The 72,089-nt window shown below is 44.5% G+C and overlaps 3 protein-coding genes across 3 annotated transcripts in view; all 3 read right to left on the reverse strand.

Moving 5' to 3' along the window:
- Positions 1-5,541, reverse strand: part of TTC32 (tetratricopeptide repeat domain 32) — a 5,765-nt gene extending 224 nt beyond the window's left edge. The window contains exons 1-4 of the mRNA XM_075266809.1: positions 5,499-5,541; positions 3,404-3,517; positions 1,057-1,223; positions 1-351 (exon numbers count right to left, since the gene is read on the reverse strand). The exon at positions 1-351 is cut by the window's left edge and continues 224 nt beyond it. Coding sequence (XP_075122910.1) covers positions 221-351; positions 1,057-1,223; positions 3,404-3,510 — 405 coding nt within the window. The 5' untranslated portion in view covers positions 3,511-3,517; positions 5,499-5,541 and the 3' untranslated portion in view covers positions 1-220. The remainder of the gene's footprint in view (positions 352-1,056; positions 1,224-3,403; positions 3,518-5,498) is intronic.
- A 4,349-nt stretch (positions 5,542-9,890) lies between these two features.
- On the reverse strand, positions 9,891-59,041 carry WDR35 (WD repeat domain 35). The gene is made up of 29 exons (XM_075269205.1): positions 58,937-59,041; positions 54,532-54,649; positions 51,461-51,532; positions 49,168-49,260; positions 48,924-49,052; positions 48,287-48,420; positions 48,010-48,175; positions 47,119-47,264; positions 46,758-46,883; positions 45,850-46,035; positions 43,899-43,931; positions 42,320-42,343; positions 42,043-42,103; positions 35,292-35,436; positions 35,136-35,205; positions 33,521-33,574; positions 33,327-33,436; positions 31,757-31,967; positions 30,829-30,909; positions 30,610-30,746; positions 24,684-24,887; positions 23,475-23,621; positions 23,187-23,319; positions 22,811-22,921; positions 19,852-20,016; positions 12,667-12,807; positions 11,335-11,488; positions 10,533-10,773; positions 9,891-10,077 (listed from the first exon to the last, which is right to left on the reverse strand). Exons 1-29 carry the CDS (start codon positions 58,958-58,960, stop codon positions 9,927-9,929), a joined length of 3,567 nt encoding a protein of 1,188 aa, XP_075125306.1. The 5' UTR covers positions 58,961-59,041; the 3' UTR covers positions 9,891-9,926.
- An 11,359-nt stretch (positions 59,042-70,400) lies between these two features.
- The window catches only part of MATN3 (matrilin 3), a 14,472-nt gene continuing 12,783 nt past the window's right edge, over positions 70,401-72,089 (reverse strand). The window contains exon 6 of the mRNA XM_075266810.1: positions 70,401-70,498. Within this exon, the coding sequence (XP_075122911.1) occupies positions 70,449-70,498 (50 nt within the window). The 3' untranslated portion in view covers positions 70,401-70,448. The remainder of the gene's footprint in view (positions 70,499-72,089) is intronic.

Below are 72,089 nucleotides of genomic sequence, written 5' to 3' on the forward strand. Positions count from 1 at the left end.
CAGCACCTAGAAGTTACAAACCCCCCAGTAAGATTTTAGGAGGCATCAGCTGCCCAGATCCTGCAATTTGGATATCAATGTATAAATATGGTACAATCTAATCCCTACTTCAAGTAATAGACAATCGTCAGCACTGGCTGATAACAGCGAATGTTCCCATGGATTGAGGTAATCGTATGAAGAAGCGGCCACAAAGACGAGTCAGGGCCTGAACAGTCTCTTATTCAGAAATCCTCCCCCTCCGTTCTTCCTTATCTATAAAACTTTGCTTTAAGCTGATCTTGGCATCTTCAAACTTGGGGTTCAGCTCCAACACTTTCTGGAAATCCTTAATGGCGTCATCAAAGAAACCTGTGGGAAAAATACGTGTTTAGTATATATGGATATCTATATTTTCACCTTACCAACCAAGTTTGCATCATTCTAAGTCATTCTGTAGTGGCTGGGCTTGGTATTGCAGTTCAGCCCCACTCATTTGAATGGGACTGACCCGCAGCTTTGCCATATAACTAATAGAGGTGATGTCACTTCCTGAAAAGAGGAAGCATAGTGCAATATCATATTCTGAGAAAACCCTGTTAACACAAGCTGTATAAATCTGGATGCCATGAGCTCCCTCTAGTGGTGACAGCATACATTCTGAATTGTTTTCGCGGACCTCTACAGGTCTGATATGAGTTAAATATTGATGACCTTGAAGATCAAGAAAGGTCATCAATATCTGATCAGATATCAGTTGTTCGAGTTATCCACTACTGCTGCTTTACAGGTCAGTGACGTCACATTCACTCATCACATGGACTGTGTGCAGCTCAGTCCCATTCAAATGGGAAATGCCAAACACAGCCCCTACCCAATGTACAGTGCTGTGCTTGGTATACAGTGAAAAGGCTGCAGCATTCACGCGAACACTGCAGTCTCTTCATACAATTAATCCCACCTGGAACCCCCCACCGTGTAAGTATTTGACTCCCAATTGACCCTCCGTAAGGCCAGGAGACATTCCTGAAAATTCCTACAATATTTTCACCAAAATACAGGTACAGCGCCACTCACCAAGTCGATACAGGACCAAGCCTCTATTGTAATATGGAACTTCAAATTTGGGCTTGACTCGTATTGCCTCTGTGTAGTCGTCCATGGCCTCATAGAAGTCCACACGGAAATACTTAATCTGTCCCCGGTTATTGTAGGCGACGGCGAGCTCATCTGCGCTGCACTTACTGCAAGACACAAGGACACACATCAATCATACAGGGTTCATGTACAGGTGACAGATACAGATATATGACCATGTGAGAGCAAAGAGCGGGACAATCCAGAGCGATTTAATTTTTGCAGGACAAATTGCATTTCATAATGTTACCGGTACTGACACCCATAACTTCTAGATGTTTGTAGTTCGGCCTGGACGTATGTATGTAAAGAGAACCTGAATAACCTCTATAAAGTGGAACTCCCATTTTATTTTTACTTTTTGCTATTGTGTTTGTCATGGTGAACATTTCTGGTTTATACTTTATTGACCTGGATTGCGGCTTCCTTTTAATAGAAAACAGGCAGATAAGTTCTCACTAACAATACACTACCTAAACATCTCTACCGCCCAACCCGTGTTCCCTGTTCACTCAATGACCTAACACTTCCATCCTCTATTATCAGAACCTCCCATGCTCGTATACAAGACTTCTCCCGAGCTGCACCACTTCTCTGGAATGCTCTACCCCGGACAATCAGATTAACTCCCAATTTCTACAGCTTCAAGCGCAAACTAAAGACGCATCTTATCAGGCAGGCCGATCACAATTCCTAATGTAAACCCTTCCGTACTATAATTAGAATCCGCAAAACTTAACCCTCCTCTGTCCCCGCTCCCACATTACCCCACACGACATGATGCCATTTCAGGCTAACTTTATAGGTCCAAGCTCCATCCACATGTTACAGGACACGACTGGTGACAGCTCATACAGTTTTATGTTTGTGTAATGACAGTCACCTCTATTACAGAAGTGTCTGACCTCTGTATAAACAATGCCGCCCCTGCTACCTCTTGTGTCACCCCCTCTACCTCATAGATTGTAAGCTCTTGTGAGCAGGGCCCTCAGTCCCATTGTGTGAAGTGACGTTCTTTGTAATGTCTCTTTTTGTCTGTACTTAAACCCTACAAATTGTACAGCGCTGCGGAATATGTTGGTGTTATACAAATAAAATATGATTAACAGACTGCAAACAACATGATATCGTTTAATACTAGATTAGAAGCTAAAAGAGGACATTTTAATCTTATAGTTCAGTCCTCCCTGGCCTATGAAGAACTCCCCCATCCCTGATAGTATTCTTCCATAGCCTTGTACTGTCAGGGGAACTCAGCAATGATACTAGGCTATAAGTCCAACCCTTCTGACAGTGGAAGGATATTGGTACCAAAACTTACGGCAACCGGGTGCCAACCAGCAAAGCTGACATTGCTCAGAATTCAGCGCAGTGTCAGTATAATACCATCGATGTCATGGGAAATAAAAGGTCCTCTTTAAAGGTACATGGAGATGCTTGTCCTAAGAGGAAGTTATAAGGACCCCTGGAGTATACGTTACATGTGACTTGCAATGTACTCCTATGTACTCATACTGCAATGTACTCATATGATAGATCTAGAAGATGGACGGTTTTTTTACTACTACACCGACAACTCCGTACCTCTGGACTCTGGAGAGATCTTTGGACTGTGCCGTCTTCGTGCACATACTTGTCTTCAGCTGGTTATGCTATAACCACATATAGTGATTCAGCAGAAAACGCTTTCTATTTATACGTAATATCCAAAGTTTGACCCCCAATAATCACTACGAGGCATACAGATCTGTCCCACAGTCCGCTCCCTGTCATGTAAGATTCTTTATACCGTGGGCATTCTTGAACCTGTATGGCAGGATGGAGGGGCACGTAAATAATATCAGTGTAAGCAGTTATTTTTCCCAGTGTGTCCCGGCCTTACTGCTGTGCTGGATACCCTTCGTACACATCTGCGTTTGGTATTCCTTTCAGGGAGTCGGCATGGGGACCCCCCGAACGGAATACTGAACGCAACTGTAAGCGCTGCGCAGTAAAAGCACACGGATCTCCATAGACTATAATGGGGTCCGTTGCTTGCCATGCGCTGCCCGCACGAATCTTGTGGAGAGGAAAGTAGATGGTGAACTACTTTCCTGTCTGCACGATCCCTGCGGAGATCTGGCGGCAAGCACACGGACCCCATTATAGTCTATGGCGTCCGTGTGCTTTCACTAGCATACCTCTTGCAGTTGCATTTGGTAGTCGGTTCGGGGGGGGTCCTCCCCCAGACGGAACAGAAACGCTGATGTGAACGAGGCCGTACAGATTGGCCAAGGATCACTCTCACCTGTTCTGCTCGCATCTCTCTATAATCTTCCCATAAAGCTCCTCAGCCGAATCCAGGTTGCGCTTCTCCAGCTCAGTATTCGCGGTGTGCAGCAGACCGTGCTCCATTTTACATCTAAACGCCAAGAAACAAAATTCAACGTATTGTAACAAAATACAAGTAGTCTCATTTTTAGTGTATATTCACACATGACAGATATCCTGCAAATTTTCCATCCGAATTTGCGGGCAGCACGGTGGCTCAGTGGTTAGCACTGCAGCCTTGCAGCGCTGGAGTCCTGGGTTTGAATTCTGCCAGGAACAACATCTGCAAGGAGCTTGTATTTTCTCCCTGTGTTTGCGTGGATTTCCTCCCATTCTACAAAGACTTACTGATAGGGAAAAATATTGTCTTCACCTATGTGCATGCAGGGTTTTTCTGTCCGCTTGAGAAGTCGGACATCTTCACTTGCGGACAGGGAAGGACGGGCACGGAGTGCAAAAGAACGCACCCGATGCCCATTGAGATGAATGACAGGTGTCACGGACACAGCTAGTGTCCGCTCCTAATGTCCGTGACAGATTTTGAGCGGACACTAGGAGCGGACACTACATGTCGGACACCGACGGTAGTGTGAACGCTCCCTTAGTGGGAAAATAGTTTAGTTGTAGTTAGTAAAACTATTTTAGGCTTAGTGGCAATAGTTGGAATTGCAATATTTTTGTAAATATAGATAACACGGAAAAAAAACAACACCAAAAGTTCTTAAATTCCCGGTGACACTTTCCCTATAAGGTGAATGCACGCAGATCAGTCGCCGCCATATATATTTTTCAGTGGGGAGAGAGAAGCGTAAGCTGTCAGACACCCCTGACTGTGACTTATGTCCCCTATAAGACCTAATGCACAATGTGACTCTACAGTCCATCTATTAGAGGAGTCACGAGACCCCCCCCCCCATATACAAAAGATAGTCACTGCCAATGTGTGTAGCCTCTCTTCTACGCAATAGCGCCACTTATGGGGCACTTCTATCTAATGCCCATTATAGTGCCACATTGGTAGCGGCGTAGTCTTCAGAGGATCAAAAAAATATTTGTTCCAGATGTCACTTTTATAAACAGGGAAGGGGTTTGTGTCTATGGGGTCAGACAGACTACACGTCTTAGGGTCCATTCACACGGAGGAAGTTGGTGCTGATTCTGGCGCGGAATCCGTGTCAGAATCAGTGCTGAAAAAAAAAAAAAAAAAAAGACTCCCATTGAGTTCATTGGGTTCCGCGCGGGAAAACAGAACCCATTGAAGTCAATGGGAGTCTTTGCTGTTATCTGTCCCAGGATCAGAGCAACGGACATTAAACGACAGGTGCAGACAGAGGCCCTACCCCATGACTAGTTTCATCTGCATTCACCCCAATGTAAAGAACATGACAATATTTTTTGTCACTTTTTTTTTTTACTTTTCTGACTGAAGAAAGCATCCGTTGTGTTTTTTTGGTTTTTTTACATTAGAGTCAATGAGAACGGACTCGAATTGAAGGAGCTCCGACTATGTCCATTGTTCTCATCCCGTGCATGACGGCAACGGACTGTAATAACGGTAGTGTGAACGTGCCCTAACAGGATAGATTCAGCAGGTCAACCAGGTCCAGGGGTGACGTGGTCATGTGACCTTATGGACCCCACATTAAAGGCTCAGATTTGTCTTGGTCATGTGACCTTTCCATTCACAATTTCATTCATTTTTTAGACTTTGCCCACTTATGTCGCAGCGGTAATGTGACACCTATGGATTCCTATAGGGAAGATACGAGACAGCGAACTTTATAACATTTCTAGGTCGCACTATGTGTTATAAGCGAGCTTCTGGCGATTACCAAAAACCGTATGATGTAGACAACAGACAACATGGGCAATAATCTCATCCATAAGGCGGCCAATTACTTCTAAAATGCTGGGACTTGTGGTTCACAGCTAACCCTCTCTCAGGAGCACAGACCCTATATACAGGTGTGTGGATAGGATAGGATAGGATAGGATAGATAGATAGCCCACTACGCCCCCTGTCTTTCATTACCATAGAACAAGACACTGCACCCCGCTATGTACTAACTCACCGGCACGTCCGGGATCCCCAGAGTCACGTGACTGCCCCGAGCGCGTCCTCTGAGCGCGCTCCTGCTGACAGTCCGTGACGTCACCCGGAGGCGTGGCTCTGAGCTCTCCACTATTTCCCCGGTGGACGTTTCGCGCTCCATCTTGCGCCACCTGCTGGGGGCTGATGTTACTACAATACAAGATGAGGGGGAGAGAAGCTGCAGCACCTGACACCAGGACTAAAGGGGCACCCCAGAAATAAGAATACAGAGTGCTCAGGCTATGTGATGAGAATAATAGTAGAGGTCACCTACAGAAGATGATTTAGGGACGGAGATACACAGACTCTACTACCATAGTGCTTTATGATATGTAGCAAGAGACCATCTATGTAAGAAGACCCCTTACCCTTGATTAGTTTGCCATAATAACCATCTTCTTTGAGAAGAGCGCCCCCTAGGACAGTGGTTCACCACCTGTGGTACACGTAGGGATGGGCCATTATGATCCAAATTAAAATCGTGATCGAGTATTTTACCTCGATGGCGATTATTAGTGTTTAGGTCACGCCCTTTGTGATTAAGGCAAGCGCCCCCATTATAGTATAATTAAGGATTAGGCGATCCCTGTAAGATTCATCTCACGAAGTTCGCTCGGCCATTTTGTTCCGACCAAATACACGTAAACGTAAACTTCTATTATTATACCGAGGGGTCTCTTTAGACCCCAGGGTATAATACGCAGAGGGCCAGGGGAGGTGAGGAAACAGAGAATAATGTTACTCACCTCTCCTGGGCTCCGGGACTGCTGAATGAGCATGGTGTCGTGACACAGAGATCCAAGCGTTGCGATGCCATGTGACAGCAGGGAGTCATACCGGAGCACCATCAAAGCATCCTAGAGATGAGCGAGTACTGTTCAGATCAGCCAGTCCAAACAGCACGCTCGCATTGAAATGAATGGAAGCACCTGGTACTTCCGCTTTGACGCCGGCGGGCCGCTTAACCCCCCGCGTGCCGGCTACGTCCATTCATTTAATCCTTAACAATCATCCTGCTGACTGAGGTCACTGCCAGTAGGGGGCACCCTTGTCATGTCTGAACAATGTGACCTGGTCTGACCAAACGTAGACAGTAGGTTGCGTGTCTGGACAATGTAGACAGTCAGTGGTACATGTCACAATAACATCCACATGAATGCCAGAGGCCAAGGTTTCCCATCAGAACTTCACGCAATGCATTATGGGAAGAAGGAAGGCTCCTGCCATTTGTGTGGCCATTACTGTGACATACCACCGACCCCTACATTATCCAGACACGTACCGACTATCCACGTTTCTTCAGACCAGGCCACCTTCTTCCATTGTTTCATGGTCCAGTTTTTAGTAGCAATCAATATGGCCACTCTGAGGCTATACAGGCCCATATATGACTAGCCGCGGGGCCCAGTATATACTAACATCCATCGATCATGGCTAACAAGAACTGTTTCAGCTATTCAGTGAACCTTGGATTCCCCTGTCACCGGTTGTCCTCCCTTGGTCTTACCACTATATACTAGAAACACCCCACAAGAGCCGCCATCTTGGAGCTGACCTAGTTGGCGCATATAAAAGTTTCTCAGATCCCAACACTTGACCAGTTTCTTCTTCCACCACTTTGACGTCCAGAACTGTGCGTTCACTTTCTACCTCATATATCCACCCCTGAGCGGCGCCATGGTCACGACATAATCTATATTCCATACTTTACCTCAGTGGTTTTAATGTTATGGCTGATGGCTGTCTCACTCACAGTCTTCTCTTCCCATCACTCGGAGGTTGCCGTTCCATAGTAAAACAGCGCTCGCGACGTCCATCACAGGAACAGTCTGAAACTGCCGTGTCTGGCTAACACTTGTGTAATAGAACAACCGAAAAGGACAAAATACAAAAAAAATGTTTATTTTTTTGGAAATCTGACAGAAAATTTGTTAACCGTGAAAATATTTCCTCTCCGGTCAGTGATTTCTGTAATTACACATGGATTTAACGCGCGGCGTCGAAGATATGGATTCAGGTCAAAGATGTCAAGCAAGGTGTGAGATGTTTATTACTCTGCTTCCTCTTTAAAAAGTGGTTCTGCAGCAGCTGAGACCAATATAAGGAACAATGTGCCCCCTGCTATAAATTCTCAATAATATCAGGGTTCAGCTTGGCCCCTATGTGTCCTGTATAATGTACTCAGTTTGCAGGCTTGTGCGTTCATTAATATGGAACATTCCAGTTTGTGAGAGGTGAGAAATCATCCCATATACCAAAAAATCTGGGCATAGTCTTGTATCCAAACCCAAATCAAAAGGGCTGAGTGAGATTCAAGAATGTTTTGGGGTTTTTTGTTTTGTTTTTTTCAAAAAACAGCGCCACTCTTGCCTGTGGGCTTGTCTGGTATTGCAACCATTTTTTCAACATCCATTTAATCAAAATATCCACAAAGACAGATTGTCCAAGGACTGTGTCCTCACCATGCTCTACGCAAGCTCTGATCCAGTAATGGCACCCTGACAGCTCTGCTACATCTTCAGCTTACCAGGGCCAATGCGGCAGTCTGGCATCGCACACCACTGCACCGTAAACAACCGCTATACTATGAACAAGTCCCAGGTACACCAATCTCTTTACTGTGTGCCTAGGTAGCCCCCGTGTTTGTGTGGGGTTCCTCTGGATACTCAGTGAATACACAGGACGGTAGTCAGTGAACACACAGGACGGTAGTCAGTGAACACACAGGACGGTAGTCAGTGAACATACAAGACGGTAGTCAGTGAATACACAGGACGGTAGTCAGTGAATACACAGGACGGTAGTCAGTGAACACACAAGACGGTAGTCAGTGAACACACAAGACGGTAGTCAGTGAACACACAAGACGGTAGTCAGTGAACACACAGGACGGTAGTCAGTGAACACACAGGACGGTAGTCAGTGAACACACAGGACGGTAGTCAGTGAACACACAGGACGGTAGTCAGTGAACACACAGGACGGTTGTCAGTGAACACACAGGACGGTTGTCAGTGAATACACAGGACGGTAGTCAGTGAATACACAGGACGGTAGTCAGTGAATACACAGGACAGCAGTCAGTGAATACACAGGACGGTAGTCAGTGAACACACAGGACGGTAGTCAGTGAATACACAGGACGGTAGTCAGTGAATACACAGGACAGCAGTCAGTGAATACACAGGACGGTAGTCAGTGAATACACAGGACAGCAGTCAGTGAACACACAGGACGGTAGTCAGTGAATATTAGGATGGTGGTCAGTGAATACACAGGACGGTAGTCAGTGAATACACAGGACGGTAGTCAGTGAATACACAGGACGGCAGTCAGTGAACACACAGGACGGTAGTCAGTGAATATACAGGATGGTGGTCAGTGAATACACAGGACGGTAGTCAGTGAATACACAGGACGGTAGTCAGTGAATACACAGGATGGTAGTCAGTGAATATACAGGACGGTAGTCAGTGAACACACAGGACGGTAGTCAGTGAATACACAGGACGGTAGTCAGTGAACACACAGGACGGTGGTCAGTGAATATACAGGACGGTGGTCAGTGAATACACAGGACGGTAGTCAGTGAACACACAGGACGGTGGTCAGTGAATACACAGGATGGTAGTCAGTGAATACACAGGACGGTAGTCAGTGAACACACAGGACGGTAGTCAGTGAACACACAGGACGGTAGTCAGTGAATATACAGGATGGTGGTCAGTGAATATACAGGACGGTAGTCAGTGAATACACAGGACGGTAGTCAGTGAATACACAGGACGGTAGTCAGTGAATACACAGGGCGGTAGTCAGTGAACACACAGGACGGTAGTCAGTGAATACACAGGATGGTAGTCAGTGAATATACAGGACGGTAGTCAGTGAACACACAGGACGGTAGTCAGTGAATACACAGGACGGTAGTCAGTGAACACACAGGACGGTGGTCAGTGAATATACAGGACGGTGGTCAGTGAATACACAGGACGGTAGTCAGTGAACACACAGGACGGTGGTCAGTGAATACACAGGATGGTAGTCAGTGAATACACAGGACGGTAGTCAGTGAACACACAGGACGGTAGTCAGTGAACACACAGGACGGTAGTCAGTGAATATACAGGATGGTGGTCAGTGAATATACAGGACGGTAGTCAGTGAATACACAGGACGGTAGTCAGTGAATACACAGGACGGTAGTCAGTGAATACACAGGATGGTAGTCAGTGAATACACAGGGCGGTAGTCAGTGAATACACAGGACAGCAGTCAGTGAATACACAGGACGGTAGTCAGTGAATATACAGGACGGTGGTCAGTGAATACGAGTATATAGGACAGTGGTCAGTGAATTCATTATAACTTTTATTTACAGTATAAAATGACAGGTCAGAGGTGATGACTATGATATGGAGCTGTGACACAGTGGACAGAAGCTGTATGCTGAGATTTCACGGTCTTGCACGCCGTGGTTACAGACGCTGCACATCCAGAACTGATATTCGGTGATGGGTCTTCCTGAAGCAATGCATGTTGGGAGTTTACCTTCCCCTCTGTTAGGAATACAAAGAAAAATTAATATTCATATAAAATATTTGGTCTCAAGTAATGTATTAGGCAATGTTTGTGGTAAAGTTATGTTTATAACAAGGGGTTGTACCATTAGTGACACTTATCCCCTAGCCACAGGATAGCAGAGAGGTGTCAGACTGCTGGGAGAATGGCGACACAAATGTCCACTCAAAGACCCCTGTGACTGAAGCATCAGTGTGCAAGCGTGACCTACGCTTCATTGACTTCTTTGCGGCTACCAGGACTGCAATCTCCAGCAGCCCTAAAGAAGTAGATGGAGCGCAGGTCACAGAAGTGCGCAGGCAGTACATCCACAGGGAGTATTTTCGGGAGTACTTTTGGGCCTCCATTCTCCTGATCGCTGGGGGTCCCAGTCGTCAGACACTTGTACTGTTACTAATATATTGTATCTCTCCATCTCTAATGCAATTCTCACCCATCTGGGAAGACGTCGACATCTGCCTTCCTGCTGTCCTTCGGGCTGTGCTTGGTGAAGATTTCCAGGGCAAGGTCTTCATATTGCTGCCTTTGCTCAGGGCTCAAAATCTCTAAAGATTCCAGTTTAATGAAGGCCTTGGAACACGTACCGAATGCTCTGTTAGCGCAGGCGCAAAGTGCTACGAGGGAGTAGATCTCTACAGCGGGAATGATATCCTCATAGTCTCGTAGATGGAGAGCTGAAAAAAGACAAAGATATTCGGAAATGGCCTTAAGATGTGATCAATGGGGACCTGACCTCAGGAACTGTGTGTTGGTCACTAATGGCAGTCGCAGGGTTGGATCACACAAGGATAAGCCATCGGTAAAACATGCTCGAAACCTCCTTAAAGGGGTGGTTCAGTTCTCAGGGTACGTCACCAATAAAAGATCAGCGAGACCCCGGCTGAGCCACTGTATTAGCTGCGGAGCTTGTGCCCAGTTTACATTGCATGCTTTTAGTTTCATGGCGGCCATGCAATGTAATTATAGCTAATGCACTGAAACTGTATTAACAATGCAATACTGCTATGAAAAAATGGCATGTGAATGGGTCACAATTCTGATATATCCCATGCAGCGGACCCCCACTAATCTTCCTGAGACAATCCATTTAAAGTGTCAGGTAACAGTGCATGTTAGGAAGTTGCCCCCTTGCAGATCAATCCATCTGGGGACCCCTTTAAAGCAGCTCTGTCACATGTATATACTGCCTGTGGATGCAACAGAAGTAAATGACCCTGTATATACCCTCTATATACCTGTCCTCATGGCCGCATCCACATAGCCCTCATAGAGCTGCCTCTGAGCGAGCAGGAAGAAGTGGTAGGCCTCGGCCCCTCGCCAGGGGTTGTCAACTATCCGATTATCAGACAGACTGTCCTCCTCCAGCAGACCCGCTATGGCCGATGTAGCCTGCAATAAAGCAAATTCATAGGACAGGTGTCATCAAATTACTGAAATATGGAGTGAAGTGATCACATTTAGGGCCAGAGCACAGACCCATTAGAGTGAATGGAGCCAATCACACGGCCATTATTTTTTTTGTTCCATGCACTTTTTTTTTCTTGGACATGCAAGTCTATGGGGCCGTGCGCTGTCCATATTTTATCCATCTTTCACAAAGTCATTGCTAGGCGACGCCGAATAAAGAAGACACATTAAAAACGGAAATACACTAGGAGGCGCAATGTCCTAGGCGTCATGTAGGCGGAGCCTCTGGTCTAAACGGTCACAGCTCTTAGCACGCCCATTAAGATGTGACGGACAAGGATTTATTCAGGCAATCTGATGTCTGTGCTTCGATGACTTTTCAATCCTTAATGGACATGCTAAAAGCCATAAGTGCGTTAGTGTTCATTCCAAAGGCTCCACCCACATGACTACTTCAGCTTATCTGCATACACATTGGCGTCTTTGCTGCTTATTAGCTCCATTGGTGACTGCAGATCAGCTCCATGGCCGTCTATGGTGCAAGTGATGTCTGTAACGCACCTCCAGTCCCATCAGGCAGCTGCTTGCTCTCTCCACCTTGCTTTATACTGCAGCTGTCTGATCAGATTAGCTGCTGTGTGTAAGAAAAAGCTCACCATGATGACAACGGATGAGATGACAGTGAGAGTCTCCTTCCTTCTCACACTTTTTAGAGGCAGTGGTTTTTATTGATACTGAGGGAAGGGGTTAAACTACTAATACCCTCCACACTGAAGCAGAGATATCTAGGTGAGTGCTATATATTAGGTACTATGACATCAGCAGAAAGGCACAGCAGCAGCTTCTTTTATTGTAATCCCTAAATGCAAAAATAGCAGAGTGAGAGGTCATACCCAATGGCCACTGCACGGTGTAAGATGCTATACTCATTGGCCACTGCACGGTGTAAGATGTCATAATCCAATGGCCACTGCACGGTGTAAGATGCTATACTCATTGGCCACTGCACGGTGTGAGATGTCACAACCCAGTGACCACTGCATAATGTGAGATGCTATAACCAGTGGCCACTGCATGGTGTGAGATGTCACAAGCCAGTGACCACTGCATAATGTGAGATGCTATAACCAGTGGCCGCTGCGCGGTGTGAGATATCATACCTCCGTCTGCTTCCCCTTGAGTTTCCCCTTCTGTGTGTTCTTCACGTGTGTGTGATATTGCTCCACCAGTAAAGCAGCCAGAACATACAACTTCTTCACACGCAATGGCTTTGTGCGTTTTTTAGCCTCCTCGTCTGCAATCTGAAATAGTAGAAAGGTTAGGTTATACCTTGTCATAAGGCTGGTAACACAAATGGGTACAAATACAGGAGACACACTCCTGGTAAAACCAACATTCTGTGGTGTACAAAGTGCAGGCCATATAGAAGTGGAACATGACACAGTAATGGTTGTAGGTCTACATACACTCACCGGCCACTTTATTAGGTACACCATGCTAGTAACGGGTTGGACCCCCTTTTGCCTTCAGAACTGCCTCAATTCTTCGTGGCATAGATTCAACAAGGTGCTGGAAGCATTCCTCAGAGATTTTGGTCCATATTGACATGATGGCATCACACAGTTGCCGCAGATTTGTCGGCTGCACATCCATGATGCGAATCTCCCGTTCCACCACATCCCAAAGATGCTCTATTGGATTGAGATCTGGTGACTGTGGAGGCCATTGGAGTACAGTGAACTCATTGTCATGTTCAAGAAACCAGTCTGAGATGATTCCAGCTTTATGACATGGCATTGCATTATCCTGCTGAAAGTAGCCATCAGATGTTGGGTACATTGTGGTCATAAAGGGATGGACATGGTCAGCAACAATACTCAGGTAGGCTTTGGCGTTGCAACGATGCTCAATTGGTACCAAGGGGCCCAAAGAGTGCCAAGAAAATATTCCCCACACCATGACACCACCACCACCAGCCTGAACCGTTACCGATACAAGGCAGGATGGATCCATGCTTTCATGTTGTTGACGCCAAATTCTGACCCTACCATCCGAATGTCGCAGCAGAAATCGAGACTCATCAGACCAGGCAACGTTTTTCCAATCTTCAATTGTCCAATTTCGATGAGCTTGTGCAAATTGTAGCCTCAGTTTCCTGTTCTTAGCTGAAAGGAGTGGCACTGATGCCCAATATTAAAACATAACATTTATTTATTCCTATATAAAATATCTTGATCCACATGTCTAAACTCAGCAGCTCGTGTCTCAGCAGAGAGGGCCAGGGGCTGGCAATACCTTAGCCACGCCCCTCATCCATGGATCTCTCCCCCACTCACAGTAACCTGGCAGTGGGGGCTCCTCTGTCACTTCTCCTAACTACCCAGGACATACTGCATACTGTTAAACCCTTCCTCACCCTCCCATCTCTTTTTAAAAAAGGACCTAGACGGGTGTTCTTAAAGGGGCCACATATACAGCTAGAGCCGCAACTACATTGCTCCTAGAGCATTTTTGGCCAGTTCATTACAGTTAATTTTTATTCTACAGAAACACCTTTTTTCGAGGCTAATAAATTGATGGTTAGGAGCATGTGTATCTAAACATCCCTCCCCTTTCGCATTTATGATTAGATAAAACAACAAAAGTTCAGTTGTTCATTTAGCCCCCAAGGGGCCTCCGTTTTTAACCTGAAAATCCATCTTGTTTCACACTGTAACGTTTTTTTATTCCAGTCACCCCCTCTCGGGTTTGGTTTTACAACATCAATCCCTGTGAACCTAAGACAATTTGGATTCCCCTGGTGCAATGTATTCACATGTCTCGCAACAGGGGTATCTCTTTCATTTCGTATGTCGCCCAGATGTTCTCCAATCCGTTTTCTTAGTTCTCTGTTTGTTTTCCCTACATATTCCAAACCACACTCACATGTGATTTTATAGATCACTCCCTTTGTACGACAGGAAATAAAATGCCTAATCAGAAAATGTTTTTTCAAATTTTCTGAAAAAAATTCCTTTCCAGTTTGCAAGAAAGGACATGAGGAGCAACCGCTGCATTTATAGCAGCCCTTTGGTGGAGAAAGCCACGTAGATGTTTTTTCAATGCTGAAGTGACTATGTACTAGTCTATCTTTTATTGACCTCCCCTTGCGGAAGGTGATCATTGGTCTATCCCCAACCACCTTTTTTATCATGGGATCCATGGTTAAAATGTCCCAATGACGTTGTAGGATATTACGTACCAGGGGTGCTCCATTGTCAAAGGTTCCGATTATTCGAATTAAGTCATCAGACTCTTTATTTTTAGGTTTGACCTTTAGTAATTGAGTACGATCAGACCTATACGAGGATTGATATGCCTTTCTCAAAATGTGATCCGGGTACCCCCGTCTTACAAATCTATTTCTCAAGTCTGCCGCCTGGTCCACAAAGTCCTGCCCCCTCGTACAGTTTCTTCTCAACCTTAGGTATTGACCACGAGGTATCCCCTTTTTCAAGGAGTACGGATGACTACTGCTCCAGTGAAGAAAGGAATTTGTGGCAGTTGTTTTTCTATATACTTTAGTTTCAAGTATGCCACCCACTCCCTTGGAGATACACACGTCTAGGAATGGAAGACACGTGCCCCCTATCTCAAATGTAAATGATAAACCAATCTCATTAACATTGAGATGTTCAACAAAGGTCTTAAAGGATTCCGGTGTACCTCTCCATAACACTAGTATATCATCGATATACCGTGCCCACAGTTCGATTCCAGATGTAAAATCTCCATTTTCCTCCGTAAACACAATTGTCTCCTCCCACCAGCCCAGGAGCAAGTTGGCATAAGTGGGCGCACATGGGTTGCCCATGGCGGTGCCCCTGAGCTGGTGGAAGTGCTTCCCGTTAAAGACAAAGTAATTATGTGTCAGGGAGAACTCCAGGAGATCCAGAATAAATCGACTGTGGGTACGGTATTGATTCCTCCGAGAGCGCAGATAATGATCCACCGCTCTCAGACCCCATTCATGTGGTATAGACGAATACAACGCCTCTACGTCGATGGAACATAGTATAACATCATCATCCAGGATGATTCCTTCCAGTTTACGTAACAAATCTGATGTATCCTGGATGAATGATGGGAGGGACAGAACATATGGTCTTAAAATTCTATCCAGATAAATCCCCACATTTTGGCATAAACTTCCAATTCCAGAAACTATTGGTCGTCCCTTTAGAGGGGACAGGCCTTTGTGGACTTTAGGCAAACAGTAAAACGTGGCCTCAATAGGGGCTAAGGGCATCAAAAACTCATATTCACCATCAGATATCAAACCTGAGGTTTTTGCATTCAAAAGTAATGACCGTAGTAGGTTACTAAAGTCTGTTGTTGGATTTCTCTGGAGGACTGCATAGTTTTCCCTTTGGAGGAGGAGGGATTCACACATTTTAATATATTGTGGAGTATCCAGGAGCACCACATTCCCCCCCTTGTCAGCTGGTTTAACTATCAGCTCTCTATTCTTTTCCAGATTCTGTAGGGCTTCCATTTCTTCCCTATTCAAATTAAAGGGGTGGTGGGTGCTCCCAATTTTCTCCATTTCCTGTACGACCTTTTTAATAAAAACGTCAACACAGGATAGTTCCCCCATAGGTGGTAGTTTAGAACTTTTTACAGACAAATTTGTAAATGGACCCTGGCCTATATTTTCTCCACCCCCTTCCCCCTGCTCCGCTAGAAGCCTGACGTCAGGAAGTAGGTCCACTGATATCCCCAGCTCTGAACTCAATCGTTCGTCCTGATTTTGAAAAAACTTCTTCCATTTTAACTTACGGGCAAAAAGGTGCAAATCTTTCACCCAATTGAACAGGTCAAAATCAGAGCTGGGAACAAAAGACATTTAGACATTATAGAAAAACAACTGCCACAAATTCCTTTCTTCACTGGAGCAGTAGTCATCCGTACTCCTTGAAAAAGGGGATACCTCGTGGTCAATACCTAAGGTTGAGAAGAAACTGTACGAGGGGGCAGGACTTTGTGGACCAGGCGGCAGACTTGAGAAATAGATTTGTAAGACGGGGGTACCCGGATCACATTTTGAGAAAGGCATATCAATCCTCGTATAGGTCTGATCGTACTCAATTACTAAAGGTCAAACCTAAAAATAAAGAGTCTGATGACTTAATTCGAATAATCGGAACCTTTGACAATGGAGCACCCCTGGTACGTAATATCCTACAACGTCATTGGGACATTTTAACCATGGATCCCATGATAAAAAAGGTGGTTGGGGATAGACCAATGATCACCTTCCGCAAGGGGAGGTCAATAAAAGATAGACTAGTACATAGTCACTTCAGCATTGAAAAAACATCTACGTGGCTTTCTCCACCAAAGGGCTGCTATAAATGCAGCGGTTGCTCCTCATGTCCTTTCTTGCAAACTGGAAAGGAATTTTTTTCAGAAAATTTGAAAAAACATTTTCTGATTAGGCATTTTATTTCCTGTCGTACAAAGGGAGTGATCTATAAAATCACATGTGAGTGTGGTTTGGAATATGTAGGGAAAACAAACAGAGAACTAAGAAAACGGATTGGAGAACATCTGGGCGACATACGAAATGAAAGAGATACCCCTGTTGCGAGACATGTGAATACATTGCACCAGGGGAATCCAAATTGTCTTAGGTTCACAGGGATTGATGTTGTAAAACCGAACCCGAGAGGGGGTGACTGGAATAAAAAAACGTTACAGTGTGAAACAAGATGGATTTTCAGGTTAAAAACGGAGGCCCCTTGGGGGCTAAATGAACAACTGAACTTTTGTTGTTTTATCTAATCATAAATGCGAAAGGGGAGGGATGTTTAGATACACATGCTCCTAACCATCAATTTATTAGCCTCGAAAAAAGGTGTTTCTGTAGAATAAAAATTAACTGTAATGAACTGGCCAAAAATGCTCTAGGAGCAATGTAGTTGCGGCTCTAGCTGTATATGTGGCCCCTTTAAGAACACCCGTCTAGGTCCTTTTTTAAAAAGAGATGGGAGGGTGAGGAAGGGTTTAACAGTATGCAGTATGTCCTGGGTAGTTAGGAGAAGTGACAGAGGAGCCCCCACTGCCAGGTTACTGTGAGTGGGGGAGAGATCCATGGATGAGGGGCGTGGCTAAGGTATTGCCAGCCCCTGGCCCTCTCTGCTGAGACACGAGCTGCTGAGTTTAGACATGTGGATCAAGATATTTTATATAGGAATAAATAAATGTTATGTTTTAATATTGGGCATCAGTGCTTTTGCTTATGTAATAATATCTGGTGTAACTGTGTGTGTCCTTCAGACACTTGGATTGGCACACCATAGCTCCAATTGCTGTATGATCTGAAAGGAGTGGCACCCGGTGTGGTCTTCTGCTGCTGTAGCCCATCTGCCTCAAAGTTCGACGTACTGTGCGTTCAGAGATGCTCTTCTGGCTACCTTGGTTGTAACGGGTGGCTATTTGAGTCACTGTTGCCTTTCTATCAGCTCGAACCAGTCTGGCCATTCTCCTCTGACCTCTGGCATCAACAACGCATTTCCGCCCACAGAACTGCCGCTCACTGGATGTTTTTTCTTTTTCGGACCATTCTCTGTAAACCCTAGAGATGGTTGTGCGTGAAAATCCCAGTAGATCAGCAGTTTCTGAAATACTCAGACCAGCCCTTCTGGCACCAACAACCATGCCACGTTCAAAGGCACTCAAATCACCTTTCTTCCCCATACTGATGCTCGGTTTGAACTGCAGGAGATTGTCTTGACCATGTCTACATGCCTAAATGCACTGAGTTGCCGCCATGTGATTGGCTGATTAGAAATTAAGTGTTAACGGTCCTGACCGGCAGGTGTCCGTGAGATCATTTATTACTCACAAATCTCATAAATAACCAGTAGGTGGCAGCACTGGTTCACTGATGGGATTCTGGGTTGACTGTAACGCTGTCTTTGTTTATTTCTCTTGCTTACATAGCGCCAACATATTCCACAGCGCTTCACGGATATAATCATCACTCACTGTCTCCTGTAGAGCTTACACACTAAAATCCTCTATCTGTAATGTCTTGACTGCAATGTGTAACTGGTCTGATGGCTTACAAACTTTATTTTATTAAAGGGGATTATAGGACATTATTCAGTAAGGAGTCCGGCAGCCGACCGGGAGACACTCATCACTTCATTATTTACCAGGTACAACTTCATAATTTTGGCAGTGGCTCTGCCTCACATTGCAGCTCAGTCCCATTCACTTAAAGAAGACCTTTCATGGTCCGGGGCACAGGCAGTTCTATATACTGCTGGAAAGTCGACAGTGCGCTGAATTCAGTGCACTATCGGCTTTCCCGATCTGTGCCCCGGGTAAAGCGCTATCGGTCCCGCTACCGCAGCTCTTTACAGTCAGAAGGGCATTCCTCACAGTCTGTCAGGAACATCCTTCTCCACAGCAGCACCTATCGCACTGTACAGTGTGAGCGGGGAGGAACGCCCCCTCCCTCTGCTCACAGTGCTTGTCCATAGACAAGTATTATCAGGAGGAGAGGGGGCGTTCCTCCCCGCTCACACACTACAGTGCGATAGGCACTGCTGTGTAGAAGGACGTACCTGACTGACTGTAAAGAGCTACGGTACTGGCACTGCTAGCTCTTTACCCGAGGCACAGTATATAAAACTGCCTGTGCCTGATCTGATGAAAGGTCCTCTTTAATAGGAATGAGCAGCACAGAGCTGCAATACCAGGCACAACCACTAGAAAACGTACCTAGTATTCTGCTGACTATTGAAGTCAGGTCACATGTCTGACAATGAGGTGGAGCTAAACTGCTGTCGGTTTCCTAAGACAACTAACAGAGTGTTGGATTTAGTTACAGCTATACATGGAAAATATAACGTGAAATAATTTCAGATGCAGATTTGGGGTATGTTCACACTGCCGCCATTCATGTCCATTGTTCTGATCCATCGCAGTCATGATCAAGAGATTGAAAAGCTGACAGAATGACTGAAGCAGAACAAGTACCCTCCTTTAGCATCGGCCTCCATTCATTTCTCCATTCTTCCATCTTCACTGCTATAGACAGAAGATAAAATTGCACCTGAAGTTGCGGCTTTTTCTTCCACTGAAAAAAATCAGCAAACAAGATGGAAAAAACTCCAGTGACTGGACAGGAGTGCAGATCGCGAGTGCTCCGTCTACATCAGTCATGTTGGTTTAGCAGTCCGTTGTTCCAATCCTATTACGGATCAGAACAACAGACATGAATGGCAGCAGCGTGAACTGAACCTTCAAGCTTAATTCTACCAATGGAGATTCCTGGCGTTATATGACACCCTTACCTTGAATAGGAGCTTGGCCGCCTCCAGTAAATGGTTGGCTTTCCTGTAAAGCTCAATGGCGTCCAGTGTCTTATTCTTCTCCAGTAAGTGAGAGGCGTACTTGGCGAGTAAGGAGCCGATTTCCTTCATGTTGTGGTTCTTGGCAAGCTCCACTGCTTTGTTCCACTACAATACAACACATTTTGGTCACTTTCAGTAAATCTGGCGACAGTTTTGCACTTTAGAATTATACACAATGGGGCGGATTTATTTTAGGTGCCGTTTTCTGTACAAGGGAAAAAAGTTGCAATTTTCCTGCAAAACTGAATCCGGGGTTATGAGGGCTAAAAAGCTGACAAAGTGACTGATGCAGATAGAGCACCGCCCGTTTACATCTCCCTCCATTCACTAATAATAACACTAACCTCATTGTACAGTATATAACTCATATAGGGAACCGGTATATACAGTATGGCAAGGACTACAGCAAAATGCAATCATCGACCAATTGTATGACGTGCTGAAAGCCAATAGTACAGTACAAATTCACTAGGAAATTGGAAACATGGCTGCTTTCTTCCAAAAACAGCAACCTGTCAGTCCATAGGTTGTGTCTGGTATTGCAGCTCAGCTCCTTTGACGTGAACAGGACTGATCTGTAATACCAAACCCAACCTGTGGAGCGGTGGTGGTGCTGTTTTTGAAAGAAAGCAGTCCTGTGTGTCTTATCCTTCACAATTCTATTAATGGTGTAGGAGTCACATGATGTCTCCAGTCAAATCAAATTTTGGAACTGTGCGTGTCAAAGGGGAGTGAAGTGAAGCCATAATAGACAGGACAGCCAATAGAGGCAAGTCCTCATTCAGTAGCTTAGAGGGGACGTCAATCTGACACCGAGCCGGGAGAGATGTGACTACACAACAGGCAGTCAGGTTACAGAGTCTGATGCCAAGTAAATATCAGGCATTGGTCTTCTATATCATATAACCCATTTACAATACTCTCTGGGTGTCAGGCGTGCAATGGCGTCTCTCCATGCCCGATGTCAGAATGGATGGAAGAATAAGGCTGCACTAAAGGAGAATATGAAGAGAGAGATTCTAGTTTATGAGGGAACATAACTCAAGAGCTTTGAGAATTTCACACCAATTACAATCTGGATGTTTACAATGAATAGCTCCCTTATTCCTATAGAAGCACAGCTGTCCCGTATACCTGGGACAAACACCAAAAAACCTGCTACCGTACTGTATACAGTGACAGACTGTATACAGAGGGAGGCAGTGTCAGGTTGTTATCTGCAAAGACTTTAACCTTTCACCCCTGGTGTTTGCAAACAATATTCGAGATGCTCGCAAAATATAGTGCAGGACCTGTACACATAACACTGGTATGGCAGATTGTGTAGAGGGAAAGACAGGGAAGACGTCTAGTTGTGTCCTGTGTATAAGTCACTTAAAGGGAGTGTCACCAGAACCCCATCACATCACCCCAGCCCTGCAGATAGATAGGTTAGTGTCACCAGAACCAGCATATCACCCCAGCCCTGCAGATAGATAGGTTAGTGACACCAGAACCAGCATATCACCCCAGCCCTGCAGATAGATAGGTTATAGTCACCAGAACCAGTATATTAACCCAGCCCTGCAGATAGATAGGTTAGTGACACCAGAACCCAACATATCACCCCAGCTCTGCAGATAGATAGGTTAGTGTCGCCAGAACCAGCATATCACCCCAGCCCTGCAGATAGATAGGTTAGTGTCACCAGAACCAGCATGTCAACCCAGCCCTGCAGATAGATAGGTTAGTGTCACCAGACCCCAGTATATCACCCCAGCCCTGCAGATAGATAGGTTAGTGTCACCAGAACCAGCATATCACCCCAGCCCTGCAGATAGATAGGTTAGTGTCAGAGAACCAGCATATCACCCCAACCCTGCAGATAGATAGGTTACAGTCACCAGAACCAGCATATCACCCCAGCCCTGCAGATAGATAGGTTAGTGTCACCAGAACCAGCATATCACCCCAGCCCTGCAGATGGATAGGTTAGTGTCACCAGACCCAGCATATCACCCCAGCCCTGCAGATAGATAGGTTACACTCACCAGAACCAGCATATCACCCCAGCCCTGCAGATAGATAGGTTAGTGTCACCAGAACCAGCATGTCAACCCAGCCCTGCAGATAGATAGGTTAGTGTCACCAGACCCCAGTATATCACCCCAGCCCTGCAGATAGATAGGTTAGTGTCACCAGAACCAGCATATCACCCCAGCCCTGCAGATAGATAGGTTAGTGTCAGAGAACCAGCATATCACCCCAACCCTGCAGATAGATAGGTTACAGTCACCAGAACCAGCATATCACCCCAGCCCTGCAGATAGATAGGTTAGTGTCACCAGAACCAGCATATCACCCCAACCCTGCAGATGGATAGGTTAGTGTCACCAGACCCAGCATATCACCCCAGCCCTGCAGATAGATAGGTTACACTCACCAGAACCAGCATATCACCCCAGCCCTGCAGATAGATAGGTTAGTGTCACCAGACCCAGCATATCACCCCAGCCCTGCAGATAGGTAAGATACGGTCACCTAAATCAGACATTTTCCACAAATGAATCGCTGCCATCTTTGCCGAGATATTGCTGTTTTTGTCAAGCAAAAATGCAAGTGGACTCTGAGTGTGTTGCCGCTTACTTTTTTGGAGCAATTGGAACATCCTCAGAGCTCCAGAGAGGTTAGGTGGCCCTAACCTATCTATCTGCAGGGCTGGGTTGATATGTTGGGTTCTGCTGGGATGGAGATATTAGTACAGATGTGGAATTGGTTTCAAGCAAGTCCTCCATGACATCGCTGCACCGGACTGTAGTTAGAAGGGGAATGATGTCATCAGACTCTCTCAGATATACAGCCTCAGGCTTTGGGCCCCTAATATTGAGGAGATGTAGGTAGAAATACAATGAAAGCTTACCTGGTTTAGGTGCATGCAGGCATCTACCGCTGCTTTTGGCATGTTGCACTTCAAAAACGCTGCCACGGCCTGCTCACACATCCCCACTGTCACAAACATGCGGGCAATGTCCTGTTCACACACAAGACTGTTAGCAACCATGTGGAAATTTTGGAAACTTTAGCTAATGGTACACATAAGTCACTGGACAATGGATAACAAAATGTTCATCTCCAATACATGGTAAATACTATGGGGATTTTTGGGGAAAGGAATGTGCAAATAAGTTCTGGATGGAAAAAACGAAATCTCACGCTAGCGCCACCTTTTGGAAGCTCTTTTTATCTAACTGTTTCAAAAGTTCAGAAGTCAAAACCAGAAAAAAAAAAAAACTTACTGGAAGTAATTTATTGTTCTCAGGCAAGGAGTTGGCCAGAATCTCAAGTCCATCGTAATCCTCCTGCATGTAGTAACACTCTGCCAGGCGTTCCTGATTCCTGCCCTGTACATAGTACTGCACAGCATTCACCCTGCACATAAATAACAGGTTAATAGAGCGATATCACATGTCACCATTATACTAAAGCCTGTACTGAGGTAACAGTGAGGACATGCTCCAGCACCTCAGACATTGCTCAGTACTCCGCTTTGCTTGCAGTGACAGTATACACGTCTCAGATCTTACCATTTCTGTCTGTCTGCAAAATAGTCGCCAATGGCGTTGTACGCCTGCTCCAGAAGAGCGTCATCCGAGTCTCCGGACCCCGTCCTGAGCAGCTGCAACACACGGAACCAGTCACCCAGCTTTATCCGTAGGCTGATAGCCAGGTCTCTGTACAAGGGGTTATAGCCAGGAGTTATATACAGACACGAGTACAATAGGTAGACTAGTCATTGACATACATGATATAAAGACAGACCACAAAAACCAATTTATCAAGGGTGCAAACCTTACCCCCCTCCAAAAAACCCAAACAAACAAAAGAAATCACAGTTGTAAAGGAATTTAAGTCACAGACTGTATAGCACAAAACCTACCTAACCTGACAGATCAGGCTAAGGTCACACAGGACTTTGCTCATTATAATTTATGGGGTCTGCAGGTTTCTGCGTGAACTCGAGTTTTAAGCAGGTTAGCTTTCTGTTTTTCTGGTCCCCAAGCAGACCCCAAGAACGGAAAGCCGCATGCAGGTGTGAACCTAGTGTCAGATTGTGACATGGACCCATAAGAACTGTGGGATTGGCTAACTAGTAACCACACAAGTTTTTACAAAGTGTAGATTTATAGGCACAGTGACTGTATTGCACTAGGTTCACACTAGTGTCAGCCTGCCCGTTGTTCTGGTCCATCAGAGGACAAAAACAATAGATAGGCAGACACATACGGAGCTGACAGACCCCATTACCTATAAGTACATCTGTCGGGTGTCCGCTCTTTTAAAGTGAAACAGCCGAACGAAAAAGTCAGACTTTGCAGCACTTTTTAATCTGGCGACTTTGGGTGCGACACTGCGACGGAGTCTCCAAATAGAGATTCCAACACAGATGTGAACACTGCCTAAGAAGCCCTCCAACTCTACACAGAAGTCCCCCATGTGTCTTCACAGCAAAATTTTAACTCCCAGATATATGGTAACAATAACTAATCTCACCCGCCATAGTTTGGTGTACACGCTATAGTTTACCAATATTAAAGGTGTTACCTCATGTAGACAGTCTGTGCCCAAATTACTGTAGAACTATTGTGGTAAGTGCATTGGTGTTTTATTCACCTGGAGGGTGCAGGGGGCATATGGACCACTGCTGTCCTGATAGCTGGGGGTCACAGCAATCTGATCCTATCTATGAATAGGGATTAAGCATCTGTAATGACACAACGCTTTTAGCTACTTACCTTCTGTCCATATCCAGATACATCCTCTCTGCTTCCTCAAAGCGGCCAAAATACGCTGAAACCTCGGCTTGTTTCATAGGCTCACTCTGCAGATTGCCCAGACGCTTCACAAATTCTATGCCCTGGTAATCCTTACAGCGGACGAAGGCCTGCTCGGCTGTAGGGAGGTCTAGTTTCTGTAGTGCGGCTTCAGCGAGTAACCGCCTGGAGAGGGAAGAGTATAGGTATTGGTGCTCCATAGTCAGCTTTGTGCACTGAGATACTTGCAAAGGTAAGCTCTGGACAGAGATTTGAGTTTCACAGCAAAGACTTAATCAAATCAGTGAATAAGCCCCCTTAAAGGGGTTGTCCAAGTTTTTATGTTCTATCCTCAGGATAGGCCTAAAATACCAGATTGGTGGGGGCCGACAATCAGCCCCCGGAGCTGCTTGCAGAAGTCATTCTATATACTATACAGGACCAAAAGCAGAAAGCTCTGTCCCCTGTATAGCGGCCAGACGCCATCACTGCAGCTCATTGAAGTTAGTGGGAACGGAGTTGCAGTGACAGAGCTTAGCCGCTATACTGGGCACGGGGCTTTCTGTTTACAGCCCTAGTATTGTGTATAGGACGGGTACTAAAAGTGGCTCCATACAGCTGAATGCATATGCCATAAAAAGTTTATCCCTGGACAAGCCCTTTAAAGGGAGTCTATCAGGTCCAAAATATCTCCCAAATCAATAATAGTGCCACCTAGAGAACTTAAAGGGATCCTATCATTGGATACGCTTTTTTTTATGACTAACACGCAGGAATAGCCTTAAGAAAGGATATTCTTTTCCACGCCGCCGTTCGGTAGAAATCCAGGTTTTCTTCGGTATGCAAATGAGTTCTCTCGCAGCACTGAGGGCGGTCCTCAGCGCACAAACAGCACTGGGGGCGTCCCCAATGCTGTGAAAAAACTCTCCAGCGGCGCCTCCATCTTCTTCTGGAAGGGCCTCTCCCTTTGTCTTCTTCCGGCGCTGGCTTTCAATCTTCTAGGCCTCGGGCCTCAGGCATAGCCGACTGCGCACGCCCGTCGCATTTTCTTGTAACAGCTTACACAGTAAGCTGGGCTGCAGCATGAGAAGTCGGCTCTGCCTGAGGCCTAGAATATTGAAACCCAGGACGGAAGAAGACGCGTGAAGAGGCCGTTCCAGAAGAAGATGGAAGCGGCGCTGGAGAGTTCTCTCGCAGAATTGGGGATGCCCACAGTGTTGTTTGAGTGCTGTGGACTGCCCCCAGTGCTGCGAAATAACTCATTTGCATACAAAAGAAAACCCCGATTTCTACCGAATGGTGGTGCGGAGAAGACATCTAAAGGTAGGAAAATATTAGCCTTTCTTAAGGCTACTCCTACGTGTTATTCAGAAAAAAAGCGTATCCAATGACAGGATCCCTTTAAATGGGAGCAAAAATATACCTTTGTTAATAATACATTTTATTTATATAGCGCCAACATATTCCGCAGCACTGTACAATTTATAGGGTTCAGATACAGACATACATAACAAAGAACGTCATTTCACACAATGGGACTGAGGGCCCTGCTCAAAAGAGCTTACAATCTATGAGGTAGAGGGGGTGACACAAGAGGTAGCAGGGGCAGCATTGCTTATACAGTGTTTTGTGCATTAGAAATTGTGATATGCCTGTCTGAAAAGATGCGTCTTTAGTTTGCGTTTGAAACTGTAAAAGTTGGGAGTTAATCTTATTGTCCGGAGAGTTTAGTGAGGGGAAGACCGATTAGTAAGGAGTTACAGTAGTCAAGGCGAGAATGAATCAGAGAGACAGTAAGTGTCTTTAGTGTATCTCTGGTAAGGAAAGGGCGTATTCTGGAGATGTTTGCCACAAACTGATGAAGCAATGCAGAAATAATCATCTTTTTATGGTTATGTAAATCAGTCTGCAAGTGCACTGGGGGCGGGGCCTGATTTGCCGACAGACAGTTGCAAGAGCTTCATCTTCACCCCTGGAATTGCTGCTTAGCTCTGCCCCTTTAGCCATGACTGACATTTTTCAGCCTCCATCTGTGTCTAAGCAAATCACTCACCCTCACCCCCACCCCGCATTGCACTCGTGCGATGATTTGCATATCCATAAAAAGATGATCTCTGCTTTGCTTTATCAGTTTCTGACCACATGAAAGCGGCCATTTTCTTGTGGCCTGTGGGCATGCGCAGTCGGCCCGAGGCCTAGAAGTTTGAATATAATTTAATATAATTTGTTAGTAAATGTAAGACATGCAATTGTCACGGCTTTCTATTGTAGGGGGTTGTCACATCTCACTGTGGTCGCACTTTGCACATATTTTGCAACTCGGTGCATTCCTGTGGCTGAGAGACTCGAACGATTGGCGGCCGCACAACATCCAATGTCCAAAAACAACCACTAAATCCTAATAGGAAATGAAGTGCTTAGTAACAAACTACCTTACCTGGCTCGGTGCTAGGCCTCAGAAATCGTGCACACGTAACAACACGCACATAATATTACATCTCCCTGTACAGCTCATGAAGAAAAAATGATGTTTATTTTTCCCGATCCATTACAAGGCTGGAGTCCCGGACTGAACTATCCGTATATTACTGTGATGGGTTTATGGCCTGTGTAACACCTGGGCATAAGGTGTCCATGTAACAAAAAGCAGCCTTGTGGCGGTGTTTATTTTCATACATTGCTCCATAAGATGACTGTTTCCATTCCTGCTGCAGTCTAGACCTCAATGTATCTCACATTCCACACCGCTCTGCTGGAAGTAACACATACAGGACAAATCCCCTCTATGGCCGCCGCCGTATAAATCATCCTCTTAATCTGAAAACAATCCCATAAATTATTTGCGCAGGGAAAATAAACTTATTTCCAAAGTCAAAAAGCCCCCCCCCCCCCAAAAAAAAAAAAAAAAAAAAAAAAATCAGCCATAAAGAATTTTCAGTAATCTCTGGAGATAACCAGAACAATACGGACTGACAGCAAGCAGAGATCTTGAAATCTTGATATTAAAATTCAGTACAGTATAAATTATATGAACTTTTATTGAAAAGTAAATATTTAAAAAAAAAATAAAAAAAAAAAAAGCGGTTATCCGGATAGTAATAAAGCTTAGTAGTATATTTGCACTTTTTAAGCTTTATTACTAACTAGCCTCTTCCCACGACTTCGTCTGCGGGCTGTTGTTGGCAATGAGCCGCCTATATTTAGCGAAATGCTCTCGGCGATGATCTGCCTGCGCCAGCCTCTCGGCTCTGCTACATCTGTGCATATACGCAGCAGACCCAGCAGTATGTGCATTCCTATGGAGAGCAGAGTAAGCAGTGCTACAGCGCTGCCTCAGCTCTGCTACATCAGTCAATTTGGATGACAGGGGTTGTCTTCTGTCAGTGTGTGAGCAGCTTCTGTGCTGCAAACGACTGAACGGCTGTTGCTGACATCTGCCACAGTTCGTCCCCCTCCATCAGAGGCCGAACACCACACTGCACTGTGTTACGCACAGAAACTGAAGTCTACATATACTCCTTGTGCCCACTCACAGCCTGCTGCACTCTCCTGACCTTCCATAAGACTCCATTGTGAGCGGCTTCCACAGTGCTCCGTGCAATCATATATAGCTCCACCCACACCATCGCATGTAGCTCCGCCCACACCATAGCGTCAGCCTATCCAAGAACTGCTCAAGGGCTTGTGCTGATGTCATCGAGGTCCTTTAGCGTAGAGTGAACATTAAATCGTTGATTTCAGTCGCGAAGCCATGTGTTTTACTGGGCTAAAAAGTAGGCTATGTTTCAATCCAGGTTACAATGTATGTATGTGGCCAATTTTACACAAATCCGTTCAGCTGTTTTTGTGTGATTGAGGAACAAACATCCAAATACACAAACTTTCATATTATTATATTAATATTAGTAGGATAGGATATACACCCCGGTAGCCACTCATTACTTTTGCAGTGGGCTGAGGAGGAGGAGGAGGCCGGATCTCTGGTTCCTCTATCTCCCCTGAAGCCGCTCTATGAGTGACATGACGGTCTCCATTTTTCTGAATGGAGCTGTAGCCCAAGTCTCTGTGGGAAACTCACCAACTGTAAGTGGCTGCAGGGGCGACAGAAACCAGATTTCTGGCCTCCCCTGCAGCCTTCCACAAAAGAAATGAATGGGGTCTCTGGATATAAATTAGCACTAAAACTCAATAAAAAAAGATGTATTACTTTCCTGATAACCCCTTCAAAGTGTTCAATGCTAAATATCAGGTCTACGTGTATGGGATGTCCCACAAAAACGTCAGTTGCAAAGAAGGATCAAGCATGTTGGGTTTTAATATGGCCTTTAATATCCTTTGTTCCCACAGGAGATAAGAAGCTGCCAGAAGTGTTTGGTAATGACTTATTCTCCATGCTTAATATCAAGTATTCGTGAAGTGGATATTCTTTATATATGGCAACTGCAGAAATAATGTAGCTTAACATAGCGGCCATTTAAATGAATGGTTGTCCATGTAACACGTGGATATGCTGGGTCCCCCTGACTGGCTATCTGTTGTGGCCCCTTGTAAGGACCCCATCTCAATGACAGCCATATGACTTACTAGGGCATATAGATAAGTGATGTCATCCTTCCCATTTGATCTGCGTATCAGTGCATGTACAGATAAGTGATATGTACTGACCTTGGCTTTATTGTGTACAATACGGATGTACCAAGGTCCTCATGTGAACGCGGGTGAGCGATTCCCCACCAATTTCTAACTGTGATTTCTTCTGATATCAGCGATAAATGGACTATGGGCTGCATGACTGAGGCACTGACTTCCTAATTACATCATGGAAGACAGATTTGCATATTCTTCCCATGTTCCCTTGCGCAGTGGAGCAAAAATGGCTGCATGTTGGTCTCTCCCTAAGGAGGAACGATATCCCCTTAACCCTGTCTAGAAGCCTCTCACCTCTGCCAAGTCAGTCTTCTCTGCGCTGGGCTGAAGAGATCCAAATAGATCGAAATCGGCTGAGAAGACTGGCTTGGTAAAATCCCACATCATTGTAGCAAAGGCCTCTGGGAAGGTCGGGCATGATGTTAAAGGGAGCGCCCCCTAGTGGGCTGCATGACTGAAGCACTGTCTTCCTAATTACATCATGGAAGACAGATTTGCATATTCTCCCCATATTGTTAACATAAGAAAGGTCATGGATGCCATGACTAAGGGACTGTGTGTCCCGAAACGCGTTGGCGTTTTTTAAATGTTTTTTCTGTCTTTTCATACTTTTTTGTAATGATTATTGATATGGATTAAAGGACTTATTTTATCCACGTCCTCAGAGTGATGCCGATACTTCCTCTCTACCTTTATATAAGAAAGGTCACCTATTCCTGTGCCCTCCAATGACCATCTATAATCTATAGGATACATTTGTTCAATTCTCCTATAGTGGCACATTATATCGCTCCAATAAAATCAATGTGCATTGCACAGACCTGGTGAGTTCTCCAGGGGACAATATGCACACTCTGGCGAATATATGCTATCCGTATGATAGTTCATCAACGTCAGAAAGGTTAAGGGGACAACACCCACCCCTCACAATGACCAGATGCTATGGCTGCCATATTGGCAGTGTATGGAGCTCACATATATAAGAGCTGAGCGGCAGCACCCCGTCACTGCCGCTACACAATGTATGGAGCCGCCTGCTTCTGACTCTGTACAGGGATACTGATGACCTGGCACCCCAGAGATTGAACATCAATATCTCACACTGGACAACCCCTTTAATGTAAAGAAATGCCTACATGTCATAGTAACATCAATATGATAGGAATGGTAAGGGTCAGATCTGCATTGGGTGGGAAAAAAATCAATATTCATACATGCAAACACACCGCAGACACAGAGATTACGTACTATTTCTTATTACCATAGTCTAGGGTGGGGATTGTCCTCTATAAACTGGGAGGCGTCTTCAATCCCAACTTTTTCAATCAGCGCTCGGCTGTCCCGTAGGGAGCGGATTTCGAAGTTTATGATGTAATCCTTGTTAGGGTGGTCAGGATCCTGCATGGGAAGGACATGTACATGTAGGCTCTGTAATGTACCAGTATAGATAGTATAATGTATATATGGACGCCGAACACACCTTCAGCAGCTCATCCAAGAGGACAGATTTTATCTCCAAATCTTCAAAATTGCAGATATACCCCGAAGTCTGAATGGGTTCCTGCAATTCATAACAATGAATTGGTAAGAAGCAAGAAAGAGTGAATATATAAAATTGTGTTTACTCAGTATAATACATACATGTATACCCCAAACCGCAATGTGCCTATATCCAGAGGATGGGGCACCCCTCCGGACATCCAAACAAAATGACAACTGAGTGTGTTACCAAACCCCTTGTCAATATGGTGTGTCCATACAGTCTAATGCCAGACTGTGTAGGGATGCACCCCAATAAAAAGCGGATTGGTTCCAGACAGTGGTCAATTTATTTCTGTATTTCCTGCATGACATTAGAAAAGATGCCCCGAAATTATTAGATAGCAATGACAGGGAATGTGAATATTAAATAATATATAAGGTCCTAATTTATTCAACAAACAGCCCCCTGGTCACCTGATTGTGGGTCTGTAAGAGAAAATTATAGGGGTTATCTAGTTTCTAGTATTTCTAGGTCCTTAGGATAGGCCATCAATATTAGATCTGCGGAGGTCCGACACCCAGGACCCCTGCAGATCACCAGTAATGAGACAGTGTGGCTCTCAGTATTGTTTGCACTGCTCACTTGTTGTACATACTGTAGCACTGCCCCATTGAAATCTATAAACATTCCCAAGAACCGAGCTGGGGTCCCACATGTCGGACTCTCAGAGTTAATATTGATGGCCTGTCCTAAGAATAGCCCATCAATGTTAGACTCCAGATAACTTCCTTATAACCATATGTTTTACACATCAACACTCTAAACTCATCCTGACACCAGCGTCACACCACCATGGAACAAATGAGGTCTATGCAGGCTTTAGGTCCTGTACTGTATATGCCCATGACGTTTTATTAATAGATACCTCTGGATCCAAGTTCCTGAACACATACATCCTAGTCTTCTCCATCATGGCGAACAAGTCTGGGTTGTCATTGGCCCACTTCATGTCCCACACATCTTTGCGCTCAAACTTAAGCTGCTCCCCAATGACCTGCTGTCCGGAGTCATCTGTGTAGCGAGCCTCCAAGTCCAGAAACGTAAGGACTCCAGAAATGTCTATAATAGCTAGACGACTGGAAAGGATCACAGAATACGGTCAACAGGCGGGCACTATGTACAGGCGGGCGCTATATACAGGCAGGCACTATATACAGGCGGGTACTATATACAGGCGGGCGCTATATACAGGTGGGCGCTATATACCATAGAGGTTAGTGTAATACTTATAGAATATGAGACAACACAGGAAATTGCAATGTTTGCGTAATACCTCAGAGGATGTATATGCTCCTGAAAGTGAATATTGTTATAAAAAATCTCTTACAACATACAAAGTCCAGTCATATTAATGTGAGCACCGCCTACTTTTGACGTCAACGTTAAATAACCAATCACAGAAGGCACGTGTCATCAGCCATTTGGGTGCACTCATCATTGTGCAAGGCACGGTGGATCAACACCAGTATGCATCTATCCTTGCGGACCATGTTCACCCCTACATGCAAATTGTTTTTCCTCAGGATGATGGCATCTATCAGCAGGACAATGTGACGTGTCATAAAGCTCGCAGTGTACGTGCGTGGTTCGAGGAGCACCAGGATGAGTTTACCGTGCTCCCTTGGCCAGCAAATTCCCCGGACTTGAACCCAAACGAGAATCTGTGGGACCACCTCGATCGGGTTGTTCGTGCCATGGATGCTCAACCACGTAACCTAGCGCAGCTGGCCACGGCACTGGAGTCGGCATGGCTCAACATCCCAGTGACATCATCACAACATCCCCTCTCTTCCTGCACGTCTCGCAGAGGTCCGCTGGATTTTGACAGGTGGTCATACTGGACTGTGTATAACAATAAACTCATTATGGAGTCTACAGTGGATTCGTGTGCCCACTAGAAGGCCACCTTCACTGCAGCACTAAAAAGTAAGGCCCTGAATACTTACCGCGCTGGTAACATAGCCTGCATGGTCTGTGCCAACCTCTGCTGAAACTGCAATAGCTTCCTTAAAGGGGTTGTGCCAGGTTTCAAACACATCTCCTACCTACAGGATAGGTATTATGTGTCTGATCAGTGGGAGAATACAGGACTCGTAGTCTCATTACTGGTGAGGGTCCCAACAGTCGGACCCCACATATCAGACTCTTATAACCTATGCTGTAGATGATAAGTTTATAATTTGGTACATCCCCTTTAGTTTGTCCTGCAGCATCTGGTAGACCATATTAACACAGGATTTCGCACTTAGGACCCCCTATTAGTCACAGTAAACACACAATTGAATCTGGGGGGCTCAGTACAACAATGAATTTGAATGGGTTCCATGTAATTCATTCGTGCAGCCATCATCTGTCCCAGGATGCCTCCCAATGCCGTCCACAGTGGGTGGCTAGCTTTTGGGAAGGGGTGTACAGTAAAAACCATTGAGACTTACCTAGAATTGCAGTTCATGCTCATCTGGTACGCTCGGCAGCTCATGCTGTACTTCTGTACTAGAACCATGTTTGGTAAACTGTATCTGTGCACGGTCCCAGATTCACGCGCCTAGGCCACAGGGAGAGAATGGCGAATACTATTATATTGATAGGTGGAAGGAGACTTACAGGAGTGTATAGTGTGAACACTTACCACAATGAGGACTCTATCAGACGCCGTGACGGCACAAATCATATCTCTTGTTGCCTAAAATGAAACAAAACGTAACATTTATTTATAGGACGCAATGATAATGTTTTATTACCTGTAGGCGTAGCTCTCAGGCTGTAGGGGATCCTCTCCAGGTGACCATCCCCTTATCTAGATGAGAGGTTTTCCAATACATTTTCAGTTCCACCATATTTTATGCATACTGGCCATCTTCTTTGAGACAACCAAACCACTTTCCAATGTCATTTCGGGTAGTTGTCTCACCGTAAACGAAAGAAATCCATGTAGGAGGAGAAGCTAGCTACTTCCACCCTCAAAGACAACTTTTGAAATATAGTCTTATAATTCTGTAAGATCAGTTGACAACAGTATGTGTACGGGGGCCCTACTATCTATCCTTGATATCTTTTTAGAACCGGACATGTTGAATTTCAATATGGCAGATTTATACACTGATGACCTGTCCTAAGGGATAGCTCAGCAATATCTGATCGGTGGTGGTCCTATACCAGGACCTTCACGGACTGAAGCAGCAACAGCACTACGGTGAGCACTGCTTACACGTCACATGCCTGTGAGCATCCTGGTCAAGTGAATGGGACTGAACTGTAATAAAAAGCATATCTGGCATACAACGTATAACTCTATACTTAGCTGTACGTGGTGTGCAATGCTGAGCTGAACGTTTTGGTCTCTTAAATCAGATGTCGGATTCCCACCAATCTAATATTGATGACCTTTCCAAACACCCCTTTAACTCATAAAATAAGAAACCGACAGAGGTGAAACAAGCCAAGCTGGTCCAGCTGAGCGCACATGTTTATGGTGGCATCGGGCACAATGGCTGACAGCTATCTCATCGGAATGACCAGCTTAAATCACTTGGGCCAAGAGGCAGGGGCGTAACTACCGGATAGCAGCAGTAGCAGCTGCCACAGGGCCCGGGACACTAGGGGCCGGTGACAGCCGTTTCCACTGCACGTTTTTTTTTTCCTTAATAGGCCGGTACCGGCTGGAGTTACTACATTGCAGTTTCTTAATCATAAGAGACTGCAAAGTATTTCTCGAAATGCATAGGCCCTTTTTGTCTTCTCATCCTGGATCCACGAATTTGGGCATGCTGGATGTTTTTACCAATGTTTTCTGGCATACAGTATTAATCTACAGGAATAGATTTAATATGGCTGACTTGTTACTGGTGCTTCCATACAGTCCAGTGAAACCCCTCCTCGTCACGGCTGTATGGTCAGTAGAGGGACATTAGACCAGAGGTCCCATCTTCTAGACCAGGGGTAGGGAACGTACGGCTCTCCAGCTGTTGCAAAACTACAACTCCCAGCATGCATACTTGCTCTGCTGTTCTTGGAACTCCCATGGAAGTGAATGGAGCATGCTGGGAGTTGTAGTTTCACAGCAGCTGGAGAGCCAAAGGTTCCCTACCTCTGTTCTAGACAGTTCCAAAATTTTGACTCCAGTGGATCAGTGATAAATGTCTGCGGCTTGAATACCCCTTCAAAGCAATAGAGGTTTGGGGCAAGAACAGCTAAGCCTATAAGCGAATGGCTGCAAGTATTAAGAGTATGTTAGACTTTCTTACCACAAATGCTCTTTTGTAATCCATAAGCCCCTCCCCGGACCCAGACTGAGTTTCGTCAATGTGAAACATCCTACAGAAAAAGGAAGAGAATAAACCAATCCTGATCCCTGACGCTTCTATGCTGGTTACATAGAGGCACCTTGTACTGATGGTTACCGTTCTCGTCCCTCTTTCCTAGTCCGCAGCAGTTGGTTGATCTCCATTGCCGTCAGCTTCTTTGCTACTCGATACTGCCAGACATAGAAGGCTTCCTTAGATGCCGCTATAACGTGGGTTTTTGTCATGGTGACGAACATGGGCACTGCGGAAATAACAAACATGGAAATCTGAAATAAACCGCATAACTAAATCCACCATAGAATCTGGTTCTAAATGGGTCGGCCATCTTGCCTGAGCTTTTCTTGCCTGCTCTGTTAACAGCATTTAGTGGTTTGCTTTACGGCTCACGTCCGCAGCAATAGTTTAACCGAAAACTCATTGCCGTCTATAGGAGAGTTTACTAGACATGGTGGTGTCATCTTGGTGTAATGTAATCTGTGATGTCAGCGGATGTAATGAAGGTTCGGTGGTGTTATCTTCTATTGTAATGCTATAGATCTTGTTTGTGATATAAATTAAGTCATACCCTATAGAATTGGTATTAGTCTATTATTAAGGCTTAGTAGCCAGAGTAAAAATTGCAGGATATACAAGCGCATCTCAATAAATTAGAATATCATCAAAAAAGTTTTTTTTGTTTTTTTTTAGTCATTCAATTGAAAAAGTGATCCCCATATTGAGTCATTACAAACAGAGAGAACTTTTTCAAGTCTTTATTCATGTTGAGGATTATGGCTTACAGCCAATGAAAATCCAAAAGTCATTATCTCAGAAAATTAGAATAATATATAAGACCAACTGTAAAAAAAAAAAAGTTATTTAACACAGAAATGTTGGCCAAATGAAAAGTCTGTGCAGTAAATGCCCTCAGTACTTGGTCAGGGCTCCTTTTGCATGCGGCAATGTGACATGGAGGGACTAGCCTGTGGCCCTGTAGAGGTGTTATGGAGGCCCAGGTTGTATGATAGCAGCCTTCAGCTCAGCTGCATTGCTGGGTCTGGGGTCTCATCTTCCTCTTGACAATACCCCATAGATTCTCTATGGATGGGGGTAAGGTCAAGCGAGTTTTCAGGTCACTCAAGTAGTGATACTGCGGTTATTACATCAGGTCTTGGTACTTTTGGCAGTGTGGACAGGGGTCAAGTCCTGCTGGACAATGAAATTTCCATCTCCAAAAAGCTTGTGGGCAGATGGAAGCATGAAGTGCTGTAGAATTTCCTGGTAGACGGCTGTGCTGACTTTGGTCTTGATAAAACACAGTGGACCTACAGCAGCAGATGACATGGCTCCTCAAACCATTACTGACTATGGAAGCTTCACACTAGACCTCAAGCAGCTTGGATTGTGTACAGCAGCCTCTCCGCTCTTCCTCCAGATCTGGGATCTTGACTTCCAAGTGAAATTCAAAGTTTACCTTCATCTGAAAACACCTTTGACCACCAAGCAACAGTCCAGTTCTTTCTCTCCTTGGCCTAGGTAAGACGCTTCTGGAGTTGTCTATTGGTCATGAGTGGCTTGACCCCTGGAGTGCGACACTTGTAGCCCATGTCCTGGATACGTCTGTGTGTGGTGGCTCCAGAAACAGTCCACTCCTTGTCAACCCCCTCCAAATTTTTGAATGGTCATTCTTAGCAATTCCTATCAAGGCTGCGGTTCTCCCAATTGCTTGTGCACCTTTTTCCGCCATACTTATTCCTTCCACTCAACTTTCCATGAATATGCTTTGATACAGCACTCTGAACAGCCGGCTTCTTTAGCAATGACCTTTTTTGCCTTGACTTCCTTGTGGAGTGTGTCAATGACTGCCTTCTGGACATCTGTCATGTCAGCAGTCTTCCCCATGATTGTGTGGCCTACTGAATCAGACTAAGAGACCTTCTTAAAGGGATTGTATCATTAAAATGGTATTTTTTCTGACTAACACGTAGGAATAGCCTTAAGAAAGGCTATTCTTCTTCTACCTTTAGATGTCTTCTCTGCGCCGCTGCTCAATAGAAATCCAGGTTTTCGTGTGTATGCAAATGAGTTCTCTCACAGCACTGGGGGCGGTCCTCAGCGCTCAAACAGCACTGGGGGCGTCCCCAATGTTGCGAGAGAACTCTCCAGCGACACCTCCATCTTTGTCTGGAGCGGCTTCTCTCAAAGTCTTGGTTTAGACTGTCTGATGACACATCGGGGGAATTTATTAAAACTGGAATTAGGGAAAAGGCTCCGACCTCTTAATAAATCAGGCACAATGCCATGGGCCAAAAAGCAAATCTTTGCTCATCGGAAACTTGTAGATTTCAAGTATAACTCACACTAATTGGGGCAAGATGTCACTGACCCCTCGGCCCACCTTTGCAAAATGTGCTAGGTGCAGCACAAGGGAAGTGGCACACAAAAAAAACAACAACACCCATCTACTCAGTGCTTAAAGGGGTTGAACAGGACCCCCAAAACATGACTGCTTTCTTCTTCTCAGAAAGTGACATCACATCGGAGGGTCACACTTCCATGCTGCAGCTTGGTCCCATTCATTTCAATGGCACTGAACTGCAGCTTTGGGTCTGCCATGAAATACTGAGAGTTTGGATGAGACCGTACTCTGTTATTTTGGTTTGTTCATGTGGTTGATAGTAAGCCACATGTATCGTTAACATTTTACTATTTAGTTAGTGCTCGGACAAGCAGGGTTTTCTTTAATCTTTTTGCTTGAAGTTAAGGCTTTATTTTATCTACATAGTTACATAGTAGATGAGGTTGGATAAAGTGTTTGTTCATTTTGTCCCTGAAGTGAAGATTCATTTGTTTTGCTGTACTTTCCAAATAAACCTGTTTGCACCTGACATGGTGCCCCTGTCTCTGACTGGTTGGGTCCACACCATTGCTGCTACCAAGCTACCTTCTCCACCATACCATGACACGCCATGACTAGCCTCTGGGACCTTCACTGATTATAAGGAAAAAGAGGCACAGAGCTCCAAGTGCACCAAGTGTGTGGCCCCTTTACTATATTTCCATCCACAGCAGTGCTTCAGACCACCCAACTGGCCTACATCTGGTGCAGTCTCCAGGATTTGCCAGATTTTACTTTTTACCTTTTTATCTGCTGTTAGCAATTTGTACACTTACTACATCCTCCTACACTTTTATTTTCAAAGTGGTCTTGGACAGATGACCCCAGATTGCTTGCAAATGGCAATGGACCAGGTACTTTCTCTGGTAGTGTGTGTGTGTGTATGTGTTTATGTATATATATATATGTATACACACATACACATACATAAAGAAATGTAGAGCAGCACCACATACAAAAAAAAAAAAAAAAATAGAATCTAGGGGCAAGATGGTGGCTCAGTGGTTAGCACTGCAGCCTTGCAGCACTGTAGTCCTGGGTTGGAATCCCGCCAAGAGCAACAATCTGCAAGGAGTTTGTATGTTCTCCCCATGTTTGTGTGAATTTTTTGCGTGATCTACAAAGACATACTGATGGATAAAAATTAAAAAAAAAAATGTACATTGTGATCCTCTACATTTAAAAAAAACCAAAAACTGAAAACTGTCAGGGCTAATGGGTGCAAATCCTCAGGGACATGGCATCTGGTCCCAAGATAGTAAAATAGAAAAAAATGGAGTGCTATCCATATATATATATATATATATATACACACACACACATATACGCATAGATATTGTATATATTCCATACGACCAAATGATAATACTACCGTTGGAACTCTAGAAAAAAGATATATCTAAAAAAATCTGTGACATGAACTTGATTTATGGCGTTTATTGGCTCAGAAATGATCCATAGGTGCTGATATGTTTGCATTCCTCTTCTTACCTATGTCTGGAGAGGAGCTTCTGAAACCACCATCTCCAAGTTAAGAAGGAATTTTACAGGCGGAGGATAAAATAGACAAACGCTCTCCATTTGGCTGTGTTTACCATGGAGCTATGAAAGGTCCGTCTGTTGGATGTAACAGAAGAACTAGAGGGATATTGGAGGCCGATGAATGGACATACCGCTGTTTACCTTCTGTGGAGGGCGACGGATTTAAAGGTATAAATTCTCACTTGTGAGAGACGGCACCAGAGCGTTGCTGAATGTTATGTCATAAAATAGCACCTACTGAATATATGAGAAATAAAACTGCAAAAAAACAAGCTGGTGATTTATTTTATGTTCTGGTTTGTGGAGTCCTGGGGTAATATTATGCAATGGTCTGTGATGGATTTCATAAGTTAGCCATGCGTGTTACTGTACACAGTCCGGGATCCATACACAGTAACCCTGTGTAACTTTATAACAAAGTAAAGAACGTGCACGGGCATTTCTTATTAATAGGTATGCAGAGAGAAAGATAATATTATAGCTGATAGAAGCAGCAGAGTGGAGTTTGTCAATGGGAACAATTCATGCAATAGTATAATCTGTTACTTGCGCTCTTACATAGGACTGCAAGGAAACTTACTACATTCTGCTAAACCAAACAGGGTGCTTAAAGGGATTCTATAGAGCCGACTGCGCATGCCTAAAAGTTTGAAGCCAGCGCCCGAAGAAGATGCGGGGAGAGGCTTTCCAGGCATAGATGGAGGCGGCGCTGGAGAGTTCTCTTGCAGCATTGGGGATGCCCCCAGTGCTGTTTGAGTGCTGAGGACCGCCCCCAGTGCTCCGATAGAACTCATTTGCATACCGAAGAAAACCAGGATATCTACTGAATGGCGGCACAGAGAAGACACCTAAAGGTAGGAGGAGAATAGCATTTCTTAAGGCTATTCCTACGTGTTAGGGAGAAAAAAATAGCATTTTAATGATAGGATCCCTTTAAAATATGTGCTCACTTAGAGTAGGTGGAAATTTTCTGGCATAGATCTTATAGCCAATCAGCATGTGTAATGTGTGGTTTTGCAGATTTCACCTTTGCTACATTAAAAGTAAAAGCTGCAATAAATCTGCAACTGAGTGAATACTCTGCATACTTGAAAATCTGCAACAGGCTTGTTTGTGCATGGTAAATGTCCACAGACTGTAGATGAGAGGGTGTTAACTTCATTCCTTGTATGTTCAGACCTGCAGATGTGCTTTTTGTACCCTGCTCTTGATTTCAGACTCCCTAAACGCCCCCATAATACATCACTGGATGTGAGGTCTGTGCATCCCACTTTACACTTATACAGCTTGTATGATCAGCCGCCCTAAAGACTTGAATCCTTTCTTCCCCCTCTAGATTCTAGATCTGCACCGAACAGAATTCTCCCCTGCCTGCTGCTATCTGCATAACTTCTAGACCTGGGGGGAACAGAGAGAAGAGAACCAGGAGGACTGAGCTTTAGCATCAATGTCAGAAGCAGCAGGACAGCCAGCTAGGTGAAGGAGTGACAAAGACTCTTAACCACTTTAGTACCGGGCCAATTTGTGCTCCAGGACCCGACACATTTTAGGCATTTTTTTTTTTTTTTGTATGTGTGATTTTGAGGGCTGTAACGTTTTTCTCGTACGTCTCATTTAACTAATTTTTGCGTCTCTTTTGGGGGACACATAGGGCTTTGATTTTATGTTGTTTTTATTTTTGAATGTGTTGTAATTTTTTTTTTATATTTGGGAAAATATAAACATCATTTTTATTTTTTTTTTAGTTAGTAACACTAAGTGCTACTGAAAAACCTTATAAAATAGTATTTCCTCTCCGTAACGGTAATTTTTATTTTGTATGGTGTCGTCGGGGGTGGGGCTATAACCTTTAAAAGCGGCGTTTTATTGGCGTATTATTTTATTTTTAAAATTATTTTTACGTTTTTTTTTTAAAACGTTTCTATTAATTTTTTTTTTTTTTTCAGATTGTGTCCCCCATAAGGTCATAAGAGACCTTTGGAGACATCTGATCACTTTTTTTTTTCTTTGTTAGGGAGGCTGATTTCCCCTGTACTTGGGGCTGGTACATATTTCCGTTTTCAGGTTTTCTGCATGCAGAAGACGGAAACCTGTCATGCAGAGTCCGGCCATGAGCACCGGTGAGCGTATTATGAGCTCAGCGGCAAAACAGTTTTTTTTAAACTGGACACAGAATACTGCATGTCCGACTCTGTGTCCGGTTTTTTAAAAAAAACAGTTTCGCCGCAGAGAGCATAAAACGCTCACCGGTGCTCACGGCCGGACACTTTTCAAGCCCATTCAAATGAATGTGATTGAAACATGCCGGCAGGTTTCCGTCTCCTGCTCTGTTTTGTGCAGGAAACGGAAACCTGCAGAACGGAGTACGGGCGCAGATGTGAACGAGCCCTTAACAGTTGCAGGAGGAATACAGCCTCCTGCATGTTGTATATACACCTTATAGAGCTGATCTCGGTCCTGTAGGACCCAGCAGCTCTTGCAAGACGCTGAAACCGGCAGATCACGTGACCGCCAGGTCAGAGGGCGGCCGCATCATGGCGGCGCCCATACCTGTGTATACAGTGCTCATTCAGTGCTGTATACACAGTGATCGAGAAGGCAGGGAAGGCAATAAACCATCCCTGCCTTCTCTCTGGGAGCTCCGGCTGAAGTTACAGCCAGCTCCCAGTATCAGCAGCTGCGCAATCTCGTATCGGTACATCCTGTCAGAACAAGGCAACCACTTTCCAGACGTTTATACTCTATGGGCAGTCTGGAAGTGGTTCAGCAAAATGATAGGGATTTTTTTTTTTTTTAAACCATTTTTAACATTTCTGATTGAAAAGTATAAAGAAAACAACCAACAATTCAGTAAAAGGGCTGAAACTGCAGATGTCAAGAAATATTTTAATGAAATATCAAAGCTGAAATAACATGGAGTCTCCTTACCTATATCTATGTACTTAGAATCCAATGGGGTGCCAATAGAATTACACAAAACAAGCACGTACTGGAAAAGAAACATGATATTGTGACATTAGTACATACAGAAATACAAAGAGAAGATCATGTAACATACACAGTATACAGTATATATACATCCAGGCCTCATGCAAAACGACATCAAACACCGCTATGTTATACCCGTTACCCAAGCCATGGCATTAGCTGTACTGGGATGACACGTGATAGAGAATTACTACAAGGAGTAGTAAAATAATCTTACCTGTGCTCCAGAGGATGAGGCTCCCTAAAGACAAAGAGGGAAGTAAATAAGATGGGGTTAGAAAGAACCTAAGCATTCTGCTGTGACACGTGAGCATAAGATGCAGGTATCAAACTGTCCAATAAAAATAATAAACTACAGGCCCTTGGTACAGTGGACCCACATATATGACCACGACATTCATGCATCACATAATAATACAAGTAACATAAGGGAATTTGTCATGGTGACGGAATCCATCAATATAAGAATAACAAACAGAACTCCCAATGAGGGCACCGATCCCTCCAACCAGGCAGTCAAGGTGTGTTGTAGTGTCCCGAAGGGCAAGTCAAGGAGCTGCTCAGCAGGTGCATCATAACAGCCAAGGGTATATCTTCATTTATAAGTTGCCCTGATTTAAAGGGGTTGCTGTTTAAAGGCAACTTATTAAATTATTTCTGCTGACTAATCTGAGCAACATATGATAGAGGAGAGAAGCTGAGCTCTGTGATACATAGGGTTATAGGACAGAGGAGAGAAGCTGAGCTCTGTGATATATAGGATTATATGATAGAGGGAGAGAAGCTGAGCTCTGTGATATATAGGGTTATATAATAGAGGAGAGAAGCTGAGCTGTGTGATATATAGGGTTATATAATAGAGGAGAGAAGCTGAGCTCTGTGATATATAGGGTTATATAACAGAGGAGAGAAGCTGAGCTCTGCGATATATAGGGTTATATGATAGAGGAGAGAAGCTGAGCTCTGTGATATATAGGGTTATATGATAGAGGAGAGAAGCTGAGCTCTGTGATATATAGGGTTATATGATAGAGGAGAGAAGCTGAGCTCTGTGATATATAGGGATATATGATAGAGGAGAGAAGCTGAGCTCTGTGATATATAGGGTTATATGATAGAGGAGAGAAGCTGAGCTCTGTGATATATAGGGTTATATGATAGAGGAGAGAAGCTGAGCTCTGTGATATATAGGGTTATATAATAGAGGAGAGAAGCTGAGCTCTGTGATATATAGGATAGAGGAGAGAGGCAGAGCTCTGTGATATATAGGGTTATATGACAGAGGAGAGAAGCTGAGCTCTGTGATATATAGGGTTATATGATAGAGGAGAGAAGCTGAGCTGTGTGATATATAGGGTTATATGATAGAGGAGAGAAGCTGAGCTCTGTGATATATAGGGTTATATGATAGAGGAGAGAAGCTGAGCTCTGTGATATATAGGGTTATAGGATAGAGGAGAGAAGCTGAGCTCTGTGATATATAGGGATATATGATAGAGGGAGAGAAGCTGAGCTCTGTGATATATAGGGTTATAGGATAGAGGGAGAGAAGCTGAGCTCTGTGATATATAGGGATATATGATAAGTTCCTTACACCAGCCACTTTGAGGAATTCATTGAGAAAATACAGGCTTCGATGCAGTGAAGAGATCTTGTACCCGGCTGTTAGTAAATTGGCACAGAGTGTTCTGATGGGGACAGTTCTATATATACAGTTGCCTTATATAATCACATTGCAGAAGCTCCAGCAGATACAAGTCCAGCACAAGATATGTGATAGAAGTAAGGAACGTTACCTTCACCCTGCTGGCCTCTGTTTCATTGTCATCCTGAAAAGAAAACATTAGTTACAATAATGTCTGGAAATATCCTGAAATCTAGTGAGATCTGCGGCATGTTATAGAGCAGATACACTCTAACACCCATCATGTTTTACTGCATCAATAAAGTAGAAGATGTCTTGTTTACAAGCGTTGGAGATTTGTTCCTTTTGCATATATATCCATGGTGTCCTAGGGCTCATCCATGCCCTTCATCAGACATCCACACATTCAGGTTGGCGAGCTGGATCTTGGTTCCTATCAAGCTGATGTATAGTTTTGTGGGAACAGATTCCGTATAACTTGTATGTTGTACATTTATATATCTGCTTTTTCTGAGCTTAGGAGTCCAGTGGGCGGTGCTACTCAGTGACATATAGAGATATCTATGTATGCATGGTCATAGGTAGAAAGCTGTCCATTACTGATAGGACCACCCCCATGACACTGTGACTGTTTCTAAGCATAGAAACAATAGAAATATGGCGTAAAACACAAGTTATAGTCAATCCTTCCTCACAAACCTATAAATGAATCTGCTCAGCGTCTCCTACTCTATAACATGATGCCTTGTAATGCACTTTCATGATGGTAGATCCCATTTAAGTAGAATATGTCAAGAATTGCATGGATTGAAACTAGTCAATAAAAATGGTGCCCCACAATTTGAAAAAAGCACTGTAATTTTACTGAATAAATTAACAATAAAACAAAAGTAAGTTATGTGCTCCCCTCCGGAGAACTGACCTCCTTTCTATTCCGCTGATGCATAGTGTTTCCTGTGTGACCAAGAGGTCAAAATAACTTTTCAAGTCTATAGAAGTCAAATTGAGTTTAACCTTCAGTTCATAAAGGTAACACTGTAACTCAGAGGGGCAGGGAGGAGGTCAGTACTTCAGAAGGGAGCATATAACTTAAAGAGATTGTCCAGGATATTTTTATGGATGGGATTGATCGACACAATACTCCCGGATGCCTGGTGATACTCCTGGTGTATGTGAGCCATCGGTTGGGTGCGGTTTCTCTGGCCAGCACGCGTTGGTCTCTTTCTCCAAGTTTCGGGGGTCTGCCAACTCGGGGAACATTCCGACAATCACCATTCACCTTCCACTTCGTAATCACATAGGCCACTGTCAATTTTGGGTAATTCAGTTCCCTTGCTATGTCCCTTAAGGATTGACCATTTCTGTGGTCCCTACAATTACCCCTTTCTCAAAATCAGACAACTCTGCACTCTGTGGCATCTTGCCTGTGACTAATGCCAATGCTGTTTCCTGTTTAATGGCGGAAGGTTTGATGTACATCCCGACCGCAGATATCTTCATTTGTATGGGTGTCCAAATACTTATTGGTAGACAGTGTAGAAGGATACAAACATGTCAGAAGTAGAGATGAGCGAGTAGTATTCGATCGAATACTACGCTATTTGAAATACTGGTACTCGGTGGAATACCACGCGGTAAACGCAGTAAAAATTCGATTCCCCTCCCACCTTCCCTGGCGCTTTTTTTTTTCTACACCAATAACTGTGCAGGGGAGGTGGGACAGGAAGTAGGACAACGTAGGCATTGGAAAAAACTGTATACGGTCATTGGCTGGCTAAATCAGCAGCAATAATAATAATAATCCTGGGACTTGGGCATGTTAGATGCTTCCCCTGCGGTCCCAGTTGCATTCCAGAGGTGTTGTCATCAGTTCCTGGGGTGTCATTGTGGACTTGGCCTAAATCGAGCATGTTTTTCCCATAGGCTATAATGGGATTCGATATTGGAACGAATAGTCGAACATTGAGATCTACTCAAATCGAATTTCGAATAGTTCACTACACGACGCCGGAATAATTAGCCATTCACTATAATATTCTAGGGTGAAATTATTTACTCATCGTGTATAAAATTAAAGCAATATTAAAAATGATGGAACAAACCTGTGGATGGTTCTCGTCGGCTTTAGTGGCCAATATACAGAAATCCCCACATGTAGTGACAGAGATCAAGCTCTTGACGTATTTAACAAACTTCTCATTGTTTTTGGTGTCCCAGAAGACGACACAATATTCGGGTCGATCCGGCCTTGTGTAAGCGTACACCACGGTGTTAGAACAGTAACCCCACTGTAAAAGAAATTCATCATGAGGAGAATTGGTAACGCCAATTTTGCTGGAGCCTGCGTTGTTGTAACTTATGGCAAATTTAGGAAATGGGGAGGGGTTACTTCATTTTATATGGCACTCCCTTACTGGATATATACGGTCCACATCAGCTCACCTTTACTGGATATATATGGTCCACATCAGCTCATCCACTTTTCTGTACAAGTACGCTTCCATAAAGGTCAGCTTTCCCTACAGCCGATCACGGAGGACAACAGGGCAAAAATTTGTGATCTGCTTACTGTCAAGCGATCGTCCAAGGATCTGGGTTGACATGCCCCTTTAACGGGAAATGACACTTGGCCACTAAACAGGGCACTAAGCCAAGTGCTTCCAGCTAAAAGCTGCATATAGTACAAGCCTTGAAAGTGGCCCCCGTACAACTGGCTGCCTGTAAGCCCCTCACCTGCCACATAATCTAAATCATGGACAACCCCTTTAAGATGCGTGTAAAACTATTTTTGAAGTCACATGACTGGTGCTGCTGAAGTTCCTGACTAAAGTGAAGGTAATTTTAGTTACACTGCAGGTCAATGACACTTCAATAAAAAGAAAGTGCGGATCAAGGAAGTCTCAAGACGTCTCGTTCATTTTTATTGGAGCCATATGCACAATTAGGGTCATGTGTCATGGCTGTCATGTGCCAAAGTCCTCTAGCCCTACCATCCTCCCAGATCACTTACCTTGTAGTCAGGTCTGATATTGGCAAAGTAAATGAAGGAATCAACGGCCAAACCAATTCTGAGCCCCCCGCCTTCCCATGACACAGCGGACATCTGCTTCCCAGGAACCTTCAGCGTGCGCAGGTGCTTCAAAGACAAACAGGTTATGGACAGACACATAAGTGACATCTTCTCATCTTAGGAATTACATTTATGTCCTTAGAAAATGGACATATGACAAATGCTCGAGTGGACATTACCGGAAAGGACCGTCGGGGTCCACTGGCATTAGAACTGGAAAAGTGGGATCATGAGATGAGAACATCTCTACATTTAAGTAACTGCCCCCCAACCCCCCAGTGCTTGATATAGATAGACGTACCTCTCCAAATGGGGTGTAGAACTGGACGATATTGATGTCTTTATCTTGGTTGGCTGTTCTCTGGGATCCTGCCACAGCCAGCACGCTGCCACAATGATTCCACTGGATGCTGACCACGTTCATACCAGTGTCTACCAGGACCGGGCCTGTAATAAGTACGCACTACGTGTCCTTACTGTGCCACTGTTAGTACAGCGAGCTTTAATAAGAAAGCTGCAAGGATACAGCTATGAACCGAACTGATACAGTCAGGAGTGAGGGGCATCAACTACGTGGCGGTTTTAGTTTTCTGGAAGTCCAGATAACCAAAGAAGTAACAATCTGCCCACTGGATAAACTACAATACCAGACACTACTCATGGGATGGTGCGGCGCTATTTTAATGAAATCAGTCTTTTTTTTTTGTTAATTCCGTACAACCCCCTTAACTTGGAATTAAAGGGGTTTTCCTAGCTAAAAACAATAATGACCTGGGTCGGCAATTTAAGATCCACACACGACAACCCGCCCAAACAGCTGTTCTCAAAGGAAATACAGCAGGAAGCAGACAGCTCCGTTCTCTTTGTAGTGGCTGAACAGAAGCACTGCAGCTTAGCTCTCATTCAAGTGAATGGGAGCTGATCTGCAGTGACGTAGGTTGGCCACTACACAGAGAACAGCGCTGTTTGCTTCCTGCTCTTTTTCCTGCGTATCAGCTGCTGAGAACCACTGATCGAGAAAGGAGCTGGTTGTCAGACACCCACCGATCTGATAAAGATGACCCATTCTTATGATATTTTCAGTCCTCAAAACCCCTTTAACATATACAGTTCAATGACTGATGGATTCAGAACAGTACAATAGGAAAGGAAATCTCTATCCCATGAAATCATAGGACTGCCTGATACTTACTTTCATCATTCTCATGCCTCATTATCTGGCAGCGCCCATTATCGAAGCATATAGCCAGACAGGGGCAATCTGGCTCCACATATCCCTTACTGCCTGGATACCAGTGCATGCCCGCAATACTCAGAGGACCCGTCACATTGATCAAACAGCTCAAAACCATTTTCACCTAGAGAGAGACAAATCACGACAGTGAGATAAGACCTAGTCACACGCAAGATGTCGCCAAAAGATAGAGATTAGGAGACAGAATGGATATTTTTCATTTGACAAAGCTTACAATGAAGTTGCCCTGGTTGTCATAAAGGTGGATTTCTCCATTTGCCATCCCGAAAAGAAGAATTTTGCTGTCCGGCGACCAAGCGACATGGCACAGCTGTATGCCTTTCAGCTCTTTGCCCCAAATACGATTGCCTAAAAAATATTGAGACCAAAAAAAATCGCACCATGAGCTCATAGCAATCCCTCAACCAAACGTCTAAGAAAATACAAGAGCTGGATATGTTAACATTTCTTAAATCTGGGCAACGCGGTGGCTCAGTGGACAGCACTACAGCCTTGCAGCGCTGGAGTCCTGGGTTCATTTCCTGTCGAGGCGAAACATCTGCAAGGAGTTTGTATCTTCTCACCGTGTTTGCGTGGATTTGCTCCCATTCTACAAAGACATACTGATAGGAAGAAAAATGTCCCCAGTGAAATATGCGAGAAATGGGAATTAAAGGGGCATTCTAGGACTACAAAATCTAGACTTAGGATAGGTCACAAACTGGGGTGGACATACCAAAGCGTCCAGCAATATATAGAGCATAGAGGAATGATGCCAGATTTCACATTTCCTATTGATCATAGGTGGAGTTATTACCCATCAAGACTAAAGTACCATGGAAAGAAGCAGCTAGAAAGCAATGTGTCCTTACCATCCACTGAGCCCACGATGACAGCACCGTCCTCATACACAATACAGATCTTCTGTCCATCTGCGTTCCAGCTCATGCTGCGGACCACCGATTTGTTTCTATTATTGATCATCTCTTCGTACCATGAGCCTAAGACAGACAGCACACCAAAATTAGGCAATACAGTGGACCCCATATGTGCAGTAGATAGTCAAGATAGAAATGTATGTGACGCGATGTACTAAGAGGTGGCTTTACACATTACCCTTGTACAGCATCCAGACAATGATGAGTCCATTCTGATCACTTGTGGTCAGCTTCTGAAAATGCTCATTCCATGTCACCACCTGCACCGATCCTGCAGAAGAAGTAAGGTCTAAATAAGATGTCCTGCAGAACTCTGAATATTATATCACTGTCAGGTCCATATTACATGATTATGAGCGGATAGGTCAATGCCCCCACGATCCGCCGGCCCCTATCCTTTTGTTGCCATCCACTAGTTCCTGCTCACTTGATTACTGACATATAAAGCCCTACCATACGTTGCAATAAAGGGGGCTTGGCTGACTGGGGTTTTCAAATGAACATCCCAAAATATTTCTACCTCCATGATCACTTCTACATTTCGTATCAGTTTTAAGAACCTTAAAGGGATTCAATCATTAAAATTGCATTTTTTTCTCCTTAACACATAGGAATTCCCTTAAGAAAGGTTATTCTTCTCCTACCTTTAGATGTCTTCTCCGCGCCACCGTTCCGTAGATATCCCGGTTTTCGCCTGTATGCAAATGAGTTCTCTCGCAGCACTAGGGTTGGGCCCCAGCGCTCAAACAGCCCTGGGGGCGTCCCCAATGCTGCAAGAGAACTCTCCAGCATCGGCCTCTGGAACGCCCTCTCCACGACGTGTTCTTCAGATGGATTTTTATGGCTTTAAATAGGACGCATGCGCAGTCAGTTCTGCCATAGGGTACAGCCGACTGTGCACACCTGCGGCCATTTTCTTGTGGCCGCTTACAAAAGCGTACTGTGTAAGCGGCCACAAGAAAATGGCTGCAGGCATGGCAGAGCGCACTGCGCATGCGTCCCATTTAAAGCCAGAAGAAGCCATCCGAAGAACACGTCGCGGAGAGGGTGTTCCAGAGGAAGAAGAGGCGTCGCTGGAGAGTTTTCTCGCCCCCAGTGCTGTTTGAGCGCTGAGGACCGCCCCCAGTGCTGCAAGATAACTCATTTGCATACTGTTGAGAACCAGGATATCTACGAATGGCTGCGCGGCAAAGACATCTAAAGGTAGGAGAAGAATAGCCTTTCTTAAGGCTATCCCTACGTGTTAGTTTTAATGATAGGATCCCTTTAACTAAGCACAAGTAGGAACAGCCTTAAGAAAGGCTTCTTCTCTTACCGTTATTATTCGGATCCGCCCCGCCATTCCTGAGAGATATCTTCTTTCTTCCATATGTAAATGAGTTTTCAGACAGCACTGAGAGCGTTCCCCTGCGCTCTAATAGCATAGGGGGCGTCTTCTGTCCTGTCCAAAAACTCTCCAGCGACGCTTCCATCTTCTTCTCTGGACCACTCCCACATCACCTTCATGTCATCACCCAAAAGCGCCTACTGTGCATGTCAGTCAGACATTTTCCTGTGGCTGAACGGGAGAGACATGACCCTGGCCCCCCCATTAAAAAATTCTGCAGTGTTCAGGTGAGTACTGTGGCCTCTTTAGCACTTACCAAGCACAGTACCATACATTTATACAGCAGCTGTGCTTGGTATCGCGGTTCAGCCCGTTCACTACAAAGGGACTGAATTGCGAACAGATCATATGACTGATAAATGTGAGTTCACATGGCTTGTGATACAGCACCTTTCACCACCTCCTCCAATTCATGTTCTTAGCAACTGCTAATAGTCTCTGCTCCACTCATTCCAGCACAGTTGGAGTTTTCCCTCTAGTCCCCACCATTCCTGAGCAACAAAAGCAGTTAGTTTTCATACCTGATGTACTATATAAGCTCTGTACTGTCAGGTGGGCAGTGTCAGGCAGGGGGCTTGATTCAAAGCTCCAATCAGAGGCAGCCAATCTCAGAGCTCAAAGTCACACCCCTTGTCTGCTCATGCCTGACACCGCCCTCCTGACAGTGCAGAGCCTAAATAGTATATCAGGCACCAAAACTAACGGCACTAATTGCTCAAAAATGGCGGGGGCTAGAGTGAAAATTCTAACTGGCTGGATTTAGTAGAGAAGCACTTATTAAATGGAGGTGTTGAAATGTCCTCTTTAGAAAAAGCGTACCTCAGGGGTGCTACTGCCTCTTCAAACAACTAACAACTCAAACAACTGTTGGGGTCCTGGGTGTCAAACCCCCTCAGATCTTCAACTGATCACCTTAAATGGGTGTCCTGCAAGTCTTAAGTTATAACCAAGCATCTATCCTCATGCAATAATAGCTGATCATGGCTCTCCCAGCTGGATGACTACTGTGGAACAAGTTTTCGCACAATGAAATAATCTATCCAAGATGCTCCATCCCACGGTTTCTATTACATGGAATCCTTACCGCTGTGCCCCTCCAGGGTCTGATTCATGGAAAGATTACTGGGTGCGGCGAGCCCTTTCAGCTTGGCATCATCTGGAAAGAGAAATCATATGCTCAAACAACTATTACATAAAGGAGGAGAAAGAAATGATTATTTTAATAAATCTGGACAGACAAGAAACCGCAGAAAGTTTTCAATAAGTCATAAACAATTGCGAGGAAATCAAATGAAGGAGAAAGACGTTACATGCCGGAATATCTGCCCATAAGATGAATGACCCAGCGGTCGCCCTATAATATCACATCTCTTCTATCCCCGCCCTGGGCTAGGTGACATAGAGGCCGTCCATTACTCATGTCACCGCTGTTCATAGAGGTCTGGACAGGCAACCTTATGCTTAAAAAAAAAAGCTGAGACTTCCATGTTCTCGAGAAGTTCAAGTTCTTTAACCCCTTCTTCCCAACACAACCATTTTTAGTTTTTTACTCTGTCTTCCAAGACTTCATTTTTACGGCGTTCACTGTGCAGCCAAAATGACATCCCAGGTCACCTGTCACAGGATACCAAAATTATATTTATAGGAACAGGACGGCTCCCATGATGATACTGCATGAGAGCCATCCTATACAAAGAAAGGTAAGTGGCCCATGAGGACCAGCTACTGGGGGGTAAGGGTGACTTTGGGGGATCATTACAAAAAGCTATGCTCGTGATCCAAGTGAATTCAGATCGCCAGCATTAGCTCCGGGTCTCTGTTACGCAATACAGCGGAGACCCGGTAACTATGGTGGATGCTCTGCTTTAGAGCACTCGCCATCTTTAATGACCTGGCATCTGCCGTACTATTACAGCGGAGGCCGAGAAAGGGTTAATATGTGCTGCCAGCGAGGGGTAAGAGGTGGACTTTGTGTTGACACTGGTGGTCGGATGCTGGGCTGTGTCTGAACACCCGCCTGGACTTTATAAGACCCTAAGCAGCAAGTGGCCACACACGGATTAAAGTATTTTAACCCAAAAACATAGTGTGAACATGTCCTGAGAGACGGATATATTCAGAATGTGCAATGAAGAATTTTACTATTACGTTCACCTCACTGTCCCCTTCAAACGTTTCCAAAGATGGCGTACAAATGACTGAGTGTGCATCTAATGTGGGAGCGAGTTTGCAGCAGAATGTACTCAAAGTGCTTTAATCTATACCTTTGCGTCTAAGGGCGGGTTCACACCTGCGCCCGGTCTCCACTTTGTGGGTTTCCGTCTTCTGCCTGAGGAACTAGACAGGAGACGGAAATCCGGCAGTCAGTGTCCGCCCGTGAGCGTCTTCTGGTCTCCGCAGCGAAACAGTTTGTTTTTTTTTAACCGAATATAAAGTCGGAGATGCAGGACTTTATGTCCGGTTTAAAAAAAAAAAACAGTTTCGCCGCGGACAGGCACAAAACGCTCATAGGCGGTCACTTTGCAAACCCATTCAAGTGAATGGGTTTCAAAACTGACCGCTGGTTTCCGTCTCTCGTCCAGTTTCTCGGGCAGAAGACGGAAACCTGCAAAGTGGAGACCGGGCGCAGGTGTAAACCCGCCCTTCGGGGAATGGATGAGAAGCCCCCATAGATGGGAATGCATAACCAAATGCACTGGGATGTCACTCGGAGTGTCATCTGTGTGCACTCTGCTGCAAACTCAGCCCCATATTGAGCTCACACTTGGTCGTGTACATGGGGCCTTAGACACGGTTGGCACTGGTTAGTGAGGTGACCAGGAGGGTATAGCATTAGATGCTCAAAGTTCCTCCATCCCATCAGTATTTGCTATTTATGCATGGAGGATACTTATAGCAATGGCTTCCTGCATAAATAGCGTCCTCCTTACCCCTATGTAAACCTACCGTAACATTATCTATACCTACCTTTTATGTATGGTACATCCATACTCCTCTCTGGCAAAAAATACTCCTCAAAATGGTACAACTGCAGTAAAGGTAGCGCAACCTCTGTTCCACATGTCTAAAGGCTGTGCCTAGTATTGCCGCTTAGCTCCAGTGATGCGGACAGAGCTGAGCTGCAACGTGACACATGACTTGTGGACAGGTGTCAAAAGAAGAAAGAAAAAGACACCGAGCAAACCGTAGTGTAGATCTGTGGTTTTAAGGTTTTGATGAAATAACAGTATAGGCTCACCTTTCAGAGTTGTGTGAATACACAACACTTCACAAAGCAACAAGATCCAGGCAGGGATCTTGTAGATGGGTACAGCTGCAGGGTACCTTCCACCACGTGGGTGTAGGAAAATGCAAAATAAAAGGACCAAGTTGTCTCAAGACAAGGAGGACCCGCGCTGATACATTTAGGTGAAAGGAAACGACTTTATTGGAACAACACACAACGCGTTTCGGGCATGCACCCTGCCCTTCTTCAGGTGTAATGGTTCTTTAGCCGTCCAGCCGAGAAGCTCTTCGGCTGGACGGCTAAAGAACCATTACACCTGAAGAAGGGCAGGGTGCATGCCCGAAACGCGTTGTGTGTTGTTCCAATAAAGTCGTTTCCTTTCACCTAAATGTATCAGCGCGGGTCCTCCTTGTCTTGAGACAACTTGGTCCTTTTATTGTGGACAGGTGTGGCGCTGTTTATGACTGAAAGCAGCCATGTTTTTTTCTAATACATGGCACCCTTTATAATCAAAGAAGCCTGGATGGTGATTTTAAGAGTAGACATAGACACCAAACATGTGGAGTTATTCTATCAACTGAGAAAGTCTTAGATGAGAAGGAACATGAGAAGGAACGTGTTGACACCTTCAGCTCCTCAGGAGCCTGGTTATTGCCGCCGATGCTTAATGTACAGAGCCCCAACCTAAATACGATGGGCAGGTCTGAAAATATTGACTTGAGAGGCCTCCAGTGACGCGTCTCCCTCCATCTCAGAAGATAATCCGCAGTCTTCCCCTACAAGAAAAGCTCAAGGATCCGCTTTGTTCCCGTGTCCTGGCCGCGGCTCGTATAAACATCCCCCAGCAGACCGGTATCTGTTGTTTTAGGAAGTGAGATTAAGTAAACTGAAAGGCATCCAAGATGGAAGTGAAACCTTCATTCATTCACCTGTTTGCATTTCCAGCTTGAGGACTTTGAGCAGCCCGGACTCGCCCCCACATGCGATGTACCCTTGGTCCTTGTTCCACGAAATGCATTTTAGCCGGATGTTATTGGGGATGGCGATCTGTAGGGAAACAGCAACATGGATGATAGGAACATTTTGAGGAGATTTCTGGGCATTTTGGATACCTATAACTGCTCCTTGGGATAGGTCATCAGTATCAGTTCGGTGGGGATCCGACGCCTGGACCCAGAACAGATCAGCCTCCAGCACAGGAACCTCTACAGGAGACAGAGCCAAAAGCAGAAGGCTCCATCTATATCTACCTTCATCGAAGTAAACAGGAGCACGTACAGTCTTCAGTGTACAGCTTACGACACCAGAGGCTGATCAGCAGGGGTCCCAGCAATCTGATAGTGATAACTTATACTCAGGATAGAGCAGCAGCAGCAAAAATACCCCCACCCCTCCCCAGTTTGGAAACCCCTTTAACGTTTACGCTGAGTTTTGTGAACAATTTACGCAATTCAGAAACACGCAAAAAAAAAACTGAGTTTTGGTCAGTCTTCGTGAGGCTATATTCACACTTACATCAAAGTCTACAGTATCCGCTTGAAATCTGTGGATGGAAAAGTCCTGCATGCACAGTTTAAAAACAAGAGGCACCCAATCTTTTAAAACCCCCTAATGTGATGTTTATTAATGATAAAACCAATGTCAGATTGTTCGGGGCCGCCATCAGGCACTCCCAATATTCAGAAGCGACTGCAGAATTTGGACAAGAGCAGCGGCCTCTTCACTACTTACTATGTGCAGCGCCATACATTGTACAACAACTGCACTTTGTATTGTAGCTCAGCCCCATTCACTTGAAGGGGACTGATCTGCAAACTGGCCAAGTGCCTGATAAAGAGGACGTCACTGGCCTGTGACGTGGAAGTGGTGCTCACCAAGGGGCAGCATTGAACAGCTGATCGGTTGGGGTGCAGAGTGTTGGATCCCCACCAATCTGATATGGAATACTTATCCTAAGGATAGGACATTTATATTTAAAGGGATTCTATCATTAAAATCACATTTTTTTCTTGCTAACACGTAGGAATAGCCTTAAGAAAGCCTATTCATCTTCTATCTTTAGATGTCTTCTCTGCCCTGCCGTTCGGAAGAAATCCGGGTTCGGGCGGTCCCTAGCGCTCAAACAACACTGGGGGTGTCCCCAATGATGCGAAAAAAATCTCCAGTGACTCCTCCATCTTCTTCAAGAGTGGATTCAAACTTCTAGACCTCGGGCAGAGCCAACTGCGCGCGCCCGCAGCCACAAGGAAAATGGCTGCTTACACAGTAAGTAATGGGCCATTTTCTTGTGGCCTGTGGGCATGTGCAGTCGGCTCGGATGGAGGCAGCGCTGGAGATTTCTCTCACATCATTAAGGACGCCCCCAGTGCTGTGAGAGAACTCATTTGCATACCGAAAAAAAAACGGGATTTCTACCGAACGGCCGCGCGGGGAAGACATCTATAGGTAGGAGAGGAATAGCCTTTCTTAAGGCTACTCCTATGTGTGATCTACAAAAAAAAATTGATTTTAATGATAGAATCCCTTTAAAGGGATTGTCCAGGACATGAAGATAACTGATATTAATAACCTAGCAATAGGGTCCATCTCAATCAGCTGTTTCAGCATCAATATCCCTCTCTCAGAAGGATAGGACCTCACCAATCACCAAAACCAGGGTCCAATGACTGAGGTGATGGAAACCCTTATGGATGAGACAGTAGCCGGGGTCAGTCCCCTAAGACCCTACAACCATATGGCAATACGATCAGCTGTGATGTCATCAGTCATGTGACCTAGACATCAGTGTAAGGGGGCATTCACACAGAGAAAAATGGCGCTGAATTTGGTGTGGAATCCACATAAGATTCCGTGCTGAAAAAAAGTCTCCCATTGACTTCAATGGGTTCCTTTTTCTACTAGCATTGAAGTCAATGGGAGGCATTTTTTCAGCGCTGAATCTGATACGGATTCCACACCAAATTCAGTGTCATTTTCCTCCGTGTGAATACACCCTAAGAGTCCATTAGCTGGGACCCCTTGATAGCGTCTTGTCCCATTCTGGGAGCCCCTGCAGGTTGGGTTGCAGGTCATGTAAGGTCCACTTCACATCTACACATGGGTTTCTTTTCGGGGAGTCCGCTTGGGGGGAGTGGAAACATAATCCACATAAAAAAGTGGTTAACCTCAGGAAATTTGTGCACTCCATAGACTATAATGGGGTCTGTGTGGTCTCCGCATGAAAAATGCAGAGAGAAATGTGCTACTTTTGCTACTTTTTTTTTTTCTTCGCATTTTTCATGTGGAGAGGGGAACGGAATGGCCCGAACGCAGATGTGAATGGGCCCAACATACGTAACGTCCTGTATACGGATCACATGATGAAGCAGCTGATAGTATATACACAGTATATAGAACTGGGGACACGCCGTTCAAGGAAGCAGACTACTACAAGACAGGAAGAAGACTTGGAGTCTCCGGCTTCTTAATTCTGAACCACCACATAAGGTACGGGGTGCCACAAATGAAGTCTACGCCAATCAGGAGCTGACATAGTATTGGGGTATAACATCTGTTTTATGACAACAATATAGTAAATGAGACGGCCCGAGGAGTCACCGCCCTGCTCGCCCTGATCCCTTCCTCGCACCTCCCACTTTTAACAAAAGTATCCGAGAAATCAGGAAATTGACAACGTGGCGCACTTTTTGTGTACAAATGACACCAGTAAACTTGTCATAAAACGACATCACTCTCCTGTGGTAAATGACATCATAAATGACATCACAATTCTGAGGTAAATTACATTATAAATGACATCTAACTGTCCTGAGGTAAACGGCGTTACAAATGACATCACTGTGCTGAGATACATGTCATCACTGTCCTGAGGTAAATCACTATACTGAAGAAAATGACATCATAAATGGCAGCACTGTCCTGAGGTAAACGGCATAATAAATGGCATCCCTATCCTTCTGAGGTAAATGAGATCATAAATAACATCACTGCTCTTGGGTATATGACGTTAATATCCTTTCCCTGTCCCGATGTAAATGACATCATAAAACACATCACAGTTCTGAAGTAAATGACATCACAGTACTGAGGTCAATGACATTGCTATTCTGAGGTAAATTACATCATAACGGACATCATTGGTCTTAGGTAAATGACATTACTTTCCTGTCACTCTCCTGAGAATATGACATCATAACTGACAACACTGTAGTGAGGTAAATGACATCATAAATGACATCACCGTTCTTGAGTAAATGATGTTAAAGGGATCCTATCATTAAAATCACATTTTTTCTCGCTAACACGTAGGAATAGTCTTAAGAAAGGCTATTCTTCTTCTACCTTTAGATGTCTTCTCCACACCGCCATTCGGTAGAAATCCCGATTTTCTTCGGTATGCAAAGGAGTTCTCTCACAGCACTGGGGACGTCCCCAATGCTACCAGAGAAATCTCCAGCGCCGCCTCCATCTTCTTCAGGAACGGCCTCTCTGCGCATCTTCTTCCGGAGCTGGGTTCCAACATCTATGCCTCGGGCAGAGCCGACGGCGCATTCCCACAGGCCACAAGAAAATGGCCACTTACACAACTAAGCGGCCATTTTCTTGAGGCCTGTGGGCATGTGCCGTCGGCTCTGCCCGTGCCCTAGAAATTTGAACTCTGGAAGAAGACGCGCAGAAGAAGATGGAGGCATCGCTGGAGATTTCTCTTGCAGCACTGGAGACGCCCCCAGTGCTGCGAGAGAACTCATTTGCATAAAGACGGAAAACGGAATATCTACCGAACGGCGGCGCGGAGAAGACATCTAAAGGTAGGAGAAGAATAGTCTTTCTTAAGATTCCTACGTGTTAGTATCCAATGATAGGATCCCTTTAATGTCCTGTCACTGTCCTGATGTAAATGACCTCACAGTACTGAGGTAAATGAGATCACGAATGACATCACTGTTCTTAGGTAAATGACATCACTTTCCTGCCAATCCTAAGAAAATGACATCACTGTCTTCGGGCTTGGGACTGTCCTAAACTTGCCAAACCACAACTTGTAATCTTTACATGTGAGCCTGCAGCCCGCCTACACGACAGTCAATGCTCCATAGCAGGGGTAGGGAACCTTCGGCTCTCCAGCTGCTGTGAAACTACAACTCCCAGCATGCTCCATTCACTTCCATGGGAGTTCCCAGAACAGCAGAGCCAGTATGCATGCTGGGAGTTGTAGTTTTGCAACAGCTGGAGAGCCGTACGTTCCCTACCCCTGCTCCATAGTATCAGTATGAGTGCGCCCTCCGCCTCCCCTGCTCAGATCACCGCCATGCCGGACGTAATGCAGCCACTCACCTTCTTACTCAGGTATATAAACATAGTGTCTGTATCTGCTCCGGGATCCCGGTGGAGGAGACAGGATTGCTGTCAGTGTAACTAAGATGCCGAGTACTCCCGTTTCTAGGCAACCAAGAGCTCCGGCCATCCGCGCCGACGTCACTTCCTGTCCTGAAACGGCAAACGGCTAGACTTGTGTCACTAGAGGCCAAAGTGTATTCTATAAATTTGTCTCATGTACGGCAGAAAAACAGCATACAGCGGCCATGTTCATGAAGACCACAGCTATCACTGTGGGCAAAATATCTATGGCGGTTCCAGCCAAAAAGCACCATTAACCCCTTAGGAGACGTAGACATTCTGTATTGTTGTGTTTTCGTTTTTTAATTCCTATATTCCAAAAGCCATAATTCATTTTTCCATTTACGCAGTCATGTCAGGGTTTATTTTTTGTGTGACAAGTTTTACTTCAAAATGGTAACGTTTATTATACTGTACAATGTACGGGGAAGCGGGAAAACAATTCAGAATGATGTGGAATTGAGGAAAAAAAGAGCAGTACCGCCATTTTTTATGGGGTTTGTTTTTACGGTTTTCATTCTGTGGTAAAAAATGATATGTTGTTCCGTATGATCACAGTGATACCAAATTTATAATTTTTTTCTAGGTTTTAATAACGTTACAAAAATTGTAAATTTTGAAGAAAAAAAATCTTTGAATCACTAAATTCTGACCTTGTAACTTTTTTTTTTATAGTTCAGCATATGGAGCTGTGTAATTCCGACAGGAAAATGGACGACGGGCATGCGCAGAGAGTCCATATTACATAGTTACATACCTAGTCCAGTCATATTAATGTGACCACCGCCTACATTTGACGTCAACATTAAATAACCAATGGCAGAAGACACATGTCATCAGCCATCTGGGTGCACTCATCATTGTGGAAGGCACGATGGATCAACACAAGTATGCATCTATCCTTGCGGACCATGTTCACCCCTACATGCGAATTGTTTTTCCTCAGGATGATGGCTTCTACCAGCAGGACAATGCGATGTGTCATAAAGCTCGCAGTGTACGTGCGTGGTTCCAGGAACACCATGATGAGTTTACCATACTCCCTTGGCCAGCAAATTCCCCCGACTTGAACTCAATTAAGAATCTGTGGGACCACCACGCCATGGATGCTCAACCGCGTAACCTAGCGCAGCTGGCCACGACACTGGAGTCGGCATGGTTCAACATCCCAGTGACATCATCACAACATCCCCTCTCTTCCTGCACGTCTCGCAGCGGTCCGCTCTGCCGAAGGTGGTTATTCTGGATTTTGACAGGTGGTCACATGAATGTGACTGGACTGTGTAGTAGAAAAGATTGGATGAAGACATCAGTCCATCAAGTCCAACCTTAAACCCTACAATCCCCTACAGTATTGTCCCAGATGAAGACAAAAAAAAACCTATGAGGCTCATGCCAATTGCCCCATTTTGGGAGAAACAATTCCTTCCCAACTCCAATCTTGCAGTCAGTATAAAACCCGAGATAAACTAGTCCTTAAAGGGGTATTCCCACAAACATAACTATTTAAAAATTTGTAGATAATTAAAAGTTAAAATTTTTTGCAAATATTCGTAATTAAAAAATTTGCAGTTTTAAAGATTTGCCATTGGATGCGATAATGAATGTAAGCTCAGAAAATTAGTCATAATGTTCTTATTGTGGCCGGGATATCTTCTCATACATGTAGTGTCCCCGCCTGATAACACGGCTACAATAAGGACATCATGGCTGGGTTTTTGACAAGTCCCAGACCATAGAAAGTTTCTGCATTTGTTGGTTGTGTTCATTGGCATCCGATCTAGACAACAGATGTCAGCACTAAGATACTTACCGTATATACTCAAGTATAAGCCGACCCGAATATAAGCCGAGGCCCCTAATTTTACCACAAAAACCTGGGAAAACTTATTGACTCGAGTATAAGCCGAGGGGGGAAATGCAGCAGCAACTGGAAAATTTCAAAAATTAAAATGGTCGGAGTTTTTGGGTGCAGTAGGTGCTGAGGAAGGGGAGGGGGTGTTTTGGTTGTCTGTCTGCCCCTTCCCTGAGCTTGAGGTCTGAGTTTTTTTCCCCCACCTGGAATTCAGCCTGGCTGACTATAGGGTATCTGCAGTGCTCCTATTAACCCCTTCCTGATGGAACAGGAGCACTGCAGATCCCCTATATTCAGTAGACGGGCACTGTCAGACACAGGGATACCTAATGTGTATGTGTGTCACAGTCAGTTTCTACTTTTATATGTATTCTAGGGAAAGGAGGGATTTACAACCTTTATTTATTTTTTTATTATATTTTTTTAAAGCTTCTTTTTTTTCAATATTTTATGGGAAATTCTATACATTACTATTGCTGGTCATAGACTCCTCCCCACCACCACCACCCAAAATTTTTTTTTTTGCTTGACTCGAGTATAAGCCGGGGGGGGGGGGGGGGTGTTTCAGCACAAAAACTGTACTGAAAAATTCGGCTTATACTGAAGTATATACGGTATATACATTTGTGCAATAAAAATTGGAACAAAGACAATATGAAATTACAAGACATAACAAAGGCAACATAAAAAAACATTTATGAATAAAAAATATAGATCTATTTTAAAGGCAACGTTTTAGAAATATTTATTTATCTCATTATGTTTTATATGGACAAAAGAACCATATCAGATGACGTAGCATGAGATGACCAACAGAGGTGAAACAAGCCGAACATGGGTATAATACAGTAAGGTCTGTGATGGATGGCAATGTTGAGATGTGATGGTACCAGTTCTAGAGGTTGGGGTCTCTTGCCTGAGATGACCAGTTTAGATAAGACAAGCCATACATGGGTATAATTTATTAGGGATACTATGTGCTGTGATGGATGGCAATGTTGTGATGTGATAACACAAATTCCTGAGGTTAGGTTCCATTGCTTGAGATGACCAGTTTAGGTGAGCCAATCCGAACATGGGTGTGATTTTTTGGATGCACTATGGGCTGTGATGGGTGGAGATGTCGAGTTGTGATGGTTCCAGTTCCTGAGGTTAGGTTCCCTTGTCTCAAGACTGAATGTTCAGTTATGTATGGAAGTATTTTAGATCATCCACAATCCAAAGTGTTTCCTTGTTTCGGTCCTTAGGTCTTTAGCCTGGAAAGCTTCAAAAACGTATTAGCAAGAAGTTCACTACGAGTCCTACATCCCACCACAACTTCTATAAAGAATGACCCAGCCCAGATGATTTATATTTCCTTTTAGCCTTCTGATCTCAGGCATCTAGAATAATAGTTAAGGGGATTGTCCAAGATTAGTGAAGAATGGTCAGCTTTAAAAAAAAAAACCTCAAGTAAACTGTAAAATCCGACACAGCACATGGACAAGAGTGGCGACACGGCAGAAACCTTTCTAATCCTGGACAACCCCTTTAAGCATAGCACTGAGCGATTTCCTTTGTGGATTGAGGATATAAGTGGACTTAAAAATATTTGGTCAATGAGACATTTCCAGTACCTACTCTTCTTATGATGCCTATGGAGACTAATCCTACCTGTTTTTTTGGTTTCTCATGCATGGTCTATTTCTTTGTCTTGACTAGAGAATCAGCCAAAATATTGCCATATGCATAGATATGCCAAAATATCTGTGATCCGCAACCGTAAGCTTGAAAAACAAAGCATGGCCTGAAAGGGGCTCTATCATTAGAGTTTCTGGTTTTTAGATAAACATATGTCTGAATAGCCTTTAAAAAGGCTATTCAGGTGCTGCTAATCGGTTTTAAAACACGCTTCCCCCCTGGTTTTTGTGTTTTTACTGTTAAAACGTATATGTAAATTAGTCCTACCGTGCACGGTGGGCGTTCTGTGCACCCCCCATGTCATAGCTTGTTCATGTCCTCCTCTCTTCTTTGACTTCCTTCTCCTTGTAATTCACCGCCTCCAGCCCGGCAATTTCGATGGAAATCTTGCTCATGCGCAGTAGCACTCCCTTCGGACTGCTACTGCGCACGCTCCTGCACCATTTTTCCCTTGAGGACTACGCGAGCATGCTGCGCATGCACAGTACGGTCGCTATGTTCTCTACAGGAAAATGGCGCTGGAGCGTGCGCAGTACCACTCCGAAAGGAGGCGGTGAATTGCAAGTCAAAGAAGAAAGGAGGGCGTAAACAAGCTATGACACGGGGGGAGGGGGTGCATGGGGGGGAGTTCAAATCCGATTAGCAGCACCTGAATAACCTTTTTAAAGGCTCTTCAGGTATGTATTTATCTAAAAAACGGAAAATCTAATGATAGAGCCCCTTTAAACATTTATTTTACATATTGTAGGTCTTTAGTAGTTCCTCGGTGTACTGTTCGAGTAAGGAAGTAAAAGAGAAGGAAAACTTAGGTTCTGTAGGTGAGATCATTTTGAGAATTTTCCTTTATTGAAAGAAAAGAAGGAACTGTAAAAATTACAGGAAAACTTTCAAAGCCTTAGGTCACATTTTTAGAGATCTCCAAAACAAGATCTCCAAACATGTATGTGGTTTCCTCTGTCTTCTAGTGATCCCCTTGACGTTGAGGAGTTTTGGGTGTATGGTATGCTCAATATCTGTATTACTTTCCAACATAGTGCTTACACATTGTCATTTTGAAGTGTATCCCCAACTATAAAATAACTGAATAGTACAGGTGAATACAGTCCTATGAAAAAGTTTGGGCACCCCTATTAATCTTAATCATTTTTAGTTCTAAATATTTTGGTGTTTATAACAGCCATTTCAGTTTGATATATCTAATAACTGATGGACACAGTAATATTTCAGGATTGAAATGAGGTTTATTGTACTAACAGAAAATGCGCAATATGCATTAAACCAAAATTTGACCGGTGCAAAAGTATGGGCACCTCAACAGAAAAGTGACATTAATATTTAGTAGATCCTCCTTTTGCAAAGATAACAGCCTCTAGTCACTTCCTGTAGCTTTTAATCAGTTCCTGGATCCTGGATAAAGGTATTTTGGACAAACAATTCAAGTTCAGTTAAGTTAGATGGTCGCCGAGCATGGACAGCCCGCTTCAAATCATCCCACAGATGTTCAATGATATTCAGGTCTGGGGACTGGGATGGCCATTCCAGAACATTGTAATTGTTCCTCTGCATGAATGCCTGAGGATTTGGAGCGGTGTTTTGGATCATTGTCTTGCTGAAATATCCATCCCCGGCGTAACTTCAACTTCGTCACTGATTCTTGAACATTATTCTCAAGAATCTGCTGATACTGAGTGGAATCCTTAAAATCTTAATGTGCCGTCACTCGGTCAAGGAGTTTGGTGCCAGGAAAAGGCTTCTCATAGCCATAGCAAAATAGAAATAAATTTCCTGCACTCAAATTAATGCTTCCAAAATATTGTGAACTTTTATTAACATCCGACAAAAACGTTTCGGTCTTATATAGACCTTCTTCAGTTTGTCGGTGGGGTATAGTGGAAAGTGGAAGCTTCTGAAATGGTCCAGGTCAGAGGGTGCCTCAGGCACCCTCTGACCTGGACCATTTCAGAAGCTTCCACTTTCCACTATACCCCACCGACAAACTGAAGAAGGTCTATATAAGAACGAAACGTTTTTGTCGGATGTTAATAAAAGTTCACAATATTTTGGAAGCATTAATTTGAGTGCAGGAAATTTATTTCTATTCTACTGAGTGGAATCCATGCGACCCTCAACTTTAACAAGATTCCCGATGCCGGCATTGGCCACACAGCCCCAAAGCATGATGGAACCTCCACCAAATTTTACAGTGGGTAGCATGTGTTTTTCTTGGAATGCTGTTTCTTTTTGGACGCCATGCATAACGCCTTTTTTTATAACCAAACAACTCAATTTTTGTTTCCAAAATGAAGCTGCCTTGTCCAAATGTGCTTTTTCATACCTCAGGCAACTCTATTTGTGGCGTACGTGCAGAAACGGCTTCTTTCTCATCACTCTCCCATACAGCTTCTATTTGTGCAAAGTGCGCTATATAGTTGACCGATGCACAGTGACACCATCTGCAGCAAGATGATGCTGCAGCTCTTTGGAGGTGGTCTGTGGATTGTCCTTGACTGTTCTCACCATTCTTCTTCTCTGCCTTTCTGATATTTTTCTTGGCCTGCCACTTCTGGGCTTAACAAGAACTGTCCCTGTGGTCTTCCATTTCCTTACTATGTTCCTCACAGTGGAAACTGACAGGTTAAATCTCTGAGACAGCTTTTTGTATCCTTCCGCTAAACAACTATGTTGAACAATCTTTGTTTTCAGATCATTTGAGAGTTGTTTTGAGTAGCCCATGATGCCACTCTTCAGAGGAGATTCAAATAGGAGATCAACTTGCAATTGGCCACCTTAAATACCTTTTCTCATGATTGGATACATCTGGCTATGAAGTTCAAAGCTCACTGAGGTTACAAAACCAATTTTGTGCTTCAGTAAGTCAGTAAAAAGTAGTTAGGAGTATTCAAATCAATAAAATGATAAGGGTGCCCATACTTTTGCATCGGTCAAATTTTGGTGTAATGCATATTGCACATTTTCTGTTAGTACAATAAACCTCATTTCAATCCTGAAATATTACTGTGTCCATCAGTTATTAGATATATCAAACTGAAATGGCTGTTGCAAACACCAAAATATTTAGAACTAAAAATGATTAAGATTAATAGGGGTGCCCAAACTTTTTCATAGGACTGTATAAGAAACTTTACAATATGTCTTATGAAAGAATAATGCTTCTTTCTCCATTTATCAGGCTGCTTTCCTCTCCTCTCCCTTCACTCTTGTATCCAGGGACTGTCAGCTTCATACACAGATCCGGTTACTGTTTGCAAAGAAGTGAAAGGATAGGAGAAGGAAGAGAGGAAGAAATACACATAGGCTGCCATCAAAAAAGTGATTTATTTCACTGGTATAACTGTAATGATCGCAGTGGTTTCATCTGTGACCAGACTCAAGAAGTCAAAGGGGCCTAAACATTGGTAGCGGTAACATTAAAGTCAATACAGTGCAGTAATATTTTGTTACTTACAGGAGACGTCCTCCCACATTTCCAGGCTCCCTCATTTCCAGGCTGTTACGTGGTCTGGGACATTACCATATAGGCCTAAAGCCTGCTGGGATTAACGCCGAGGTGAGGTGAGTAACAGTGTTTATTATGTTTCCTCACCTCCCCTGGGGCTCTGATTATTATGCTTGGAGGTCTGAAAAGACCCCCGAGTATAATAACAGCGGTAGTTGGGGATCGCGGCCTGGGCCTACTCACAGCTGCCCCACGTTCTATAGCAAAAGGGGAAGCGGGGGCAGCCATGAGCAGAAGATGTCTGTGTCTGAGCGCAGGCGGTGTGATGACACCGCCTGCGCTCAGACGCTTAGGTCCAAATTAGCGCAGGTTAGGGCTGCTCAGTTTGTCCTGGGCTAGTTTAGGTAAAAAAAATAAATGTCCCATCCGAAACTGCCGCCTGAGGCAGCCGCCTCACCTCGCATCATTAGAGGTGCGGCCCTGCTCCAAACACTAGGGCTGGATAAACTTCTGTGATGTCCTTTCTGATTTCCTATAGCAGTCTATGGATTGTAAATGTATTATCCCTGCTTTCTGGCACACTGAATTGAGAAGATTTATGATACACAACCTTCCACTGTCTGAAGGGAGAACATTAACCTTTTCAGGGCACACACAAATAATGGCATATGGTCAAGAAGGGATTCTGTGTGGGAGACTGTGGCACAAAAGGGGTAAGGATTACTATGTGGGGACACCGACAGGATTGGAACGATGAGAAGATTATGTGCACAGACATGTAATGAAGTCTACATGGCGGTCTGGGCCCATATAGAGAAGGACAGAAATATGTAAATACTGCTAAAATGTACAGGATACGGCTGATGGTTGTGAGATGTTCCATGGGGGGCCCCTGTATTCCCTAACCCTCTAACGTTATCTTACTAAACATAGCAGAGCTAACAGCGTTATTTTACTTAAATAATCCTACTAATATTATATTGTGGGTTTGTGTGTTTGGATGTTTGTTCCTGAATCACGCCCAAACGGCTGAATGGAATGGCGTGAGATTTCACACATACCTAGATGGCCACTGGGAAGGAAAGATAGGCTACTTCGTATATCGCTCCAGCCCCGAAATCCCGAACGTTACCGGCGAAAATCTGCTCCAGCTCTGCTGCGGGACCTCAGATGACGTCGGCCTGGCTCTTTCAGGTGGCCTCCGATAGGTTCGCATCACGTGCGGGGTGGGACAATGGATACTGTGTGCTAAAGAGGGGGCGGAGCTATAGAGGCTCAAGCCGGCCGCCGAGCGACAGGAAGAAGATGGCGTCGTATATGTGGAGGACACAGCAGGCAGCCATCGGTCGAGCCCGCCATCTGGCCTGGAGACATAAGTACACCGGGGCCCCGGGGGTGGGAAAAGGCAGAAGTGACTGGGACACAATTCCCCTAGCATGGCCTGCAGACCCTATGCACACCAGGACACTAGACGCACGGAGGATTGGGGGGAGGAGGGTGGGGAAGGAGGTCCGTGGTCGCAGGGGTGGGGAGTTTCCTGTAACGGAGGATGCGGGGAGGGGGTTGAAAGGGGGGGGGGAGGAGGTATAGGGGTGCTGTAAAGTGGGACAGGGTATGGGGGGTGGAAAGGGGACCGGGGTCGCGGGGAAGCCAGGTTATGCGGGGGGTGGAAGGGGGCCGGGGTCGCAAGGGGGCGAAAGAGGGCCGGGGTCGTGGAGGAGGGGTGTTGGAAAGGGGGCCGAGGTTGCGGGGGGTGGTGGAAAGGGGTCGGGGGAAGGGGGGTTGGAAAAGGGACGCAATGGAGGGCCCGGGCCCACGCTGCAGGTGGGTCGCGCAAAGTGGGAATGCTGTCGCGGACGAAGTCGCAGGTACTGCTAGTATTACATAAATATTGCTCTGTTAAATGGGTGTACACGGGATCCTGGTTATCATGATCAGTGAAGCTTCCAGAGATGGGACCCCCAAATGTTTAGACACTTATCACATACCTTATGGCTAGGCGCTAACTTGTGACTGTGGGACAACCCCTTAACATTGTGATGGAGGAGACTGCCAAAACTTCACCCAGTAATAAATGTGCCAGCCCTAGCCTATAAAATAAATGGAAACCCTGTTGTATACAATATTGTATACATGTGACAAATATGTTTATGGAGACAGGCAAGAGCCTACAGATAAAGCAAAGGGTGGAATTCTTATAATAAAAAAACAGGTAGAAAGATAAAGTGTTTTATGACAAAATACATAAGGATGTATGGTATACATAAGAAATACGATGGACGTTGGGATTTGACATTGTTTCCAGTTGCGAGCACTGGTACGTTGCGGGAATGGGCAATAAACCACGAGTTCTACACACGGTCACTTGTACACATGTAATAACAACGTATTTTGTTATTATTATTATATTCAGTACAGACTCCAGTTTTTTTCAACACTCTGTAAGTAATTTTTAACTCTATTAGGGCAACCTACACAAACCCTAATATTAATGTGTCTGACAGGTCCAATTCAGGGGAGTCTGTCAGCCCAAAATTGTATATAAAGATATACACGGTACCTTGCAGGGCTTGATATAGGGTTATCCAGTTTGGAAAATCTTTTCTCAAACCCGCAAGGTACTGTACTTATCTTTATATTCAACTTTTAGCTGACAGACTCTCTTTAAAGGGTGCTTATTTAAAGGGATTCTACCATTAAAATCACATGTCTTCCTCCACGCCGCCGTTCAGTAGAAATCCCGGTTTTCGTCTGTATGCAAATGAGTTCTCTCGCAGTACTGGAGGCGGGCCCCAGCACTGAAACAGCACAATGTTGCGAGAGAAATCTCCAGCGCCGCCTCCAGCTTCTTCAGGAATGGCCTCTCTGCGTGTCATCTTCTGTAGCTGGGTTCAAACTTCTAGGCCTCGGGCAGAGCCGACTGCGCGTGCCCCGCGGCCACAAGAAAAATGGGCGCTTACACAGTAAGTAAGCGGCCATTTTCTTGTAGCCTGAAGAAGATGGAGGCAGAGCTGGAAATTTCTCTCGCAGCATTGGGGACTCCTCCAGTGCTGTTCGAGTGCTGGGGCCCGCCTCCAGTGCTGCGAGAGAACTCATTTGCATACAGACGAAAACCGGGATTTCTACCAAATGGCAACACGGAGAAGACATCTAAATTTAGGAGAAGAATAGCCTTTCTTAAGGCTATTCCTAAGTGTGGTCGAGAAAAAATTTGATTTTAATGGTAGAATCACTTTAAAGAGGACCTTCCACCACCTGCACCAAGTCCAACGCTCTGCAGAATTGATGCCACTTCATTGATTCTGGCACAGCTAGAATTTTTTCTCCAGCCCCCACCATTCCCTAGCATTTGTTTCAGCACAATCACTTTCTATTGTCATGTGGGCGATCCTAGTCTGGAGTTGAAGGATAGGGACCGCCCACCTGACAGTATAGAGCATAATTGTGCTGAAACTAACAGCAATGATTGCTCAAGAACTGTGTGGACTAGAGAAAAAATTTCTACTGCGCCAGAATCTGTGGAACAGTCTCTATTGAAGGGTGCAGAAACATTTAGATTCATTCAATGTTCCTCATGGGCTAAGCTTTCTTTTTCTCAAACCAAGTCACCTGCATAGACATATAACTTATTAGAGGTTTGCCCACAAAGGCAACTTATTTACTATCCACGGGATAGGGGAAAGTGAACGGTGTGGGTCCAACCACTGGACACATTGACGATCAGGGGCATGCGTTTAACCCCTTGGTGTTCGGCCGATTACACACATTCCTATGCCGGCAAGGTATTCGATCGAATACTACTCGCTCAACACTACTCTCCACCAATCCCATAGAGGTGAATGGACTATGAGCACGCACAATTGCTGTTTCCTTCACATAGGTTTACAAGGGGTCTTCATTCTCAGTATCTGTGGTGGAAAGGAATACGTTGTCTTTATAGGCAAACCCTTTTCAATTGTTCATCATCAGGCTGCCTGCAACCACCACTAGGGGCATCTTATTACTTTACTGCATACATTTATACATTAAAGTAATAACACTGTCTGCAGTAAGCTCATCATCACCCCCTAGTGGTGACTGCAGACAGACTGAATTTTATCATTTAACAGGGAATTTGGAGCACTGTATCTGAAAAATGGAGCTATGGCCTCTACAACAACTTATTAGGAAATGAATCTGCATCGAATGCTGAACCTAAAGTCTTCACAGATGATAAAAGGTTGACCTTCACTTTAAGCAATTGGCTATGTATGGCTATAGATTATATTCTCTGATTCCAACCAACTATATGGCCTATAAATAACCTTGAATACCTTCTATACAGGACAAGTATCTTCTTTTCATTCCTATCAATTGTACCAGCATATAATAACGTATAATAATTCAGCGACATAGAGGACGCACAGCACAAAGCCTATATTATTGCACATAACGGAGAGTCCATTCAGTTTTCTCCTTCAGTTTCTTCTTCCTTCATAGACTTGTAATTTTTTTGTAAGCTCATCTAGTGCACTGAGGTTAAGGGAGAATATACACAGGGCCATGTACAGAACTGTATATATAGAGGAAGGGGCCCTATGTGAGCAAGCAGAGTGGGCCCCCTTCTATCCTATCACATTTATCCCCATGACTACTTCAGCACCCTTTCCACAACCAGGGGAGTAGCTATGGAGGGTGCAGAGACAGTAGTTGCATTGGGACCTGGTGCCTAAGGGTCCCAAAGGCATGACTAATATACCTGACACAATGTAGATGGAGAGCCCTGTTACATATTAAGAATTAGTATCCAGGAGTTTTAACCGATCTTCATATTCTCTACTAAAGTGTACCAAAACTTTTTTTTTTTCCATAGATATATAGAGCGGATGAAGGTAATAAAATTTGCAATATACTTTATTATAGAAAAGTACTTGTTACTTTATTTATTTATCCCCTTTTGCCACTGATCAAATCTATACAATAGACGTCTATGGAGAGGTGGGAGGAGGAAGAAGAGATCCCCGAAACAGAGGGTGATCTGCACTATAGAGAGACAGTTCTCTTTCACAACACAACTGGGTTATCAGGAATTTCTAGCCAGCCTGCCCCTGACAGAAATGTTGTAGCCGGCCTCATATCTCTACCTCACCTTCTCCTCTTCCCTCTCCTATCCATAGACTTCTTTGTAAACTGACACTGCTTGTGTACAGAATGAAATCATTCAGATAAGAAGAAGAGACAGGAGTAATGCTTAAAGCATTTTTTTTTTAATAAAGTATATTGGTCGGTGTGTTGCCTTCACCTGCAATAAAGACTGATAAAAAATGAAATACAAGTTTATTTACTCTTTAAAACATATAGACATCATTGAATAGGGACCCCACTGGGACCCCCTTTATGAGCCAGAACATAGAATGTAGCCCTGTAGAAGCATCTCCAGTTTTAGTGGGCTCATTTGTATGGTCACCATGTAATTCTACAATTGTCTGGCAGTCTATAGCTTTCCCAACAAAATTAACTCTTTGTAAAAGGTCATAGAAGTGGGAAAGGGGTAAATTGGATGATCGCTTGTTCTTGTACCGTGTTAGCCAGTGGGTAGGAAATATAAAAAAAAACAAAAAAAACTTGATAGTCTTCAGTAGTTGATACCTTTTTAATGGCTAACTAATAATGATGACAAATTACAACATTTCGGAACTCTCGGCTCCTTTCTCAAGTAATTTTAAAGGGGCTCTATCAGCAAAATCATGCTAATAGAGCCCCACATATGCGTGAATAGCCTTTAAAAAGGCTATTCAGGCACCGTAAATCTTATATTAACCCCCGGTCCCGTTTTTAAATAAAAGGATAAAAACATATATGCAAAACTTACTTGAACGTGCTCCCTGGGCGGGGGTGCACGGTGCGACGTCATCTTCGGGCACGCCTGCCTCTTCTGTCTCCTTGGAGTAACGCCCTCTTCTCCGTGTCTTCTTCCGGCTTCTTCTTGTGAAATACCGCGCCTGCGTAGTAGCGCTTCCTCCGAATCGCTACTGCGCAGGCTCACTTGCCATTTCACTTAATGGCAGTTCGCGATTGTACTGCGCATGCGCAGTACTGTCGCATACGTCTACGGGGAC

Source organism: Leptodactylus fuscus, chromosome 3 (genome assembly GCF_031893055.1).
Source record: "Leptodactylus fuscus isolate aLepFus1 chromosome 3, aLepFus1.hap2, whole genome shotgun sequence".
Taxonomy (NCBI): Eukaryota; Metazoa; Chordata; class Amphibia; order Anura; family Leptodactylidae; genus Leptodactylus; species Leptodactylus fuscus.

Coding starts and splice junctions, on each gene's coding strand:
- WDR35 (XM_075269205.1), bottom strand. CDS start 58,960: ATGTTTATATACCTGAGTAAGAAG. Junction 46,036..46,757: donor ATATCAGACCTGACTACAAG/GTAAGTGATCTG, acceptor TTTCTTTTACAG/TGGGGTTACTGTTCTAACAC. Junction 10,078..10,532: donor GTCGACGTCTTCCCAGATGG/GTGAGAATTGCA, acceptor TATTCCTAACAG/AGGGGAAGGTAAACTCCCAA.